This window comes from Capsicum annuum, chromosome 11, assembly GCF_002878395.1.
Source record: "Capsicum annuum cultivar UCD-10X-F1 chromosome 11, UCD10Xv1.1, whole genome shotgun sequence".
Classification (NCBI taxonomy): domain Eukaryota; kingdom Viridiplantae; phylum Streptophyta; class Magnoliopsida; order Solanales; family Solanaceae; genus Capsicum; species Capsicum annuum.
In genome coordinates this window covers 36,133,942-36,206,030 of record NC_061121.1, presented here as the reverse complement: position 1 = coordinate 36,206,030, position 72,089 = coordinate 36,133,942, and the positions used below count along the sequence as shown (strand labels likewise).

The 72,089-nt window shown below is 34.5% G+C and overlaps 4 protein-coding genes across 9 annotated transcripts; 3 read left to right on the top strand and 1 right to left on the bottom strand.

The window, feature by feature from the left end:
• Positions 1-5,981: 5,981 nt before the first annotated feature.
• LOC124888826 (50S ribosomal protein L16, chloroplastic) lies at positions 5,982-6,335 on the top strand. Its single transcript, XM_047400114.1, has one exon. It carries the CDS (start codon positions 5,982-5,984, stop codon positions 6,333-6,335), a length of 354 nt encoding a protein of 117 aa, XP_047256070.1.
• A 129-nt stretch (positions 6,336-6,464) lies between these two features.
• LOC124888825 (50S ribosomal protein L14-like) lies at positions 6,465-13,046 on the top strand. Its single transcript, XM_047400113.1, has 3 exons — positions 6,465-6,650; positions 10,091-10,261; positions 12,924-13,046. The coding sequence occupies exons 1-3, from the start codon at positions 6,465-6,467 to the stop codon at positions 13,044-13,046; spliced, it is 480 nt and encodes a 159-aa protein (XP_047256069.1).
• A 31,781-nt stretch (positions 13,047-44,827) lies between these two features.
• On the top strand, positions 44,828-48,501 carry LOC107848009. Of its 3 annotated transcripts, XM_047398726.1 has the most exons (3): positions 44,828-44,986; positions 46,688-47,675; positions 47,709-48,501. In XM_047398726.1, exons 2-3 carry the CDS (start codon positions 46,698-46,700, stop codon positions 48,105-48,107), a joined length of 1,377 nt encoding a protein of 458 aa, XP_047254682.1. In that variant the 5' UTR covers positions 44,828-44,986; positions 46,688-46,697; the 3' UTR covers positions 48,108-48,501. The 3 variants fall into 3 exon arrangements, with proteins under 3 accessions (XP_047254682.1, XP_016548145.2, XP_047254681.1); XM_016692659.2 differs by having other exon boundaries at positions 44,829-44,986; positions 46,688-48,501; XM_047398725.1 differs by having other exon boundaries at positions 44,846-44,986; positions 46,670-48,501.
• A 3,532-nt stretch (positions 48,502-52,033) lies between these two features.
• LOC107847592 (protein WVD2-like 7) lies at positions 52,034-58,641 on the bottom strand. Of its 4 annotated transcripts, none has more exons than XM_016691947.2 (8): positions 58,361-58,641; positions 57,548-57,629; positions 56,319-57,131; positions 55,563-56,186; positions 55,360-55,421; positions 54,294-54,368; positions 53,227-53,323; positions 52,034-52,515 (listed from the first exon to the last, which is right to left on the bottom strand). In XM_016691947.2, exons 2-8 carry the CDS (start codon positions 57,587-57,589, stop codon positions 52,471-52,473), a joined length of 1,758 nt encoding a protein of 585 aa, XP_016547433.2. In that variant the 5' UTR covers positions 57,590-57,629; positions 58,361-58,641; the 3' UTR covers positions 52,034-52,470. The 4 variants fall into 4 exon arrangements, with proteins under 4 accessions (XP_016547433.2, XP_016547434.2, XP_016547435.2 ...); XM_016691948.2 differs by lacking the exon at positions 58,361-58,641 and adding an exon at positions 58,225-58,332; XM_016691949.2 differs by lacking the exon at positions 58,361-58,641 and adding an exon at positions 57,854-58,226.
• Between the last annotated feature and the right edge of the window lie 13,448 nt (positions 58,642-72,089).

The following is a 72,089-nucleotide window of genomic DNA, read 5'->3' as shown; positions in this document are numbered from 1 at the left end:
AAATCTTAACGGATAAAGATTTGTGTTGAATTCCTTCTCTTCTGTTGAGATTCGGCTCCAATTCAGTTAATTTCTTGTTCTAGTGTTATAAATTTTTAGTTCTTGATTGTTGTATGATTATCTAAGAACTATTTAGGGCTCATTTGTTTGCACGGAATGGAGGTCTGAATCTGAATGGTTCAGACTTCAGACCATTAAGTACATTTATTTTTTATTAACATTTTAGCTCTTAATAAGTCTGAATAGGTCTTAATCATTTAGATCTAGAATCAAGTCTTAATAGGTCTGAAGAGGAATTTTGGTGTTGGCTAATATTCACCACCGCTTTATTCATAATCATCAATCACCACCACTAACCACCTTTGTCACCGCCACCATTGTCAACCACGACCCACTACCACTAACCACCTCCACCATCACAATCACCATCGACAACAGATATCGCTATCAACCACTGTTGTCAACCGCTACCACACCTATGGCCTCTATTATTCTAATTATATTCACCGCCATCAACAACACCATCATCATCAACCACTACCGGTCAATCCCTACTATCGACCAACTCATCTATCACAATTAGCATCATCTCTAACTACCACTAATACATCACAACCTCCACAAATTCTTTGGTCGTCACCACCATTGTGACTAGTAATGCCACCTCTACCATCACTTCAACCACTATCATATCGCTACAATTTATCTCTACTAACAATCATGTCCACCATCACAACTAACCACATCTCCAACTAGCATCAACAGATTGTCAAACCATCATGCATTCATTTTTCAGCCATCACAATCAATACCTCCAACTACTAACATCAAGCAACGTCACATCACAATCACCACCATCACTATCAACCGCCACCATCATAACAGTCACTACAATACTAACCATCATAACTATCACCACCAACATTACTAAAATCACTAACATTAATCATTGTCACTGTAACCAGCAAGATTTTAAGTATCCGTTCCAAGTTAATTAAGGTTAAATTATATCCGTTTGCTAGTTTGACTTATATGGATAACTTCAAAATTACTTCTCAAATTTTTGAATTAAAACAGTGTGATTTATCTAAATTTTGATTCAGTCCACATTTTTACCATTATCTCAAGACTCGTGTCAATTCATTTGACTTTGTCATGTTTAGATGAGCTGAGATCAAAATGAAATTTATCCAAATTTTGATTCAATCCGCAATTTTATCATTATCTCAAGACTCGTGCCAATTCATTTGACTTGTCTTGTTTAAATGAGTTGAGATCAAAATAAAATGTTTGTTGCTCCTGTTTAAGCTTTGAATACTTTTAATCAAATTATATTTTCAATTTTGACTTTGAATACTTTTTTTCCTAAATTCAATCAAAATATTACCTAACAAATACATTAAATGATTTGCTCTGGACATAAATTAACAACAATTTGAAGGTTTTATATTCAAATTCACATAAAAAATTAGGTACTTTGACGCTCGTGTTTTGAACCGTGTTAGATACAGTGAAACCAAGAAGCTATTATTTTATCTTCTTCTATTCTCTCATCATCCTTTGATATCTTATAAGATTCAAACATGAACAAATTAAAAGAAAATTCTATAGTCAAATATAACCTTATCTAATCATTAAAATGACAAGTTTTAAACACACACAGTATTCAAAATCTGAGTAGTAAAAGCTAAAGTTATTTATGGTAAAAACCTATAAAAGGAAAGTAAGAATAACAATCACCTACTAATGTCCAATGTGTAAGAGAAACAAATTATAATGAAGGCAATGTAGCTAAGGGTTTGCAGAACCGAACCGACTGATAAACCAAATCGGTAAAAATGCTGTTGGATCCAACCGGTAAAAATGCTATTGGGTTATTGGGTTAATTTGTTTTTTATTGATTTAATAAAAATAAATTATTGGGTAACCAATTTGGTTTCGGTTTTAGCTTATTGGGTTATCGGTTAAACCGATAACCCAATATGATACACTAAATTACTATTTTACTCCTATTTATATTTTATATATAAATATTTATATTACTTATATATATATATATATATTATGTATATTACTTATTCACAATCTCTCTCTCTCTATATATATAAAGGAGGATTAAACATATGATGATGTGGCATAGTTCTAATGCCTCCATTCCTATTTTTTTCTCAATTTTTTAATCTTTTTTTATATACTTGCTATATTAAAATAATTAATTGTAATGGATTTAAATTAAAATTTCTTAATTACATCTCTCCATTTACTCTTCTTTATTTCCCACATCTTTATCAGTTTTTGGAATCCAAAAGGTTGTCCGTATTCCTCTAAATAACTCCACTTAAATGGGTACTCTATAAAATAAAACAATTTCTTTTATCTTCCTTGTGATTTAAATTCATTTGTTGAATAGCAAAAACAATACTGATCCTAACAATTTTCTTCGTTTGGCAATAGTGATGGAGTTGGATGCAGTGGCAGAGCCTAATGCTCAACTTAGTGATGGCGTTCAAGCCTACTTCACCTGCTGAAAAAGCCTATTGAGAGTGATGAATGAGGAAATCGATGTTTCATTGATTATTCCGGCTATTAAGGTGATTGAGTCATGGATGATTTCCTTATTAATCACCCTCTGACATATGATGATTGAGGCCATTTCTTGCAAAGGACACAAAATCGGTGAGCATATAGTGGCTAAATTTGTGCATAGAAGTACTGATGTTGATGTGGAAGCATCACAAATACTTGCTATATGTGAAATCTAGTGCACATAAGTAAACAAAGTGACCTCACATGATCGTTGTGTTTCAAAATATGTTTACCTAATTTTCTTGGAATAAGGGTGTTAAACGATTTCATATAAAATTGAAAGTTGTCAGATTTATTAACTTGGAGGCTGTCTCTTTTGCTTGAGATTTTTTTAACTTTTAACCATCCAAGACCTCATGAGTTAGAGATATATTCAATTTCTTTGTAAGTTTTCCTTTATATGATGTAAGTTATATCCAACTTTGCATTTATATATGTTTCGAAGATCTCTAATTATTTAGGGAGAAATATTTACCTTTCTTTATCTAAGTAGATTAAATTTTTATAGCACATCTGTTTTTGCTTGAAAATAATACTAACATCGTACCAAATTATGTTATTATGTACATAAATGATGGATGCAAACAACAATAACATACTTATTATGTATATTCTCACAAGTGAGATTAGAAGAGGGTGGGTATTGTACTAGACCTTACTCTTACTCAACTTTGTGGAATAGAGAATCTGCTTTCAATACATGTTGGCTCAAGAAAAATCATTTTTCAGAACAATGGTATGAAGAAATGTAAAAATGATTGGTATAGGGAGCGATTCAACCTTATTCAATTTTAGTAAAAAAAACAATTGTTATAGATATGAGTAGATTTATTATAGTATAAATAACATAAATACCAACCCTTTTGAAAGTAATTACACTCTCTCCCATTTTTTAAATTATTTTACTCTCTCTCCTTATTAATATACATAACCTAGCCGACATATACATAACATTCTATGTATATGTTGGGATTTTTGTAATATATTTAGGGAGTTGGAACTTTTTGTAATATTGAAAACATAAATTTTGTATTTGTGTAATTTTTAGTTCAGCTGGTTGGTGAAATTTTTTTAAAACTGAATGAAAAACTAACCTAATAAAGCATTACTGATTCGACTAGCTTTTACAATACATTAAATTAGTTGTGCGTTATTGGTAACAGTAATCCAATTTTGTATTATTATCTCAAGAATTTAGCGTATTATGCTAGAGATATTGTTGTTTTTAGATATTTTTCACGTTATTCTTATTTCCATCTCTTATATTACCAATCGTTTTCAACATATGAAGACAAACTTCTTATTTTGTAGTTATATAATGTAAGGAGTATATTAAAGGAGCGCAGTGTAAATAAACATAAGAGACTAGAAAATGAAAGATAAGGTCTTATAATTCATTGAGTTGTTGTTGTGAGACAAATCTTATGAAGTTTTTTTAAAAAAAATCTTTGTATACAATATAAAAAAACATGGCTCAACATTTTCTTAAGGCCAAGAAATTTATTTTCTACTATGTTTTCTTCTCTCCCCCCTCCCACTCTTACTTCTTTTAGGCCAAGAAGTATATCAATTATTTATAAAAATTAATATATTATTTATATATGTAACTATAAAATTTGTATATTACTTTATCGATTTTTTTCGAGTTATTTTCGATTTAATTTTAATAAAATTATATCAAATCAAACTAAATAAAATTGATTTGGTTCGGTTTTGATTTGAATCGACTTTTAAACAAATTGTAAACATCATGTTCTCAAATGTTAGATAATTCAGTCAAAGTTATAAATCATACTGTGTCCATATAATTAACTAAATGTATCAAAAGATTCGGGTACCTCTTAGATTTCTTTTTTTTTTTGAAAAGTGGAAATAAATTAGAATAATAAGGTTAAATATATATGTTAAGTGTGAAAATGTTACAAATAATGATTTATACATTTTACACGTTGTATGTCTGATAAATATTTTGATAATTGATATAAGAAAAAATAATCTTTCAAAGATATTAATAATAGAAGATAACTATCAAAGCATGGAAGCTTATGCAGAAATGAAAAAGGAGGTTGAGGGACGCTACTAAGAGAAAAAAACTAAAGCTCGACTTTAACCGGAAGAGCTAGAGCATAAGCATCACAATCGATGACGTATAGCCTTTATTATATTATAGAAACTATTTGGTAATCAAAAGACTACATAATAAAGTATGAATACTTCAGAAAGTTGCAAAGAAATTTTTGAACAAGCCTGCAAACAGGACGCCAGGATAACAAATAAGGAATCGGTAGGCTCCTAAGCCTCTCGATCGAGTCTAGGCATGTACAAAAGACTAACTTTCATTCATATCATTAGTCCGACGTAAAAATAAGAAGGGCAGCCGAGAGTATCATCTAAAAAGGATCAAGGAGGATCCTACACTGTGAACCGACTAATGTAGCATTTATATCGGGAATTCAACTATTTTGTTTGCATATCCTTATTACATATTGCTAATATTATTAACATCACTTGAATAGGAAAGAGAGAACGCTAAAAGAGTTACCTTATATAGTTTTTTTTCTATAAATCAATCTCCAATTTAATTGAGAAAAATGTTCCTCGAATTATGTCATTAGTTATATTTATACAGTATAAACTATAAAAAAGGTAAAAGTAAACGATCTATTGTTTATTTGAATTTGTTTTTCTATTTTATTTGCTCCATATATATTTTTTATTTTTATTACATTTTAATTGATATCGTTTTTGTTATGTGTACTTTTTTTCTTTATTTGTTTGATTTTTACTTTTTTCGTCTTAGATTATTAGAGGTAAATGACTAAATGGTAATGTAGTAAAACTATTTTTTTTGTATCTCCACTCTTTGGCATTGTTTTGTCTCTTTCTTTTTGTTCTACGTTATTCTTCCTTTTTTGTTTGTTCTTTATATATCAATTCTTTCATTTGTGAGAAATCACGAGTTAACCCTACAAATGAAATAGGCATTGAAAGAGTAAATATTCGCCCGCGAAAATTTTTTTTATTGAAAAATTTAGGACAATACAATAAAGGACAAAATAAGAATTTGGTATAATAATACAATTTTTTATATTTCTACTTATAAAACTAAAAAGTTTAGTTATCTATTCAAACAAGATATAAAAATTACTAATAGATTTAATGAAATCTCAAAGAAGCCCACGTTCAAGGTATTGCTTAGTAAATACATATATATCTTAACTTAAGATTGACTCTTCTAGCTTAATTCAAATTGAATTTTTTGGAATCCTTCTATTCGCGAGGAGCTGGATGAGAAGAAACTATCACGTCCAGTTCTGTAGTAGAGATGGAATTCAGAAACAACCATCAACTATAACCCCAAAAGAACCAGATTCCGTAAACAACATAGAGGAAGAATGAAGGGAATATCTTATCGGGGTAATCATATTTCTTTCGGTAAATATGCTCTTCAGGCACTTGAACCTGCTTGGATTACATCTCGACAAATAGAAGCAGGCCGACGAGCAATGATACGAAATGCACGTCTTGGTGAAAAAATATGGGTACGTATATTTCCAGACAAACCAGTTACACTAAGACCCGCAGAAACACGTATAGGTTCAGAAAAAGGATCCCTTGAATATTGGGTAGCTGTTGTTAAACCAGAGCGAATACTTTATGAAATGGGTGGAGTAACAGAAAATATAGCCAGAAGGGCTATTTCACTAGCAGCATCCAAAATGCCTATACGAACTCAATTCATTATTTAGTAATGTAATAGACAAAAATGTAGAAAGGGCTCTTAGATATAAAACAAAACCACATGTTTCTTTTTTTTTTGGACAAAAATATTTCTTTTTTTTTCTTCACCTTTTGCATTCAAATAACGGATTAAAAAAATGATTCAACCTCAGACCCATTTAAATGTAGCAGATAATAGCGGGGCTCAAGAATTGATGTGTATTCGAATCATAGGAGCTAGCCATCATCGATATGCTCATATTGGTGACGTTATTGTTGCTGTGATCAAAGAAGCAGTACCAAATATGCCCCTAGAAAGATCAGAAGTAGTCAGGGCCATAATTGTGCGTACCTATAAAGAACTCAAATGTGACAACGGGATAATAATACGATATAATGACAATGTTGCGGTTGTTATTGATCAAGAAGGAAATCCAAAAGGAACTTGAATTTTTGGTGCAATCGCCCGGGAATTGAGAGAATTAAATTTTACTAAAATAGTTTCATTAGCTCCCGAGTTATTATATAATGAAATTGTGATCTGTTTCTAGTAGGGTATTTGAAAGAAATAGATTAATTAGTAGATTGTGTCTCACGCATATATCTTTAATAATTCATATCATATTCAAAAATAAATAAGTAAAAAACACGTTGATTATATCAAATTTGGAGAACCCAATAATTTTAGTTCATCATGGGCAGGGACACTATTGCTGAGATAATAACTTCTATACGAAATGTTGATATGGATCGAAAAAGGGTGGTTCGGATAGCATCTACAAATATTACCGAAAATATTGTTCAAATGTATTTTTCTTATTAAATACCATCTTAAATGGGAGAAAAACTTCTAACACTCATGAATAGATGATTTATAAGAATAAAACTCAGAGACAAATGTTTAAACAACAATTTTAAAAATGCAAAATGTATTACAATAAAATAACGTCTACTATTAACGTCAAACAAATGATTCGATGCAGATACATGCTCATAATTTTTTTTCTATTGATATGATGTTATTTCTATGAAAATTAAATAACGGAAAAATGAAGACTACACCATAAAAATAATACGTCCTACAATATGATGCTAATTTTAAGAATACTCTCTTTTTATTATCTTAGGATCTAAGTCTCGAATGATGAGGAGTTGGTAAAAATAAAAAATCAGTAGTTTTTTTTTTTTGGTAGAATAAAACATCAGTAGTTTTAATAATAAAATGTATTGAAACCATACTCTCTTTTTTCTTTTTCTTTTTGAGAATGTACGAACTAAAAATAATATTTAAGATTGTATAGTCATACTTTTGATTTTTTTTTTTATAAATAATACTCACTTCGTGTTAAAAAGAATGATTTATTTTGACTCAAGATGGAGTTTAAAAAAATGAAAAGGACTTTTGCCTCTTGTGATTTTAAATAACAATTATGTTAAATGTATCAACATATCCTTTAATTTTGTGATCTGAAACTTATCATATGATACTTTTTGAAACAAAGAGAGCAATTCATAAGTTAAATCAAATCTTCTAGGATCGCACAAAGCGCAAATAGTTTCACTAGTTCACAAAATATTAACCTATTCAGTCAGACAGTGATACAAGCATGAGGAGCACAAGGATTACAAGTTTTTGTTGAAGGTCCACGTTTTGGATTTGCAAAGAAATTGAAGACCTTTTGAAGCCTTGTCCAAGCTCAGGAACTACAAAGACTACAAGGCGCGTTTATAAAAATGGATGCGGTTGAGCATGTCTTAAGTTCATCCAAGGGAGTGTATGTATTAAAGTGTGAAGACATGCCTTGAGTATCTTAAAAACACTACAAGTCAGCCCCATTTATACACTCCAAACCCACCCCCTTCATTAAGGGTAAATGTGTCATTTCCCATCTCTTTTGTAATAGACTATCAGTAGGAACCTCTTAGTCTTATTTTATTAGTTAGCTCATTTTAAAATCACTTTGTAACATTGAACACCATATTTCCTCTCAAGAAAAGAGTAGACCACCAAACATTTTAAGCTTCACAAGTGAAAGGTTCTATTTGTGTTGTGAGACGACTAGAAACGAGAGTGCTTGAGTGAACAGAGTTCCTCTTGTGTCCCCGTAAGAACTTGGTGCTTGTTAATATGATTTATAGAGGTTTTAGATTTTGATACACTCTTTAGTTGCTATATTTTATATCCTCTTTGTACGCCCAGTCGCTTCTTGTGGATTTTCATAACCCTGCTGTGCAAAAATGGGATATGCACTTCTTCACATGGAGGAGTGTGCATCTTTATGTTGGGTGTTCTTCTTTCGTGTGACCCGGCGGCTTATGTATGACCTGTGGCCCACGCCTCCTATTTGTTCAAGTTATCTATCTCCTTATCTTTCAAGTTTGTTATTTTCGTTTAATGTCTTGTACGTGTGGACTATTTTTGTGAGTTTGTGGACTATTTTGTGATCTTGTAGATACCTTTTGGTATCATTTGGTATCAAAGCTAAGGCTGGTTGTGTTCCTACACTACCAATCTTGGGCTCTCTAAGTCGAAAAAAAAAAAAAAGAGGTGTTGAAAAGCTGAAAAATCCAAAAAGAAGCAAATCTGTCCATTCTTGTTGTCTTGGCCAAAATTGTGTCTTGTTGTTGTTTTGACCGAGATTTGTGCCTATTTTTCTTGTAAATTTTGTGTGTTTTGTGTTTTATAGTGTTAGATCTTTGTTTTCAAACATTAGAAGAGGTTTCCAAGGTCGAAAATCTTACAAAAAGAAGTTATTCTATGGGTTGGGTGTCTTGGCCGAAGTGGTGTTGTTGTTTGGCCGAATTTGTGTCTAGATTAGGTGCTATTTTTCTTGTCTTAGTAGTTTCGTATGTTAGATTGTTGTTTTACTAGCACACTTGAGTCTAAAGTCCAAGATTTGAGCTTTGTTATGTTGTTGTTGAAAGGTTGGATAGTTTAGATATTGTTATTGTTCAAAGTGTTCTTGTTGTTGTTCATGTTGTTCATGAGTAATATTCAACAAAATGCCTTGTTTGATTTGAAAAAGGGAAGAGATAGGTAAGGTATTGTGTTGTCTTGGGAGTAATTTTAAGAAAACACTAAAGTGGAAAAGAAACAAAGACCTACCAAAAGCTTGCCTACCAAAAGAGTGTCAAAACATCTTTCAAGAAAGGCCAAAAGAGGAAAGGGAAAAGACAAGGCAAAAAGGTGTTTTGCCATTTTAGTGTAAGTTGGTGAAAGATGATGTACACCTTTTTGGACTTTGGAAAGAGAATCCAAAGCCTTGTCTTGTTACTCCAAAATTGAAACTTCATCACCAACAAACAAGATTAAACAACTTATGTCTTGAAAATATTATACTCCACATCAACAACAATATCAACGACGAAAGAAAAAAAATAACAATAAAAATCGTTGGCCATGCCAATAACCAAAAAAAAAACTCAAGTTCTTGGACATCCATAGTTTCTTTCCTTGTCTCTGTTAGTTTCATTTTCATTGACTCCTATACTAGTTGACAACTAGTAACAACCTACTAAGTTGTGAACTAGTTTTTGGGTACTTCTTTTGTGTAAGTGTTACTTGTGGTGCTTTGCTCGTTTATAGTTCGTAGTTGTTTTTTATTCAAGTTCGTACAAAACTTCTTTGAGTCTTATAACCGAAATCCACTCCAACTCAAGAGTAGAATCATTTCTAAGCACTCAAGGATTGATAGCCGGCTTACAACACTTGGAGGACCAAGTGAGAAAGCTGAGTGTGAAGAATGTCTAGTGTATTTTAAACTAATGTTTGCTTGTTTTGTAGGTACAATTGAAAATGGAACCCAAAAATTCCAATTCCCCAACCGTGGAAAATAATGTTATGAATTTCCTCTTAGCTAGTCTTGAAACTTTATCTCGAAGCATGGCTAGGATGAAGGCAAATGTTGAGAAGTTGGATTCGGATGTGGCCTCAACGAGTGAAAGATTGGAGACGGTGGAAAGACAGAAGAGTTCTCAACCTCATACCACTCAAAATACATCACCTACTATTACTCCCGAAACCTTACACCAAAGATTGTATCCACCAAATGCTACAAACCAAATCAATCTTTACTCCCAAAGCCAAGAACAAGATGGACCTAGCCGTTCCTCACTCCACCAAGTTCCATAAGGAGGACTTAGAACCCAAATTCCATCCCTAAACCCAAGTCCTCCACTCCAAAATCGTCCAATTCAAAGACCCTACACTCCATTAAATCTAATGTCTCCTTCCCAAGATATATTAACCCAAAAACACACCATCTAAGTAGAAAAAGAGGGAGAGTTAGGATCCAAGGAGAATGAGGCCAAGCCTTAAGATGGAGAGAAACTTAATGGTGAAATACAAGAAGAATATGAAGAGAAGAGGGCAAAGAAAAGGGAAACCGTGGGTAGTGAAGTAGGAAAGGGAAAGAAAAATGTGCTTGTAGGATTTGCCCACAAAGGATCTTTGATACTCACTAACCCATATGCTAGCGCTTTGCCTAGCATTGACCCTTCTTATGTATAGGTTCAAGTTTATCTTCTATCAAAGAAGGATCAAAAAGGGATTCCACACGATAACATGGGAAATGAGCTAGTGACACCCTTGGCCGAGAGCTCCAAACAAGCGGACAGTCGTGGCATACACTGAGGTATAATTTCTGTACTCTACACTTCCTTAGGCTTTAAATGTTATGATAAGTATATTAGTATCCAATGTAAAGTATCTTCGGGTTTACATAGTGTAGAAAAGCATGAATCTTTCCTTGGTAGTTCTCTTATTACATATGTTGGTCAATTTGCTCTTAAGGATAGATCACTACTTGATCATGTGAGTGATATGATTCAAAATCCTCAAGTTAGTGTTCATTCTTTTAATATTGACCATGATATTGGACATATTCCTTTGAGTTTGTGTGATGCAAATTGTGCTACTAGTTTTGCTCAAGGTAATCATATCCTTGGAAAACTTTTAAATAAAGGTGTACTTTCCCTTAAGAGAAGATTTCTAGGCCACAACTCTTTAGTCTTGGATGATAGACTAGTAAAATTATTGGTTAATCTTGGCTTTTACCCTTGGTTACACCATCCCTTTGATCCCGGAGCACTAATGGGTTGGAAAAGGGGTTGCCTCGGCTTATGCTTATCTTTCCTTGATGATTATCTTATCCCTATCCTTTGTAATTTTTAAACTACGTGTTTCATGGTAAAAATAAAGGATTTCTGGTTGAATTTTAAAAGTGTACCCCCTCGGCAAGATGTCTTCACACTTGATTCCTTTCTACACTACCTCTTTACCTATGATGATAACCATGTTAATTTCGAATTTGTATTGCGTAGTGGTAGGAAGTTTGGTGGATGGTTTTATTATTTGGATGATAGTGATTTTTGGTTGAACTGAATCTTAAGATCAATTGTGTCACTATATTTGATGAGGTCCTTTGTAGAGGTAATGAAACAAATGTATCTTATGGTTCTTAAGATGAAGATAGTCTTACCTTTTGGGTATAGTAAAGCCATTAAGACCATTGTAGTTTCCTTATCTCTTGATATTTTCCAAAGCCACTTCCTTTATGCTATTCATGCTAAGCTTTTCATGTCACACACAAAGGACCCATGGGTATATTCCAAATGTGAACAACCTTGGCTTGATGACATATGTGATAGTTTCGGATTGCAGTCCTCTTTCCTTGATGTTTATCTTAGTCATGTCCTTTGTGATGCTTGTGGCACGTGTTTCATGATCATAAAAAAGGATTGTTGGTTGTATTCCAAAAGTGTACCCCCTTGGCATGTCTATATAATTTGTGGTACTAATACTAATCCTCCTATCATGAGGATTGTGTGCTTGTTTTCTCTCTCTTTGGTTTTGCAAGGTGTGAATTTGAGGACAAATTCCTTTCAAGGTGGAGAGGATGATACAAGCATGAGGAGCACAAGGATTACAAGTTTTTTTTAAGGTCCACGTTTCGGATTTGCAAAGAAATTGAAGACCTTTTGAAGCCGTTTTCAAAGCCTTGTCCAAGCTCGGGAACTACAAAGACTACAAGGCGCGTTTATGAAAATGGACGCGGTTGAGCATGTCTTAAGTTCATCCAAGGGAGTGTATGTATTAAAGTGTGAAGACATGCCTTGAGTGTCTTAAAAACACTACAAGTCAGCCTCATTTATACACTCTAAACCCACCCCCTTCATTAAGGGTAAATGTGTCACTTCCCATCTCTTTTGTAATAGATTATAAGTACGAACCTCTTAGTCTTATTTTCTTAGTTAGCTCATTTTAAAATCACTTTGTAACATTGAACACCATATTTCCTCTCAATAAGAGAGTATACCACCAAACATTTTAAGCTTCATAAGTGAAAGGATCTACTTGTGTTGTGAGACGGCTAGAAACGAGAGTGCTTGAGTGAACCGATTTCCTCTTGTGTTCCCGTATGAACTTGGTGCTTGTTAATGTGATTTGTAAAGGTTTTAGAGTTTGATACACTATTTAGTTGCTACATTTTATATTCTCTTTGTGTCAAGTTATCTATCTCCTTATCTTTCAAGTTTGTGTGTTTGTTGTTTCCGTTTGATGTCTTGTACGTGTCAACTATTGTTGTGAGTTTATGGACTGTTTTGTGCTCTTGTAGATACCGTTTAGTATCAGACAGTTACTATTTATAATTCACAGCACAAACACCCTCGTTGTAAATCGACGAGTCGAGACGACAAGGATCGAGCAACTAGCAATGGCAACAGTTGTAGACACTTAATTTTGTCCCTCCCAAGTCTAATTTTATTCATTTTTACCTTAATTTATCGTACACCTTTACTCATGTGATTATACCCCACAAAAATAATAAAATAACAAGATTTCAACAAACCCCTAACAAACCCAATCCCTAATTATTCTTTTGGTAACAAAATTAACCACTCCCCCTCTCAATTTTTGACAACACATCACCACCCCATACACCTCACACCCTTATCCCACCCCCCACCCACGTGACCCCTATCCTTTCTGTTTACACATAATTTTGGACATTTTTAAGGGGAAATAAAAAAAGGGGATCATCTTCTTCTTTATGAAAGAGATACACAGAGAGAAAAAAAGGGGGATCTTCTTCTTCTTTATTGAATATATACACAGAGAACAAAGAGAGGGGCCCCAGAGCAAGACCCATCTTCTTCTCCACAATTCCCTAGACCAAATACATCACTCACAGGAACAAAAACACACCATTCTTTTCTTTCTTCTCAGCCAACACCCACCACACAGACACCATTAACATACTCTGCCTTTTTCATTCTTGAACTAAAAAGAACGAGAAGCAACAAATTAACACACAAAAATCAACATTCGTCTTCACCAGTGAAGAGTACATACCCCATTTATTCTTTTCTTCTTCACTCACATCACACACAGAGTGAAGAAGACACATACACTACACAGATTGCACATACAAACCTCATCTCACAGTCACCAGTCGCCGATGCACACACATAAAAACTCACCGAAAAAATACACAACACACACACACGGACAGTGAGGACACCACTCCATATCATCATCTTCATCAAATACACACAAGACCATAGAGACGCCATTTTTTTATTTTTTTTTCTTATTCACAACATACACACATTAATACACACCTACTCACACTAGAGAAAAAAATTCCATTCACAAAAGTCCCTCTTCTTCACTCATCCTCACAAAAAATAGATACACCACACCAACACCACTCCTTCCATCGTCACTCTCATGAACACACAGACACAGATGCACAAGACTCACTGATTCCATAATTTACACTTACACGATAACCACACCTCATGATATATGGATTCATATAATATAACACACACACAAAATGAGCACGCACACATAAAAGAGAGGTCGAGAGAGATCGATTGAGAGAGGTAGAGAGAAAATTAAGGTGGATCGAGAGAGAACTGGTCGGAGAAGGATATATTTGAGTGAGACAGGAGAGAAAAGAGACATGGGTTGACTATATCGGCGAAGTCTTCACCAAAAAATACCACTGCTGACCAAATTTTGGTCCGTCCACTATCTTCAATCATCTTCTGATCTCACCGGAGCTCCGGATCCAAGTAAACAGTAACTCTGGTTGAGTCAGCTTTGAAAACTCACCGAAAAATGCCTACAATCAGTGATTGATCCTTTAAATTATTGTAATTTTACGGGGACTATTTCGGGTTTGCTTGGGTATTTCTTTTGGAATTTGACTGATTCGAGTTGGTGAATCCGTGTTGAGTTTGTTGAATCGAGGTTTTGAGTTTGTTGGCTTAGTTCGAACAATTTAGTGGATTGAAATAAAATTGAGGTACAATTCTTCAACTCAATCTCTTTCTATTTTATCGTGATGTGATGTTTGATGTCGTGATTTTCCTTGGTTTGTGATGGGTTGATGATATAAATTTTGAGCGTGTTGAGTTACTATAATTATCATGGCTTGATTGGTTTATTCCTATATTAAATTTGGTTAATTGATTGGGAATAAAGGGAATGGGATTTGAAACTTGATAAAAAGGTGAATTTTGATTAATTTGATTCGTGGGTTGTTGTTTGACTTAGAACGAACATTAATCGAACTTGATAGTAGCATGTTTTAGGTCAAGATGGAATAGGCAAATTTTAAGTTGGGTAGACAAAAGTAGGAATTGTGTATGGTTGAATGATTTGAAATGTTTGTGGAATAGTTTATTTTTCTCGCATTTGGAAAATGTATTCATTCGCCAGGGAATGCCCCAACGTCAAATTGTATTTATTCACTGGGGAATGCTCCGACGTATTATGTACTTAGAGGATTTCCGTGACGAAGGCCCGAGGCATCGGGTAAATACTTAGAGCTTAGTTTAGGATTAGTATAGGTTTACTTTTCAGTCCATTTTTTATTTCAGGTTGTAATAATTAGACTGGACACTATAATTTTGGATTTGTTTTGTTTGTTTATTTGATTGATTGATTTGTGTGTTGTTGTGTGTTTTATATATTTATAATTTCAAAATTAGTAGATACGCTCCCCCAAACGACCATGGTCGAACCACGGGATCGAGGGGTGCCTAACACCTTCCCCTTCGGTCAACAGAATATCTTAACCGGAATCTCTATTCGTAAACCAGTTTTAAAGAGTCAAATCATTTTGAAAAGGATTTTCCAAAGGTGACTTGGCACACCGAATTATGCCAAGTGGCTACTCTAAATTTTGAATATAAAAGTCCTTTTCGAAACAAATCTTCTTCTTTTGTCACTTTAATAATAAAAACCCTTTCGAACTTAAAATCCAAATCTTTTTGGAGTCAAAAGGGGGTGTGACAACGGTCACCCGATGGCTAGGGTTAAATCAATGGCGAGTGACTTGTGAGTAATTGTTCAATGAATATAGTTCTCTGTTGTGTTTTTTGCTTTGTTTTACTGCTGCTATGTTTTCACCTTATGTTTCAGTATAAAAATTGAATTTTTATATTCAGTATAATTTTGATTGTCTTACCACTTTGTTATCAATAAGTAACATATTTATGTAGCCTCTTATTCTGACTTGTTTTTACCATAATCAAAGACTGTAATGGTCAATCACCTTAGGTACATAGGTACATCACCTTCACTTGCAATTTCTTAAAAGTTGTGAGATGTATAATAAATTAAAAGTTCCATGTGAATAGTGTTTTTATCTTTTTGATTCCTCATTAAGATATCTTACTTTAAATTAAAGTTTTAAATAGAAATAGGGCAACAAAGGTACAAAGCACGGATATTGAAAAGCTTGAAGCATTCAGTAGCTTCCAACAACTAGGATTGAATTTTTTCTAAACTAACATTGTAACGATCAACTTTTCGATAAAGTATGTCAATTGTGTGTTTTTGTGTAATTTGACCTTTTTACCCCTCCCCATAGTTGTATTATAATATTCTGGAATGTGGGAGTGATTGGCATGGTTTTTAATATTTTTTGGTACCATTTATGCAATATTGTGGTTTTTGATGGCTTTAAGAGTCTTATTTTGGACTTATGAGGATATATATTGATTTGTACGATGAATGGTTGAACGGAATGCGGTAGCAACTCCAAAATATTGATTTTAAGCTAGGTATACCTTTGGTTCGGATCCTAGTGCACCCGAGCTCATTTTGACCTATTGGTCGGAAAGTTAGAAAATTGAAAATATAAGTGTGGGATCCACATTTAGTTGAAACGACTTCGGATAGAAAATTTAATTTCGACAGCAGATCCAGAATGTTGATTTTAAAGTGGTAACATATTTGGTGTGATTTTACGGCTTTTAAATCTCATTTTGACCCTTGATTTAGAAAATTGTAATTTCAAATTTCGGAGGTCAAATCTGTGAAAATGATATTTTTTTGAAAATCTGACTTCGCCAACGCATCTAAAACATCAAATTTAGTGTGGTTGCATAGTTTGTTTGCGTTCATGAGACTCCAAACGAATCTCGGACACCCCATCGAAGACCGGATCAAACTAAAAAAATAGCTTTTCATAGCTGGTGCAGTGTATAAAAATAACTTTTTTGTGCCCATTTTGTTCATTCTTTCACCTTGCCTCTTAGGATTTAAACCTTAAAATAGTATGAGAGATTAAAGGTGAAGTTTGTGAGAGCTTGGAAATCTAGATTAACATCTATTTCTTGATTCTATTACGGATTTAAGGTAAGAATTCACTCTTTTCTTAGTAATTTTTTGATTAAATTTTTCAAAACTCTAAAAATCTTAGGGCTTGATTTTAAACCCCAATTTCACTCTTTTTCACTTGAATAATGTTTTAATCTTAGAATTATCAGCTTTTTTTTTAATCAATTTAACCTTAAAATCAACTTTGATTCTTGATTTTAACCTGAATTTTAAAGATTTTATCCGGTAAAGCTTAAAAATAGGTTTTCTTTGATTTGAACCTCATTTTGACTCAATTTGGATTGGGTTTACAATTGTAGGCTCCTAAAAATATGGGGAATACATTTTTGAAATAAAGTACCCAAATCAAAAGTAGTCAATATGGGTGTCATTAGTTTTATTTTGACGTGTAGATTTTATATTTGATTTTTTAGTGGAGTTTGGGATCATTCATTAAAAGTAAGATCATGGATTCAGAGTGTAGTGGACTAATTTTGGTTTTTGAGGTAGGTTATGACTTAACTCTTTTAAACTGGGTTGAGTAGTAAATGATAGTACAAAATGCATGTTAAAGATAAGAACTAATCATGAAAAATGGCTATTTCTATGTTGTGCCCGTGTGGGGAACGATATGTGATGTAATTATCAAAATTGAGTTATTATGTAATGCGTGTGAGCATGTGTGGTCCTATGTGATATTGATAGCTTTGAATACATGTGAATAATTGTATTGTATTGATAATATGCTTAATATGGTACCATTGGTGTATTGTGATTATATTCATACTTTATTGGCATATGAGACATATGAAAATTCATGGATGAAACGAAAATAATGAGTGGACATTGGCTCACGTGATTGTGGAAATACATCATTGTGGTTGATTGTGGAAATATATCATGTGGTTGGTTGCAAAAATACTCATCATGATTGATTGTGATCATTATATCCTCATATCATACTCATTCATGAAACATTGGTACTACCGTGGCAACATCGGAGAAACACTGGCAACACCTTTTTAAAACCTTTCTCGAGGGTTCTGTCGGGAGGAGATATTGTAAAGCCTTATAAAACCCTTTCCAAGGGATGTTCTAAAAAGGATATATGAGATATATGGATTGTATATGGGTTGAAGATCCCTCCATGGGTCCTACATCGGGAAGCTTTAGCTCTGTAGATGTATACAGAGATTGTGCAATAAACCCGAAGGTTGTGCGACGACCTCGTGCATCATCATCATCATCATCATCATCACCATCATCACCATCATCATTATCATATACATTGCACTTATTTTATTGTGTTTATGTTGTGTTGTATTGCTAAATTGACTTGTCATCTATGTATTTGTCTTACCTTCCTTTACTTGTATTTGATGATCTTGTATCTACATGTTCTCCCTTGTTCTACTTATATGTGATGTAATGCATACTTGTGTTCTATATTGGTGTGTTGTTATAATATAGGTTATATATTAGAACTCTTAGGGCAAGTGGTGTGGGCTACCATTGTGGGACATTTTTTGATTGCAGGTGACATGCCCTTAGTGTGTATTTTATATGCTTTATTTTCTACTTTGCTCAATCAACTTATGATATCTACTGAGTACAAGTGGACTGTACTCACTGTTGCTTCACCCTTTTGGTGCAGCTTCAGGTTTCTGTGACATCAGATTAGTTAATTTTTAGGCGCTTTTAGATTACTCAAGGTAGCAGTTGGAAATTCATACATCCAGAGTTCACCTCTATCTTTCTGTATTAGTTATGTCCTTATTAGTATTTAGAGACAGATATTATTCCTTTGTGGTTATTTTTCTAATGTATTTGATTCCTGGATTGTATTAGTAGTTCTTTCATTATTGACACCTAATTTTGGGTAGATTGGTATTTTGGATAAGTTCTTTTCTCATTGTTATGATTACTTATATGGTTTGGCTCAATTCTAGAAGCCTTACCTTGATATATTTCTGTCTTTTGTATTTTTTTGTATCAGTTTGGGTGATAGGCTTACTTGTCAAGATATGCCGCGATAAGTGTCATCATGACCCTTATTTTAGGGTCATGATAAATTGGTACCAAAGAAGTCAGATTTCATTGGTCTCAATAGTGTAAGAAAGGGATGTCCAATAGAGTCTCGCGGATCGATACATAGACATCCGTATCTATCTTTAAGAGGCTATAGGATGTCTTTAGGAAACTTTTATCATTTTATTCTTTATCGTGCAAAGTTCTTTCATACCTTATTTTTGAGATATGTTTCACTCTTTCTACATAGATAGTGTGGCTTATACTATATCTTATGAATTGAGAGATACAACGAGAGATTGATGGAGGTCACTTGTCAGTTGTAGACCTCGTGATTCTTCTGAGATAACTTAGGATCAGTTCATCGAGGCTTTCCTAGAGAGATTTATGCCTTTAAGTTTGAGAAACCATATGCGGGATGAGTTTTATCATTTGGAGCAGGGCTCTATGACAGTTGTTAAGTATGAGTCACGCTTTCATGCCCTATCCAGATATTTCTATGATAGAATCTCTACTATGTTTGAGAAGATTCAGAAGTTTGTAATGGAATCTCTACCATGTTTGAGAAGATTCGGAAGTTTGTAAAGGGTTTAGATGTCTCTCTTTAGTTGGCTACGTCTTAGATAGTTATGTTTGGGGATTTTTTAGACTATTGTGGATCATGCTAAGATGACAAAGGGTATTCTTAGTATATCTCAGGGAGGCTCCAAGAAGGTATGATGTTTTGGTGAGTTCAGGAGTCAGATCTCTCGAGGTAGAGTTATTAGAGGTTCTCGTGAATACCATGGTAGGCCAGTGCAGATGGCTTTACAAATTTTAAGTGGTGTACCTTCTAATTTAGCAGTTCAGGGTAGTCTTTCGCCCCCAGTTGTACCTTATTTTATTGAGACTGGTCATAGAGATTTCTATGTATGTGATGAGATTGGCCATGTGGCCAGAGACTACCCGCGTTAGATGATTCGAGCTACTCTTATTTCATCTATGAGGGAAAAGGGTGCTATCATAAGTATGAAAGGCCGAGGTAGTAGAGCATGTAGGGGTGACAGTGGGGCTACTCAGGCAGTTGGTGGTCGTGGGGCTACCCAGGCAGCTAATGGTAGTGGTCACTGTTATGTTATACCACCAGACTTGAGGCAAAGACTTCTGATGTTGTGATTACTAGTATCGTCCTTGTTTATTTTAGACCTGCATCTATATTATTTGATCCTAGATTGATTTTATCCTATGTGTCTATGTATATTGCTTTGGATTTTGATTTTATTAGTGACCCTCTTGCTGTGATTATTCATATATCTACCCTGGTGGGTGATTCTTTAGTGGTGGATCGAGTGCACCAATCTTAGGTTGTGACTTTTGTCGGGCATAAGACTTTGGTACACTTGTTTGTGTTAGATATGGTCGATTTTGATGTTATTTTGGGTACAGATTGGTTGGCTCCTTATCATGTTGTCTTAGATTATTTTGCTAAGACTGTGACTTTAGCTTCGCCGGATGTACCAAGGATAGCTTGGAAAGGTGCATTTCATTCAGGTTCTAAAATGATTACATCTTAAGTTCAAGCTCGTAAATTGGTTGAGAGGGGATTTGTCGACTTTATCTCCTATCTTGAGTTTTCCAAGGGAGGGTGTAATTTTTATAATCTTTAATGATTCTTTAAGTGTTGGGTTAGGTGTTGTGTTGACGTAGGAGAGCATGGTGATTGCTTATACATCTTGTCAGTTGATATATCTCATCAGTTAAAGCCTCATGAGAGGAATCATCCTACCCATGATTTAGAGTTGTGCGCAGTCGTGTTTGCCTTGAAGTTGTGGAGGCACTACTTGTATGGAGTCCATTGTTAGATCTTCTCAAATTATCGTAGCCTTCAGTACTTCTTCACCTAGCAAGATCTTAATATGATGTAGTGTTGTTGGCTTAAGTTGCTTAAGGATTATGACTTGACTATTCTCTACCATTCAGGCAAGGCTAATGTGGTTACGGATGCCTTAAACAAAAAGTCAACTAGCATGGGTAGCTTGGTGCATCTTTTGACCTAGGAGAGGCCTTTGGCGCTAGAGGTTCAGTCTTTAGCTAACCAGATAGTTAGGCTTGATATTTTAACACTTGGGCATGTTTTGCTATTTGTGCAGGCTAGATCTTCTTTGTTGGAGCAGTTTCAAGCTCATTAATTTGATGATGTTGGATTGAGGTTGATTCGAGATAAGGTGTTGAGTGGGGAGGCTAAAGAAGCCTCACTTGATTTAGATAGGCTTTGAGGATTGGGGCCTGAGTTTGTGAATCGAGAATGGGCGATTGAATTTGGTTGATCTTGGAGGAGGACCATTGTTCCAGATATTCTATCCATCCAGGTGTGACAAGCTGTATCATGATTTGAGGCAACATTACTGGTAGGGTGGTATGAGGTGAGATGTGGCAGATTTTATGGATCATTACCTATGTTGTCAGTAGGGGAAAGACAAATATATGAGGCCTGGTAGGTTGCTTCAGAGGTTACCTATTCTCGAGTGGAAGTGGAAATGGATCACCATGGAGTTCGTGACTGGTTTGCCTCGTACATCTCATAGTTCTGACAGTGTTTTGGTCATCGTGGATCAATTGACAAAGTCAACTCATTTTATCCTGATTAAGGTCTTATTTAGTGCTGAGAGGCTTATCCGTATATATATTTGTGAGATTGGGCATCTACATGGTGTGTCGGTGTCCATTATTTTAGATTAAGGTTCTGTGTTCACATCACTTTTGGAAGACTTTTCAAGATGAGTTGGGTACTCGCGTTGATCTTAGCATAATGTTTCACCCCAGACTGATGGCTAGTCAGAGCGGACTATCCAGGTTTTGGAGGATATGGTCCGGGCATGCGTGATGGATTTTGGAGGTTAGTGGGAGTAATATTTGGCTTTAGTTGAGTTTGTATATAACGACAGCTACCATTCCAGTATCGACATGGCTCCTTTTGAGGAGTTATATGGTAGGCATTATCGCTCTCCAGTGGGTTGGTTTGATTTTTTATAGGTGAGACCTCGAGGTATGAACTTGCTTCGTGAGTCTTTAGATAGAGTCTGGGTCATTCAGGATAGACTTAGAGCGGCTCAGAGTAGGCAGAAGTGCTATGCTGATCGTAGACTTCGTGCCTTAAGATTTGGTGCTGGTAATCGTGTCTTCCTTTGAGTTTCACCCATGAAGGGTGTGATGAGGTTTAGGAAGAGAGGGCAAGCTTAGCCTTAGGTATATCGGCCTATTTGAGATTCTTCGAATTGTTGGTGATGTGGCTTATGAGTTGGCTTTTCCCCCTGATCTATCAGTTGTTCATCTAGTTTTTTATGTTTCTATGCTTTGTCGTTATATTCTTGATGAGTTTTAGGTCATTAGTTGGTAGTCGGTTCAGTTAGATGAGCGGTCGTCCTTTGTTGAGGAGCCGGTTTCCATTTTGGCTAGGGATGTTAGGCGGTTACGCTCTAGAGTTATCTCAGTGGTTAAGGTTCAGTGGTGACATTGACTTGTAGATGAGGCTATTTGGGAGGTTGAGTTTGATATGCATAATTCTTATCCCCAACTATTTATTGATTCAGGTATTTCTTTTCCTTAGTTCGAGGACGAACTAGATTTTTAGTAGTGGATGATGTAACGATCAACTTTTTGATGAAATGCATGAATTGTGTGTTTCTGTGTGATTTGACTATTTTAACCCTCCCCATAGTTGCATTAAGATATTTCTGGGGTGTGGGGGTGATTGGCATGATTTTCGATGCATTTTGCTACCATTTATACAATATTGTGATTTTTTATGACTTCAAAAGCCTTATTTTGGACTTATGTGGATATCTTTTGATCCATGTGATGGATGGCTGAACGGACTACGCCAGCAGCTGATTTGGGTCCGGTGCACCCGAGCTCATTTTGACATATTGGTCGGAAAGTTAAAAAATTAGAAATATAGGTGTGGGACCCATATTTGATCAAAATGACTTTGGATGGAAAATTCAACTTTGACAGTAGATCCATAATATTGATTTTAGGGTGGTAACATGTTTGGTGTGCTTTTATGGCTTTTAAATCTTATTTCGACACTCGATTTGGAAAATTGTGATTTAGAGTTTCGGGGGTCAACTCTGTGAAAACGATATGTTTTTTGAAAATTTTACTTTGCCAACGCATCTAAAACACTAAATTTTGTATGGTTGAGTAGTTCGTTTGCGTTCATCGAACTCCAAATAAATCTCAGACACCTCGTAGGAGACCGGATCAAACTAAAAAAAAATAGCTTTTCATAGCTGGTGCAGTGTATAAAAACAAATTTTTTTGACTCATTTTGTTCATTCTTTCACCTTGCCTCTTGGGAGCTTAAAAGTGAAGCTTGTGGGAGCTTGGAAAGCTAGATTAACATCTCTTTCTTAATTCTATTATGGATTTAAGGTAAAAATTTACTCTTTTCTTAGTAATTTCTTGATTAATTTCTCAAAACTCCAAAAATCTTAGGGCTTGATTTTAAACCCCAATTTCACTCCTTTTCACTTGAATAATATTTTAATCTTATAATTATCAGTTTTTCATCAATTCAACTTTCAAAACAACTCTGATTCTTGATTTTAACACGAATTTCAAAGATTTTACCCGGTAAAGCTTAAAAATAGTTTTTCTTCAATTTAAATCTCGTTTTTGACTCGATTTGAAATGAATTTTCAGCTGTAGGTTTTTTAAAATATGAAAAACATATATTTGAAATAAAGTTATGATTTTGCCCTTCTTTTTTTGGAAACTCGTTTTGGGGTTTCGTTTTGACCCCAAGCCAAAAGTAGTCAATACCGAGTGTCGTTGATTTTATTTTGACGCTTAGATTTCATATTTAATTTTTTAGTGGAGTTCGAGATCATCCATGAAAAGTAAGGTCACGAGTTCAAAGTGTAGAGGATCGATTTTGGCTTTTGAGGTAGGTTATAGCTTAACTCTTTCAGATTGGGCTGGGTAGTAAATAATGGTACAAAATGCATGTTAAGGATGAAAACTACTTATGAAAATAGCTATTTATGTGTTGTCCCTGTGTGGGGCCTACATGTAATGTAATTGGCGAAATTGATTTATTATGTGATATGTGTGACCATGTGGGGTCCTATATGATATTGATAGCCTTGAATACATGTGAATAATTATATTTTGTTGTTAAGATGCTTAATATGATACCATTAGTGTATTGTGATTATATTCATACTTTATTGGTATATGAGACATGTGGAAATTCATGGATGAAACTGAAATAATGAGTGGACATTGGTTCACGTGGTTGTGGAAATATATCATTGTTGTTGGTTGTGAAAATATATCATGTGGTTAGTTGTGAAAATACTCATCATGATTGTTTGTGATCATTACATCCTCATATAATACTCATTTATGAATTGTTACCACCGTGGCAACATCTGAGAAACACTGGCAACACATTTTTTAAAACCTTTCTCGAGGGATGTGCCAGGGAGGAGACACTGTAACACCTTATAAAATCATTTTTGAGGGATGTACTAGAAAGGAGATATGAGATATGCGGATTGTATACGGGTTGACGAACCCCCCATGGGTCCTGCATCGGGAATCTTTAGCTTCGTAGGTATATACGGGGATTGTGAGATAATCCCGGAGGTTGTGCGACTACCTCATGTATCATCATCATCATCATCATTATCATATACATTGCAATTATTTTATTGTGTTTATGTTGTGTTGTATTTCCAAATTGACTTGCCATTTATGTATTTATCTTACCTTCCTTTACTTGTATTTGATGATCTTGTATCCACATATTCTTCCTTGTTCTACTTATATGTAACGTAATTCATACTTGTGTTCTATTTTGGTGTTTTTCTTTAATATATTTGATATATTAGAACTCTTAGCGCAAGCGGTATGGGTTACCATTGTGGAATATTTTCTGATTACAGATGACGTGCCGTTAGTGTGTATTTTGTATGCTTTATTTTCTACTATGCTTGGTCGACCTGTGATTCCTACTGAGTATAAGTGGACCATACTCACTCCTACTTCACCCTTTTGGTGCATCTTCAGGTTTGGTTGCGCCTCAGATTAGTTGATTTTTTAGCGCTTTCAGATTACTCAAGGTAGCGGTTGGACATTCATATGTCCGGAGTTCACTTCTATCTTTCTGTATTAGTTATGTCTTTATTAGTATTCAAAGACAGATATTATTCCTTTGTGATTATTTTTATGATGTATTTGACTCCTATATTGTATTAGTAGTTCTTACACTATTGACACCTAGTTTTGGATATGACTGGTATTTTAGATAAGTTCTTTCCGCATTGTTATGATTACTTATATATTTCGGCTTTATTCTAGAAGCCTTACCTTGGGATATTTCTGTTTTTTCGTCTTTTTGTATCAGTTTAGGTGATAGGCTTACTTGTCAAGGTATGCCGCTATAAGTGCCATCATAACCCTCGTTTTGTGGTCGTGACAAACATTCAGTTCAAGTTTGAAGATTCTTGTAAACTAAAACGTATTGTGTAGGATTTTGGCGGCAACTAAGATTCCATTTTTTATGTTAGTTATTACTATTTCTATTTTGTGAGAATTTTCTTATTGGTTAAACCAAAAACCGAACCGTTAAGGACCAAAAATCGCTAAATCAAAAATTGATAAAAGATATCTTATTGGTTGGTTATACCTTTTGTATATTTTAAAATCAAAAACCGGTAAACCAAATCAATAACACATAAAATCAAATCGAACTGACAGATGCACACTCATAAATCTAGCAAAAAAAAAAATATTAAATCTATAAATTATTAAATCAAAGAAATTTATTTAAGTAACTAAATAAGCAATGATAATAGCTTATTCAACAACTTTTACATAGTCGACTATAGAGTAACTCTTCTATATAGTAGAAAAGAAATACTACACAGTATTTTAATTTAAGTTTCTATATGTTTTTGCTACTTCGTAAGTAATATTTTTGTTTCTATAATGTAAGTGGTTTTTTGGGTGATTTTTGAAATGTCTCTCTTTGACGACATCTCTCTCTTTAACGTCCCTTCTTGAATGTCGATGATCGATAGTTATGTCCGGCATTGACGATCTCACTCTGGCAGCAGGTAAGGTACTCTTCTCTCTACTCTTCACTCATATCTATTCAACCCCTTTCTCTCTATCCGCTCCTCTTCTTCCTCCATCCTTTTTACCGCCTGGTCACCACCGTCTGCACCGGTACCCCATATTTTCTAACGAGACACAATCTAGTTCCACTGCAGGAATCAACAGTCTGGCGAAAACCAAGAAGTAGCGATTTACTTAGAGATTTGTCAAGCAAACAGGTAAATCAAATCCAGATTTTCAAAAGCCTTCCGGTAAAGCTCCGGCGATAATATTCCTGCACCAATTTTGGTACCAGGTACACATCCTGTGACAAGTATATTTTCCGGCAACCAATTGTAGACACCTAATTTTGTCCCTCCCGAAGTTCAGTTTTATCCATTTTTAGCTCACCTTACCACGCACCCTCACTCGTATAATTATACTTCATAAAATAACAAAAATAACAACCCTTAATAAATTTTACCTTGTTTTAATCCTATCCCAACAACCTCTCCAATTAAAAATAAACACCTCACCACCCCACACTCATATATCTGCGTGCCCCCCTTTCCCTTCACATTTTAATTCCCCTTTAATAGAATAAAGCGAAAAAATTCTTCTATTTCCATTCCATGGATATATACACACATACAGAGTAACCGAATACACAGATCACCCCTCACAGAAATTCAATCACAAAATAATACAATTCACAATCTATTTTCTTCATCATCCATAAAACAATATATACACAAGACTCCTTCATAGTACATACTCTCGATCACCATATTCACATACAGACACACACAAAATATACCCAGGATTCTCTTTTTTTATTTGGGGAAGATATACTTTCCACAATCAAAGCTTCCATAGAATTCATCTACATACCACCACCAACAGACATTGAAGAAGAAAAATAGAGCATACATATACAAAACACATGGGTACTCATTCACATACATACCACAGTCTTCTCAACAAGGACCCAATTTCTATCTATTCACAATACATACAGCCACACAGTGAGAGATGAAGAGAGAACAAAAGGTAACAAAGAGAGAGATGATGAGAGAGTGAAATCAAAAGAGAAGCAAGGGATCGATAGGGAGAGAGAAAGAACAGGGACAACAAGGGATCTCAAAATCCGACCTATTTTCTTCGATCTCTACCATATCGAGCTCACCGGAGCTCCTAGGTCACAAAAATAGTAGTTCCGGTGACCAACGCCTCAAAAACAGTCCAAAATGCCCAAGAATCCATTGGAATCTACCCAAATTTCTCTATGTCTCATGATTTTCAGTTTGGAGTTGGCTCGTTTAATGTTTCATCTGAGGTTTTCAGATCCGGTTCCATGTTCTAATCGCGCAATTTGGCATAATAAAAGCTTCAATCGAAGTCCAATTATATTCCTTCTCTTTTTTATTTCGTTGTTTATCATGTTCAATGCTATGAATCGAATATGATGTATTGGTTGATCCGTGATGATGTGAATTGTTGTTAGTTTTAATTTGGTATTTGATTTTCTTGATTATGGATTAATTATGGTTTGTGTGATAAAATAATATCTTATTAAGGATTATATTGGATTTTGTGAAAAAAGATCGAAAATTGTTAAAAGTGAATATTGATTTATGTTTGTTTAGAGATCACTGCCTGATTTGGAATGAACGCAGACTTTGTTAAGTTTGATAGTATTATATTTAGGCCGCAGATCGTTAGGTAAACGATAGGGGTAGGCAAACATATAGATTGTGAAATTGGTGAAATGTTTGAGATATGTGTTGAATGGTTTTATTTACCGCATTTGAATCAATTGTATTCATTTAGCCGGGGAATTCCCCGAAGCCATTTGTATTTATTCATTGGGGAATGCCCCGAGGTATCTTGTATATGGAGGATGTCCATAATAAAGGCCCGAGGCATCGGGTAAAACATTGGAGCATAGTTTAGGATTAGTGTAGGTTTACCTTTTAGAACCTTTTTTATTTTGGGTTGTAATAATTGGATTGGACATTATATTTTTGGATTTATTTTATTTTGTGTGTTTGATTGATTGTTTTTTGTGATTTGTATGGTTTGTATATTCGTAGTGTTAAATTAGACGATATGCTCCACCTAGCAACAGTGGTCGAGCCACGGGATCGAGGGGTGCCTAACATCTTCCCTTCGATCAACAGAATTCCTTAGCTGGAATCTCTATTCACAAACCAGTCTTAAAGAGTCAAATTATTTTGAAAAGGATTTTCCAAAGGTGACTTGGCACATAGGATTATGCCAAGTTGCGACTCTGAGTTTTGAACATAATGAATCCTCTTCGAAATAATGTTCAATCTTTTGTCACCTCAATAAATAAAAACCCTTTCAAACTTAAAATCCAATCTTTTTTAGGAGTTAAAAAAAAAGGGCATGACATCTCTGGCAACTCTGTTAGGGACTTTTCAGAATTCAACCTTATTTTTGGAATTGTATCGGCTTAGTTTGACATCATGGATATGTAAACATTGTTTGTGTTGTTGTTTGTGTTATTATTTTTGAGTGCCTACGTGCTCTTTGTTTACAGTTTTTCTCTTATGTGTTACTGCTTTATATCTAGCATCATGTGCATAGCCCGAGTCAATTCTTTCTTCAACAAGTTTTGTAGTACACGCTTTGTACACGACCTATAGTTGAGTCACCTTTATTTTAGGAGGGGGAGCCGTTGGTTGGTATGGAGTAGGTGGAAAGCAAAGCAGCCACTATCGACCATACGCTCCCTCGAATAGCCTTGTTAGTGAACTCCAGTGTAGGTCAACCTTTAGGTCATGCTTATGTGCATTATATTGAGATCTAGCAGGGCCCACTTGGTCCTTTGTAGGAGACTCACCTCTAAAGCATCCCTACGTGCTAAATGTTGCATCTTTGAGCGTAATAAGGTCATTTGACAGACTGATTTGGGCAAAAACATGTATTAGAAGTAAAGTATGTAGGCAAGAAATTGTTGAAAAAAAAGAGGAAAAAAGGAGTGAAAAAAAGAGAGTTTCATAGTTTTTTAGAGTTACTTTATGGCTTTTATTTTTTTTTCACAATTCAAAAAGATTTTCTTACCTTTTTCACGCATTTATTCAAAAACAAAAAAATCCTCAAAAAAATTTTCCCTTTATCTCCTTTAGCATGCATTCATAATTCAAAATTTTCAAAAATATTTGTAGGAGCTTTTTATAAAAGGAAAATTCAGAAAAAGATGGCAGAAGTTTTGTACATTTCATATAACGAAAATACCAAAAAAAATTTCTCTTTCATAGTTGTTGGTATCAGTCTTATGTGAAGTGTCAAACTAAAAACTCAAAAAGATTTTATTATTTTTCATCTTCTGTTTGTGGTCGCGTCTCTCAAGTCAGGGTTCAGTTGGTTATTTAATCCTTAATTGTCCTATCTGGACGAACTACGCACCCCTGATTCTCCTCTCTCGGGAGTGAGATACACAGGCAGCCTATTGTGGGTTCGGGAATCTTATTTAAATAATCCAAAAAAAAAAATCTTCACTCTTCTTTTTTGTTATTAGCTTCAAGTTTCATTTTCGTATGAAATTCCAAATCCAAAAAGATTTTCTTTAGTAATTATAGGTTTCATCTTGTATAGGAATATGAAAAATTCAAAAAGATTTTCTTCACTCTTCTTTTAAAGTAGGTGTTTCATTTACATCTTCAAAAGAAAACTACAAAAATATTTCCCTTTAATAGGTTCAAGTTTCCTTTTTGTATGAAATTCAAAATCAAAAACCAAAAAGATTTTTCTTTGGTAATTGTAGATTTCATTTTGTATAGAAAATTTAAACCTAAAAAATGCAAAAAGATGTTTATCAATTCTTTTGACAATTTGTTATTTTCTTTTCTTTGTAAAAGTTTCAAGAACAAAAAGGAAAAAGAGTTTAATCGGCCATTTTGGTAAGACTTCACAAACTACGCACACCTGATTCTCCTCTTTAGGGAGTGAGATACGTAGGTGCCCTTCTTGGGTTCGGTAATCTTTTCTAAAAGAAAAAATAAATAAAAATAAAAAAGGGGATTTTGAAAAAAAACGATGTTGAAGTCTAACGCATTTGGTGTTTCTTTTGTTCAGTTAGTTTAAGGTGGCTGGTTTGTGGCATTTTGGCTGGTCCTCCATAATGCACCAAATCACAGAGAAAGTTATGGCCAACAATGATACCGAGTTTATTATCATTAATTCGACAGGGAGTTCGGGGAATGAGAATTTAGGAGCTAATGAAGAGATTCAAAAATTAAGGCAACAAATAATAGAAATAAATCAAGCTTGGGCTAATAGGTTGCTGCCTCCTCCAGTTCCCAATGATAATGTGGAATATCTTTCTAGCTTGTCTCCCGTGTGCACAATTTTTCATTTTCGTTGATATGCCACAATATGCATCAGAGACTACTCCGGGGCAATACTATTCAAACACTTCCAATATTTCTTTCCTCACTCCTCAACACAAAACTACCACTTACTCGGATCTATCTGTTGTTCATGCATTTGCGGTGCCACCCCCGCCTAAAGCTCCTGCTTTTAATGTCAATCCAATGGTTGTTATTCCTCACTCTACAAGTGACCCTGTATTGAATATTTCTAGTGATCAGCATTATGCTCCCGAGCTCACATTTAAATCGACTGATCCTTTTGGCTACACTCATCCATCTGAATTTTCTCTTAATGATGAAAAGCCTGTTATGAAAGAAGAATAAGAAGAAATGACCAGAAAATTGAGAATTTTGGAACTGACTATGAAGAATATCCAAGGGCTTAAGGGGTACAAAAGTATCTCATATAAAGATCTGTGTATGTTTCCAGGTGTTAATCTTCCTTTTAGTTTTAAGATGCCAAAGTTTGAGGAGTATGATGGACACGGGGATCCGGTGGCATATTTGAGATTTTATTATAACCAATTAAGAGGTGTCGAAGCCAAAGAAGAACAACTCATGGCTTACTTTGGTGAGAGTCTTTCGGGTCTAGCCTCAGAGTGGTTTGTTGATCAGGATATTGATAGGTGAATAGTTGGGATGATTTAACTAATGAATTTGTGTAACAATTTCAATATAGTGTAGAATTGATCCCTGACGAAAAATACCTAACCAATATGGAGAAGAAGAATACTGAGAGTTTCAGGGAGTATGCGATTAGATGGGGTGAACAAACTGCTAGGGTGAAAGCGCCAATGAAAGAAAGTAAGATAGTGAAGGTGTTTATTCAAGCACAGGACGAAACATATTATCAACACTTGTTACCGGTATTAGGCAAGTCATTTATTGAGGTGCTTAAAATGGGGGAGATGATAGAAGATTGAATTAAGACTAGTCGTATTGTGAGTTTTGCAACATTAAAAGCGACTACTCAAGTAATTCAAAAGGGCTCATGAAGTGTTGGGGGGAAGAAGAATGAGGTAGATGCATCTGCTATCGTAGTTGGCAGCAGGCACGATCAAGAAGACTATGTCATTGTCGCTCCCAGGCTCAAGCCCAAGTTCATGCCCAAGCTCCACATAATCACTCCCAAAATTTATTGTACTCTTCTTCCCCACCTCCATATCCAGTATATAATGTGCAACCACATGTATAACCCCCATCTTACCCACAATGGCATGCACTAACTCCTCAGAGTCATCCTCTAACTCCATAATCATACCAAAGCCCTTCTAGGCCTGATTTTCTATCCAAGCCAAACAATGAAATGAGGCAGAATTCGATAGATAGCTTCACACCAATTGGAGAGTCGTATTCCAGTTTATTTCAGAGATTAATACAGTGGGGCATGATCACTCCTCTCTTTGGGCACACTCTTAATCGGCATTCAAGAAATTTTAATCCTAATGTACGATGTGCGTATCATTCTAATGCTCAGGGTCATAGTATTGAAAATTGCCGAGATTTGAAAATAGAAATTGAAAAGATGATTTAATATGGATCAATTATGGTGCAAAACATTGATAGTAAGAGAAGCTCTAGTCATGCTGATATGCAAATTAGAGGCTAATTTATCAGGCTGAGCAATTGAGAAGTTACCCCTCTCCCTACTAGGAAGAGGTCTGGTAGTTTGTTTTGATTTCTTTTCTGTTTCCAAATTATTTCAGGTTTGTAGTTTGGGATCTATCTTGTTTTGTTTCTTTTGTCATTTATGTTCAGACCCTTCTATCTTTTATTTCAACTAAATGAAGCGTCCCTTTTCCTTTGTGTTTTAAATATGTTGTTTTTTTTTTTATACAATATATTTTTATGTTGGCTCTAGTGATATGACATACTGGCAGAATTCTTTGCTACATCTTAAAATCTAATTTGAGCATGAACTTTGAATCAGAGAGCTAAATTTAGAAAAAGCATGTGAAAAATAGGTAGCGTGTTAAGACAATTGGTGACCATGTTGAAAACTTCTTTCAAAACTAAGGCAATTGTTTTGAGAATCGCCAGAATAACTTGGTCATCAATTGTAAGGCATGCCTCAATTAGGTCAAACAGTGGATGCATGATCCTATATCAAGAGGAACAGAAAGAAAATCAGCTCCATGAAATCATGAGTCATTCAATGTAAGAAATGTACAATAAAAGTGGAGTTGTATGCTAGAAAAGCGCAGAAGAAGTAGTGACACACAGACTCAGTCAAAGTTAATGTTGTAAAAGATGTAGCACATGATCTTCATCTCTAACTTTCAAATTGCAAGATATGTACTTGCATTTTAAGGATTGATATGACAAAGGCATTTCATTCTGCTATCCATACATTGTGTCATCCTTTGTTTACCCCATTTGAGTCTTAGTTTTATTTTCTTTCATACACCTCTTTTGGAATCAAGATACAGTCAGCAAAGCTCAAAATAAGAATGTCGGACAAAATAATAGAGTCAAAAAAGTTTCCAAAAAAAAAAATTAGAATCAGGCAGAAGAACAAGCTGCCAGAACTACGTGTGACCTGATTCTCCTCTTTCGGGGGTGAGATATGTAGGTCGCCCTACTCTGGGCTCAGTTCAACCAAATAAAAATTTTAGAATTGCTCAGTCAAAAGAAACTGGGGCATGAGTTGATCCTCATTGTTTGAGTCGATTCCAAAAGTTGTAAGTCCTACCGCACTTCAAGTGTTATTTGAGCCCCATGCCATCCTTTCTTTCTAGCCCTATCCAAAAGCCAAGTTACAACCAAAGAAAGACCTTTAGATCAATCTTTGAGGATGTTAAGGCTAAGCATGCAAGGGATATGATGATGCATTTGGGAACTACTTGTCTTCCTCAGCATAAGAAATTAGGAGAGAAATAAAAATGAGAGAGTCTTATTAGGGAAAACCCTCACGGGCACCGTAAAATGATGGTAAGTTGAGAGAAACAAAAATAAGAGATTTTTATCGGTGAAAATCCATACGGGAATCGTAAGATGACTGTGAGTTGGGATAGATAAAAATAAGAGAATCTCATTGGTGAAAAACCCTCACGAACACCATGAGGTAATGGTGAGCTAAGAGAAAGAAAGAAGCTTATTGGTGAAAACCCTTCAAGGTGCCACTAGCCCAATGGGGTCTTAAATACAATTGACCTAAGGAAGCAACTCAGTTTCAAGGCCATTAACTCAACAACAATGGGTAGAAATTTTGGATAAAAAGATCAAGCTGCATAATCCAAAATGCATGGAATAATCATTAGTGTTGACTGTCCTTTTTAGATGATTTTTCGTTTCTTTGTTTCAAAAGGGGACATTCATTGTCTTTTATTTCTTCTCTTTATTTTTATTTTATCTTTCTTGAGTCAGTTATCCAAATAAAAATTGTCATTCTTTTTTTCCTTTTCTTGTCTTTGAATCAAGTCCGTGTCAAAACAAGTGAAAAAGATTTCAAAACTGGCTACCAGTTTTTTAATTGTATAAAGTAAGACAAAAGCTAGCACATGAAGGTATGATTGTGAGCCAAAAAAGGGCATGCAGAAAGTTTTGTCAACAGATAAGTCGGGGAACACATGAAAATACCAGGGTTCAAAGGGTCTATCTGAGAAGAATGGCAAAGCAGAGATACTGTGTTTATTTCAGTCACTCTTAATAATCTGAGTTCAGGTCAATGATTCAAAAAGTCAATGATATATGCTAATGGTTGGAAGCAAGGTTAAATGTGACGAAGGAAAGAGCGATCATCGCGAAAGCTAAAGCCACAAACTAGCCACCATGTTTTAAACTCACAAGTTTTCTTTGATTAAATAGGAAACATATTACCTTCAAAGCAGGGACTTTAGAGCATAAACATCAAGGGCTGCAATGCCTCACTTTTACAAATGCAGGAAGCAATATTGTTGTACAGGTTTGATAGTAAAATCATGGTAAAAATTCATCATCCTATATCCCTCGGAAACACACTTGTCCAGAGATTTCAATTTTCATTTGCTAGGTGATACACTTCTTAAATTGAACCTTTACTCCTAGGAGAAGTACCTTCTAGTCGATTCATTCCCCTTGACTCTTAGAAGATGTACCTTTTAGTCAAGTCATTTCCCTTGATTCCTATAAGACGTACCTTTTAGTTGAGTTATCTCCTTTGATTCCTATAAGATGTACCTTTTAGTCGAGTCATTCCCCTTGATTCCTATAAGATGTACCTTTTAGTTGAGTTATTCCCCTTGATTCCTATAAGACGTACCTTTTATTCGAGTCATTCCCTTTGATTCCTATAAGACGTACCTTTTAGTCGATTTATTCCCTTTGATTCCTATAATGATGTGACTTTCCCAAAAGTCCTTTGATGAGAAACTGGGGCTAATTTAAATCTTGTGTTTGGAACTTCGCTTTCCTGGCAAATGAAATCTCTTTATAATAATTTTTGTTTGGGATAATTTTTCTTTTTAGTTTTGATGTGATTTCAGGAGCCCGCCTGAAGAATAGGGCGAATAAATGAAAAGTCAAGCAACATGGTGAAAAAGTTGAAAGTCAAGCAACAAGGTGAAGAAATTAAAAGTCAAAAAATCAAAAAATAGCAAGTCATGAACCCGCCTGAAGAACAAGGTAAAGAAATTGAAAGTCAAGCAACAAGTTAAAGAAGTTGAAAGTCAAACAACAAGTTGAAGAAATTGAAAGCCAAGTAACAAGTTGAAGAAATTGCAAGTCAGGAGCCCGCCTGAAGAATAAGGTGATGAAACTCAAGTCAAGAGTCCAAAAGAAACTACATAGATAGGATTTTGTAATTTCATTTATCTTTTAACTTGTAATTTTCATTTTTGATGTAATGACAGAGCCACGGACCGAAACCTCGATGGAACCTCACTCGACTCTTCAACTCATCACAGTCTCTTTTCTTCCAACTCTGTGAGATACTTGTGACCTGATTTCCTCATAACTTAGGTAGGTAAGATGTCCTAGGCCAAGACCCGGTTGTCCTTCTTCTTTCTGATCCTTTTCTTGAATAATAGCCGGGACAAAATTTTGTCTCGTTGTCTATTTTTTTGTCTGAAAACACTCTGTGTTTACACCTAAAAAAGCACATGATGTAGACACCTAATTTTGTCCCTCCCGAAGTCCAGTTTTATCCATTTTTAGCTCACCTTACCATGCACCCTCACCCGTATAATTATACTCCATAAAATGACAAAAATAACAACCCTTAACAAATTTTACCTTGTTTTAATCCTATCCTAACAACTTCTCCAATTAAAAGCGGACACCTCACCACGTCACACTCCTATATCCACGTGGCCTCCCTTTTCCTTCATATTTTAATTCCCCTCTAACAGAAAAAAGCAAAGAAATTCATCCATTTCCATTCCATGGATATATACACATATAGAGAGTAACCGAATACACAGATCACTCCTCACAGAAATTCCATCACAAGATAATACAATTCACAATCTATTTTTTCATCATCCATAGAATAATATATATATAAGACTCCCTCACAGTACATACTCTCGATCACCATATTTACATACAGACACACATAAAATATACCCAGGACTCTCTTCTTACATTTGGGGAAGATATACTTTCCACAATCAGAGATTCCAAAGAATTCATCTACATACCACCACCAACAGACATTGAAGAAGAATAATAGAGCCTACATACGCAAAACACATGGGTACCCATTCACGAACATACCGTAGTTTTCTTAACAAGGACCCAATTTTCATTTATTCAACATATACACAGCCATACAGTGAGAGACAGAGAGAGAACAAAAGGTAACGAAGAGAGAGATGATGAAAGAGTGAAATCGAGAGAGAAGCGAGGGATCGATGGGGAGAAAGAGAGAATAGGGTCAACAAGAGAGCTTGAAATTTGACCCATTTTCTTCGATCCCTACCATCTCGAAGCTCATCGGAGCTCTGGGGACACGAAAATAGTAGTTTCGATGACCAACGCCTCAAAAACATCCCAAAACACCCAGGAATCCACCGAAATCTGTTTGGATTTCGCTCTATATCATGATTTTCAGTTTGGATTTGGCTCGTTTGAGGTTTTATCTGAGGTTTTTGGATCCGATTTTGTGTTCTAATTATGCAATTTAGCACAATAAAAGTTTCAATTGAGGTCCAATTCTATTCCTTCTCTTCTTTATTTTGTTGTTTATCATGTTCAATGCTATGAATCAAATATGGTGTATTGGTTGATCTATGATGATGTGAATTATTGTTCGTTTTGATTCGGTATTTGTTTTCCTTGATTATGGATTGATTATGGTTTGTGTGATAAAATAATATCTTATTAAGGATTAAGTTGGATTTTAAGGTAAAAGATCAAAAATTATTAAAAGTGAATATTGATTTATTTTGGTTTAGAGATGATTGCCTGATTCGGAATGAACATAGACTTTGTTAAGTTTGATAGTATCATGTTTAGGCCGCGTATCGTTAGGCAAACAATAGGGGTAGGGAAACTTATGGATTGTGAAATTGGTGAAATGTTTGAGATATGTGTTGAATGGTTTTATTTACCGCATTTGAATCAATTGTATTCATTTACCTGGGGAATACCCCGAAGCCATTTGTATTTATTCATCGGGGAATGCCCTAAGGTATCTCGTATTCTGAGGATGTTCGTGATGAAGGCCCGAGGCATCGGGTAAAGCATTAGAGCATAGTTTAGGATTAGTGTAGGTTTACCTTTTAGTACCTTTTTTATTTCAGGTTGTAATAATTGGACAGGACATTATATTTTTGGATTTATTTTGTTTTATGTGTTTGATTGATTGTTTTATGTGTTTTGTGTGGTTTATACATTCGTAGTATTAAATTAGCTGATATACTCCACCAAGCAACCGTGGTCGAACCACGGGATCGAGGGGTGCCAACACCCTCCCCTCGGTCAATAGAATTCCTTAGCCGGAATCTCTATTCGCAAACCAGTCTTAAAGAGTCAAATTATTTTCAAAAGGATTTTCCAAAGGTGACTTGTCACACTGGATTATGCCAAGTGGTGACTCAGAGTTTTGAATATGATGAATCCTCTTCAAAATAATTTTCAATCTTTTGTCGCCTCAATAAATAAAAACCCTTTCAAACTTAAAATCCAATCTTTTTTTGGGAGTTAAAAAAAAGGGGTGTTACACCAATTTCTCCACCAACTTGCCAAAATTCGATGAATTAATCAAGAAAACATCCTCACTCCATCTTATTATTGGATCAGGTGCACTCATTTTATCTTCTCTAGTTTATCTGGTCTAGGTTCCTGACTATTTGGAGGTGGATACATCCTGTCTCTTTTGATATCTATTTTTCAGTCCTTTCTCTCTTAGTTTCTTATCAGATTATCTTGACTATTCTTGTGGTATTACTGGTTTCTGTTTCTCCTTTACTTAGCAGGAGTTAGTTGAGACTAGTATATCTATTTAATGTGGTACATGTTGGTATTTTTTGATTTTGTTGGTGTTACTTTCTAAAGCTGACCAGAGTTCTTGTGGGTAGTATAGTTCTTGTTATTGATTGTCTTTTATCAGAACTTGCGCTATAGTCTATTAGTTTTGTGGTTTTGGTATATGTGTTTGATTTTTGATTCTTCCCTGTAGATTTATCTCATTATTACCATTGTGCCTTTTTAGCCTTACCTATTTATTTTTCAGCAATACCTATTTTCTCGTATTTTTTCTCTTTCCTTATTGAACAGTGGTTATAGTGGTCAATGGTAGACTAGGGTTATGTCATAGGTCGGGGCTGGGGTTGGGGTTGGGGTTTAGGCGTATCTAGGGTAAGGACGGGATCTGGGCTTGGCGATGGGTTAGGATCAGGTCTAGGATTGAGTTTGGGGTTGAGGGCAAGGGGTAGTTGGGTGAGGTGGTATAAGATAGCTTTCAGGTTGAAAGTTGGGTCTCATAACATAGGAACTTTTCAAGGTAAGTCAATAGAGCTCGTGGCAATTCTTAGAAAGAGGAGAATTAATATAGCTTGTGTCCAGGAAATCAAATGGGTAGGCTCTAAGGTGAAAGATGTGGACGGGTATAAGTTGTGGTACTCGGGTAGCATGAGGCATATTGTAACGCCCCAAAAATGGGTCCCGAGATGTCACATGGTATGTCAAACTACAAGTAGTCCTGAGCTAACCCTGAAAGACTGTTACTCATTCTGAAAACCCAAGTGAAAATAATATAAGTATGCGGTACGCTAAAATACTGAAATATTGCCTGAACAGGACTGAGTTCAACTAAACATAATGTTTGAAAATACTTAACTAGGAAATCTGAAACAACTAACACTGAAAAACTGAAATGTATCTAATAGTTGGACAAGCCTCTAATACTGCTACTAGAGAGTCGTTGGGACAGACCTCCAGCTGGCTCAACTATCTAACATAACTAAATAAACTAATTTGGAAAGTTGGAAATCTGAATCACTAGGTCCCCTAACTATGAGGACTTACCAACTACCGAGATATAGATAGAGATGCTCGCGGTCAATCACTCTGCTGGAACTGAGCACCTAAACCTACATTATGAGACAGTGTAGAACATAGACATATATATGGATCAACACTTTTGGAATGTACTGAGCATGTATGGGTGAATACATAAGTAAAATAATATCTCAATAATTACATATACTCATAAAATAATGCATGCTAAATGTAAATAGCTCACATTAGCTTGAATAACTGAAAGCTGAAAATCATGAATTATGAACCATAAAGCATACTGTATAAATCTTGCGAGCCATAACACTTAGTTCTAAAAGTTGTACTTGTAATCTATTTTCAATTTATGCAAGCTAAGCGTAAAAGGACTCACCTTTATATCTGTAACTGAAATTTGAAATCTCATGGCTAATGACTTATGTAAAACAATATCTGAATAAAATTGTGAGCCTTTATACTTAGTTTCCAAAAGCTTTTCTGTTAGGATTACTCTGTTCTGTAGACTGTAGGGAAATACTTTTAAAAACTATTCTACAGTAGAGGTTCTTCTAACTGATATACACTATGTGAGATATCATAGTGTCTAATATCTAGTTCCCTTATACGAAAACCTCACGTTGGGGAGAGGTATCATACTCTTGCCAAAGAGTTAAACCTAATCTAAGTGTGATATCTGTAACTGTCATCCATATAGAAATGGAAATAATCTGAATAATCTGTACCTATGTTAGCTCATAGTTCTGGGGAAGTAGGATGCTCTAAACCTACACTTTCCGCTTGGTGCTAAATACAACTCCCTTTAATTTGTACGCTCATTCTGTAGGAAATCTACTTTAAAAGATAGCATAAAGGTTTGTAATGAAAAATCAATTATGTATCTGTCTATTTAAACTGTAATAAAAACTAATCTGTTTTCTGTAAACTATAATAAAACTGTAAAGTGGATTCCATAACTTAACTAAGGATCAAAAGATTAAATCTTTTTTGAAAAATCTGAATATAGGCTAGTCATAGGATGCTTAAGAGCATTATCTTCTTGAAATATCAATACATATACTTGGGGCTCAAAAACCATGTCTCAAACTCATGTCAAATTATAACAAAGTCATGCTCAATAATCAACATCTTGAAATTCTTGCATAGTCTAGTCAAGATAGTGAAATTCAACTCTCTATGTATATAAAATTCTTCACACACATAAACATGTAAAAGTAGAGATGTAATTCAACATTTAATCACTTGTAACATCAACATGTTTAAAATAATGATAATTGGGTATGAACCCTAAACTGTAAAAACATATAATATCATGTAAATTCAACTTCAAAAATAGTTTTTGGCACAAGGATGAAAGAGGATCCTTGTTCATAACCCCACATACCTAGCTTGATGAATTGAATGTAAAAACTTGAATGTTTGAATCTTTAATGGCGTTCTTGAAGCTTCTTCTTGAATTTCTTGAACCCGGAACTTTAGATTATAAGCTTTCTTGGAGTAGGAGTTATGGAATTGCTCTTGATTCCTGGAGCTAGGTTTTGTTCTTGGAGAAGAAAAAGATGAATCATGAAGCATCTATGCTATTTGGGGCAAATATTATGTGTTTTGGGCGGATTTGGATGAGGGTAAATGACTCAATAGCCCCTCATAAACCCGTCATTTAACAACACAAAAACTGGGTACCGACGCCATCAGCAACGCATCGCGTCGCTCACTACGATGTGATTAGTGATGCATTGCATTGCCTACATGACGCGCCCACTAATGAGATGTGTATATATCATGTCGACGTTCTGTTTTGGCCAACCAAACATGCCCCAAACCTTCTCCAAAAATTTTAAAACTCATCCCAGAGATACTATGGACTACCCTGATCATGAAACAACTTAGAAATTGACATTCCAAGGTTGAAAGGGTCAAAAATAAAATTGTCAAAGTTTAGAGGCCAAAAATGAGACTAGATCTCCAACACTTAGCTAAAATTTTAAGTCCTAAGTCCCTGGTGTGCCTCTTTTGAGCTGAATTGAACTAGAAAGAATATAGGGTATTACATATATGAATGGGGTAGGTATCCTAGTAGATGAAGATATTAGGGCGCAGGTAGTGGAAGTTAAGCAGATTAATGATAGGCTGATGGAGATTAAGTTGGTCATTGGAGGGTCTACTTTGAATATTATTAGTGCCTACGCTCCATAAGCTAGATTAGACGAGGAAGAGAAGAAGATCTTTTGGGTGATTTTGGATGAGGTGGTGAGAGGTGTTTTGATCAATGAGATATTTTTTGTTGGAGGGGATTTCAATTGGCATATTGGGTCTTTATCGAGAGGTTATGATGATGTGCATGACTGTTTCTGTTTCTAGGAATGGAATGAAGGAGGAGCTTTTCTTTTAAATTTTTTTAGGGCTTTTGGATTGTGGATGGCAAATTCGAGCTTTCTAAAGAGGGGGGAGCACCTTATTAACTTTCATAATTCAGTGGCCAAGACCTAGATAAACTTTTTGCTCCCTAGGAAGAGTGATAGAGTGCTATATAAGGATTGTAAAGTTATACCTAGCAAGAATTTGTCAACCCAATATAAGCTATTAGTGATGGACTTGATAATTAAAAAGGGCAAAAAGAAAAGGAGTATGGAGGATCGATCTATGATTAAGTGGAGTAGCTTGAATTTGGCCAGTGCTTTGGAAATAAGGGAGAAGTTGATGATTATATGGGCTTGGGAGAGTAGAGAGGATAGGGATAGTATGTAGGAAACGGCTGCCAGTTTCATTAGAGAGACTGCTGGAGAGGTGTTGGGTATCTCGAGTGGCTGATCTGGCAAGCACTAGGAGGACTGGTGGTGGAACGAAGAAGTTAAGAGAAAGGTGGAGACTAAGAAGATAGCCTATGCTAAGTTGGTTGAGAGCAAGGATGCGGAGGAGAAAAAGATGAATAGGGAAGAGTATAAGTTAGATAGAAAAGAGGCTAAGTTAGTGGTTACGGAGGCTAAGACAACAACTTTAGAGAGCTTGTATCCGGATTTAGAGGAGAAAGATGGTGATAATAAGTTGTATAGGCTTTCCAAGGCCACATAGCTGAGGGTTCATTCCCTTGACCAAGTGAAGTACATCAAGGGACAAGATGGTAAAGTGTTAGTTAAGGATGCCCTCATCAGGAAGGGGTGGAAGTCTTATTATCATAGATTTTTGAACGACGAGGAGAAAAAGGTTTCATGCTGGGAGACTTGAAAAATTTAGAAAGATATCGTGATATAGTTATTGTAGGCGTATCAAGGTTGGGGAGGTCAAGGGGGTTGTTCGTAGGATGCGTAGGGGTAGGGCGACTCGGCCAGATGAGATTTTGATAAATTTTAGGAAGAGCACTGGCGGGTTAGGTTTGGAGTTGATGACTGGATTGTTTAACATCATTTTTAGGGTGGCGAAGATATTCCAAAGCTTGGATATAGAGTATGATGATTCCAGTATATAAGAACAAGGAGGATATTCAAAGTTGCGACAACTATAGGGGTGTCAAGTTATTGAGTTATACAATGAAGGTTTGGGAAAGGGTGGTAAAGTTGAGGCTGAAGAAGATCATGACTATTTTTTAGAATCAGCCTGATTTCATGCCAGGTCACTCTACTACTGAGGCTATTCACTTTGTGAGCAGATTAGTGGAGTAGTTTAGGGAGAGAAAGAAGGACTTGCACATGGTGTTTATTGATCTTGAGAAAGAGTATGACAAAGTCCCCAGGGAGATTCTGTAGAGGTGCTTGGAGGCTAGAGAGGTGCCCATGTTTTATGCTTAGTCGATTCAGGACATCACGACGACGCGAAAACTAATGTGAGGATGATAGAAAGAGATTTAGAGCATTTTCCTATTTTAAAAGGATTACACCAGGAATCGACCTTAGCCTATTTTATTTGCCTTGGTGATAGAGGTTTTGATGCGGCGTATTCAAGGAAAGGTGCATTGGTGTATGCTATTCACTGATAATGTTGTTCTGATTGATGAGACTCGGGGAGGAGTTAATGATAAGTTGGAGATTTAAAGCCAAACCCTTGAGTCTAAAGGATTTAGGTTGAGTAGGACCAAGACGGAGTACTTGGAATATAAGTTTAGTGATTTGTCGCATGAGGCTGACTTAGTAGTGAAGCTGGATTCTCAAGCCAATCAGAAGAGGAAGAGTTTCAAGTATCTTGGGTCTATGATTTAGAGGGATGGTGAGATTGATGAGGATGTCACGCACTGTTTGGTGAAAGGTGGTTGAAATGGAGGCTGGCTTCGGGAGTGGTGCCTCCGAAGCTTAAAGGTAAGTTCTACAGAGTGGTAGTTCAATCGGCTATGTTGTATGGAATGAAGTGTTAGCCAGTTAAGAACTCCCACATCCAAAAGGTGAAGGTGGTAGAGATGAGGATATTTCGACGGATGTGTCAACTTACCATGAGATATAGAGTTAGAAATAAGATTATTTGGGAAAATGTGGGAGTGGCTTCGATGGAGGACAAGATGCTGGAAGTGAAGTTACGATGGTTCGGGCATGTGATGAGGAGGTGAACGAATACTCCAGTGCGGAGATGTGTGAGGCTGACTATAAATGGTTTGAGGCAGCGTTGAGTAGGCCAAAGAAATATTGGAGGAAGATGATTAGACATGATATGGAGCAGTTATAAATTATGGAGGACATGACCTTTGGTAGGAAAGTGTGGAGGATGCGTATTAGGGTAGATGGTTAGTGGGTAGGAGTTCGTCCGTAACAATAGGGAGAGAGCTTTGTTTGTATTTGCGCTTGGAGTTTCTTGTTTGTGATGTTTCAGTGAAGTATATGATTTCAAATTGGTAGTTTATTGTATTATCTTCTAGTTGTCTTGTTTCCTATATTAGCTAGCAGTGTGTTATCTAATTTTGTTGTGTGCTTTTATGTTTTTTATTGATTATACTATTATTTGTCTTGAGTGGGGGGTCTATTAGAAACAGCCTCTCTGAGGTAATGTTATGGACTGCGTACACAGTACCCTCCCCAGACGTTACTTTATGGGAATACACCGGATATGTTGTTGTAAATGTTTAATGCATATCATTTTTAATAGTAATACTTTCAAGAGTTTTTTCTGGCGTACAAACAAGGATAGGGTGGTTAGTTCATTCTGTCGTATGCATTTTAGATTTTCTAATTAATTTCATTCCATTCAAGGCATGTCTATCAAACTCATAAATTGAGTAAATTACATTAATTACCTATATTCAGTACATTTTAAAATCAATACGCATATTATTCAGAATTCTTGATAAATTTTATATTCTATATTCTTATTTTTTTTTAAAACGGATTTAACCCCTTGTATGATGAAATTCTTTTACAAAAGAGCGCCATTTCATCTAACCAAATGATTTAGATAAATTAAATTGAATAATTACTAAGCAAATTAAGATTAAAAATACAAATGACCAATATTTACGGTGTAAGAAAATAATTAATAAGTGATCAATGAAGTGAATTGAGAACCTGAGGTATAGGGTCCAAATCACAGCAGAGGGAAAAAATATATTATCCTCCCATGGATAGAGTTACCCAGTATTTATTGCCGGTGGAAATGTGGCAAATACACCATAGCTATAATCAAGATTCGTGAAAGCTGAGCCAAACACCAAGGTTACGAACAACATGTCATCATTTCTTATTGAGGATAATTGCAAAAACGCATATTTCCCCCAAAATATATGCAAATCACAAAAACGCTTATATAAATAAACTTTTTCTCATTTGTATTAGTTTTGGTGAGCATAGTTTACCAGGTATTTATTGCTGATAAAAAGTAATAAGTAATCCATGAATTTATTCAAGGTGTTGCCCACGCATCATGATTTAAAAAAAAAAAAAAAAATTGTAATAATTTCTTATTCAGGATAATTGCAAAAACACATTTTTCCTTAAAGAAACATATACAAATAAATTTCTATAGTATATACTAATATGGGAAGTTCTCTCTTGTTTTTAATAATATACAAAGGCCAATTGAGTCAAAATATAAAAGCCTTTTACCCTAGAAAATTCTCTCTCTCTCGCCGTTCTTCAAATGTTTCGCCAATTATTCTTCTAATAAACATCCAATTTCTCCTCTTAATTACTTTGCTTTACAGGTAATTAATCATGTTTTTTTGGATTAATATTTTTATCTTTTTGTTCATTGATTTTTTTATATATATGAATAAGAGGAAATTAAGGTTTTGGTTTAATTAGTAATTGGGCCTCTTTGTTATTCTTGGTGTTATGTGTATGTAAGTGTGTTTTTTTATGTGTTGAATTTTGGTGTGGATTGTAAGTAATTAGGGAAATGCTACTTTATGTGTTTATAAAGTGTTTGATAAGATGTCAATCAGAAAAATCATGCCTATTGTTTTGGCAGATTTTTCATTACTATTTTATTCTGCGTAGAAATCGTAATTTGAACAATTTATGTGTTAATTGACGAAACTAGCGAAGGTGTTGAGCAAAAGCTTGATATTGGAAGAAGTACTTTAGAGGATAAGGGTTCGTTTGGTAGTTGATTAGAGTTATGCAGGGATTAGTTAGGACCTTGTATTATTTTATGCAGGGTTTGAGTTTAGTTGTTTATGTATTAGTTATTCCATCTTCTATTCTGCATAAAATAATACATAAAGATTCTCTCATTACTTATACCTGTATTAGCTGTGTAAATTCTCTAAATTGCAAACCAAATGTTAATTCTATACATGAATAATTTACCTTCTAACAAGCAACCAGACATGGTATTTGCTATACAAAATTAATACTTGCGTAATACACCTCCAAATCAGGTATTAAATATCCCTTAGGCTTTCTGGATAAGTAGAATTGAGATATAATACATGCATTATAGGTTTAGTTGGCATGAGAGGAGAAAAGTTGAGGTGAGACTAGATGGGACTATACTGCCAAAATGTAAACAATGTAGATATCTAGACTTGTTTCAAGAGAATGAAATGATAAATGACGATGTTACTAATAGGATTAAAATTATATGGTTGTGAGGGAGAAGTGCTATCAGGGTATTATGTGATAGAAGGATACCTACTAAAGTGAAAGGTAAGTTCTATAGGATAACTTTAAGACCGACTATTTTATATGGTAGTCAATGTTGTGTTGCTAAAAGTCCAACATATCCACAAGATGAGTGTTGTGGAGATGCAGTTGCTAAGATGGATATGCGGTCATATAAGATTAGAAATGACCACATTCACCAGAAGGTGCAAGTAGTACACATTCAGGATAAAATGCGAGAAGGTTGTTTGAGATGGTGTGGACATGTTCTGTGCCAACATATAGACGCTCGGTCCGTAAGTCTGATACTATGATAAGTTGAGATGTCAACAGGGGATGGGTAGACCTATAATCACATGGAAGAAAGCGATCTCAAAAGACCTCCAAATGCTTGGCATCAATATGGACCTAGCTAAAGATAGGACAATGGAAGAAAAAGACCTATAGGTGATAGTCACTACTTGAGTATATATGTTAGACTAGTATGCAACTTTTATTTTTGTTAGTGGTATTATTTGTATCTAGTTTTAACGTATTTTGCAGTTTTATTTTATTTTTTATGATGATGATGATATGATTTGAGCTTAAATGAAGAAATGGGGATTTATATAGCCGACCCCAACTTGTTTTGGGACTGAGGCGTAGCTGTTGTTGATTCTAAGTATCTAGTGTGTTTGGTTTTTAAGATTGAGAAGCATGAAAGTTAGTGCCTTTTGATCACCGCAAATTTGAATTTGTGATTTAAGATTTAGTTTTAAAAGCTAATACTTGCAAGTATTTAGTATGTTTGGTTGTTTCAGTTGATGCAGGATGGATAGGGTTTGCATCTATATTGCTTACAATGGCAAATGGACTGCAGATAACAAGTATTTGGATCATGAGATCAAGCTAATTCTTGTGAATGATGGGATAACATTTGAAGGTCTCGTCGAGAAGATTTTTCAGGTTCTACAACTGAAAATGGGTGAGATTAAAGCAAATATTTGGTTTGATACGAATCTAGAAACAAGCAAAGGAATGCTAGTAACAAACGACGAGGAAGTTACTACTTGCATCTACTTGCTGAAAAATGATCCAAATTTCAAGACTTCCCGTTTCATTGTTGATATTGCGGAAGGCAACTCTTTGTCCATCGTCAATATTGTACAACAAGAGGAAATGCAGATTGAAAGAGATGAAGCATCCATACCGGTTGAGCCAATATCAGAGTTTGAACCTCTGGAAACAAAATCATCACATGTTATGAAACTGCGTAAAAGGCCCCAGAACAGAAAAATATCCAAAAAAAGAAAAAGGTCAAGGAGTAAAAGAGAAGATTTGCCTAGCGTGATTTTGAGAGAGAATGCTTCATTGGATGAAATAGTTGTGGGGTCTCTGTTTGCGAACAAAGAATGTTTAAAGAAATGTTTCACAAATAGCGCAATCAGAAACCACTTTAAATTCAAGACCGTCAGATCAACCAAAAAAAGATATTATCTCAAGTGTTATGATGATGAATGCAATTGGTTTTTGCATTCTTCCCGGATCAATGATTCTGCGTTATTCAAGATATGTAAGTATGTAAAAACCCATACTTGCTCTGCTGATGTGTTTAAACCTGACCAACAACGGCACGCAACATCAAGGGTCATATCTGGTTACATCCGTGAGCTTCTACCTGAATATGAAACAGAAATGACACCAAATTTTGTGAAGGAAGAAATGAGAAAGAGATATGGACTGAACATTAGTTACCACAAAGCATGGCGTTCAATACAATTAGCTTTTGATGTGAAAAATGGAAGTCCTGAACAGAACAATGAATTGCTTCTGTCTGAACAAGAACAGAACAATGAATTACTTCTGTCTGAACCAGAACAGAACTTTGAATTGCATCCATTTGAACCAGAACAGAACAAGGAATTGCTTCCATTTGAACCAGACCAGAACAATGAACTGCATCAATCTGAACCAGAACAGAGCAATGCATTGCTTCCGTCTGAGCCAGAACAGAAGAAAGAACTGCTTCCATCTGAACCAGAACAGCACAATGAATTGCAGCTGTCTGAACCAGAAATGAAGAAAAAATTGGTTGTGTCTGAACCAGTACAGAACAATGAATTGCTTCAATCTGAACCAGAACGGAAGAAAGATTTGCTTCCGTCTGAACCAAAACAGAGCAACGAATTACTTCCATCTGAAGAAACAAACCTCGGAAGGGATGATCAGACTCAAACCTGATAAAGAGTCCAACAAAAATTGTAGCATGCTATATATTTCTTTCCAAACCTGGACAATTGATAGCTGGATTTGGTCTCAAGGGCAGCTTACTCTGGACACAATAATTTACATAATAGTTATTCGGGAACTAGCTAATCAGAGATTCACACTGTTGTACAAAGGGAAGTTTAGTGAGTTTCATTTTATTAGGTTTATCATTTTCCTTTTTAATACTATAGTTTGACAGAATATGTTTCTGGCAATGCTTTCTTTTCCTGTGAACTGCATTTGAATATGATAAAAGGGAGTGATAGATAATCGTCCAGCTTTTGGACGCACTTCATTTGAGATGGTAAACACTTCATTGAACATAGATTAAATTATTATGGGAAACTTTCATTGAACGTATGTTTCATTCTTAAGCTCCATATCTGCTAGTACTTGAACCTTTTAAGTTGTAGTGTTAATTTACAATTTACTTTTCTATTACCAGTTCTCCTGGAGTCATATTTCATTCGAAAATTGTGAATTGGAAGAGCAATGGCTGCTCCAAACCGAGACTTCCATGGTGGCATAATAAGTAGGCAAGACAGCTAAATTGCCTGGGGATCATGTAAGTAGGCAAGACAGCTAAATTGCCTGGGGATCATATACAAAATTCATCATCCTACCTTCTGTTTATACTTTACCGTCATTGCTATGGGAACTTTTTGGGACATGAATGCTAATTCTGTTCACTAAAAGCGAACAGAAGGACAATTCCTTATTGGACCTTGGCTAATCAATCCCCAGAAAAAGTTATAGTTTCATAAATAGCTATAGTTTGTATCACAGAAAATAGTCTATTATTCTTAGTCGAAATCTCAATTACACACTCAATCTTTAAAGGTGACCTATTACCCCTAGACTATTTTAAAGTGGAATTATTACCCCCTGAACGCTGACATGGCAAGAGAGTGTCCTGTCTTTATTCATTTTCTTTATTCATTTTTAATATTTCTTTATTTTCTTTATTCATTTTTAATTATTTTTTTTCTTTATTCATTTTCTTTCTTCTTCTTCATTTTCTTCTTACAAACAATGACATCCAAAACTCATCAATGACATCGAAAATTAATTTATCATTTTTCTTATCTCCAAGCCCAAAATCGATTGGTTTCGACTTCAAATTCGTCGAAAAATTCAAAATGGGTATTGTTCATTGTTTCCAACTTCAAGATTGTCGGGAATTTTAAAATCGCTATTGTCCCTTATTTACCACTTCAAAGTCGTCGTAAATTTTAAAATAGGTATTGTCCATTGTTTCTGACTTGAAGGTCGTTGAAAATTTCAAAATTTTCTATTGTTATTGAAAATTTTAAATTTGGTATTGTTCATTGTTTCTGGCTTTAAGGTCGTCAAAAATTTTGAAATTCGTACTTCGTTGTTTTCGGATTTTAGATCGTCGAAAATTTAAAAATTGATATTGTTCATTGTTTCCCACTTCAAGGTTATTGAAAATTTTAAATTCGATGTTGTTTATTATTTTCGACTTCAAGATCATCGAAAATTTCAAAATCAATATTGTCCATTATTTTCGACTTCAAGGTCATCGTAAATTTTAAAATGGGTATTGTCCATTATTTCCGATTTCAAGGTCATTGAAAAATTCAAAAATCTGTATTGTTTCCGACTTTAAGGTCATTGAAAATTTTAAATTCAGTATTGTTCATTGTTTCCGGCTTCAAGGTCATTGAAAATTTTGAAATTGGTATTGTTCGTTGTTTTCGAATTTAAGATCGTCGAAAATTTAATAATTGATATGGTCATTGTTTCCCACTTTAAGGTTGTCGGAAATTTTCAAATTCGATGTTATTTATTGTTTTCGACTTCATCACACAGTTCATAACCAAAGAATCGACAACAAACCAACATGAGCAATTATTCACCGACAAAGATCAAACAATACACAAACATTCAATCTCAACATCGCACGTCACTCCTCATTTTTCCATTAACAACAAACATACAGCTGATCAGATACATACATAAATTTACACACACATAAGGAACGAAAAATACACATAAACACACTTTATTGGGATTGAAAAACAACAATCCAAAACACACGCACTCAAAATAAGGGAGAGAACAAGCAAATCGCGAGAAAGAGAGGTAAAAGGGAGACCCACATCGATCAAAACTCACACATACGCTTGCCGGAGAACACCCATCACCGGAAAAACTAAGGGAGACCCACCAATACACACACATACCACCACTACAATTGTTGGACAAAAAAAAAAGTGAACGGTAGAAATCTTTAAACTATTTCTCAAAACATTCTTTGATTTGGGGAAAATGATAAAATAGAAAGGAAAGAAAATTTAATGAATATTTGAATTTGGCTTTTGAGACGAGAAAATGAAAATGAAGAGAAAGGAGAAAGATGAATAGAAATGGAAATGAAGAATAAAATAATGAAGTAATAATTGTAGAAGAAAATGAATAAAAAATTAATTAAAGAAAAATTAAATATATTTTACAGGTGTCAAAATGCGTGTATCTCACCTCTCAACATAAATGTGGTCGTGACTTTTCAGAGGTGTCATAATTTTTGTTTTAAATAGTTCAGGGGGTCATAAATTCGGTAAAAAAAGGTTCAGGGGCGTAATAAATCACCTTTAAAGATTGAGTGTGTAGTTGGAATTTCGACTAAAGGTTTGAGGGTAACATACCATTTTCTCTTTGTATCATAATTGTGAATAGTAGCTATAGTTTGGATCAAAGTTATGAATGGTAGTTATAGTTTGCATAATTACAATCCATAGCAACCATTTTAGAGAGAGAGAGGAGAGCTGCTAGATACATGTTGATACATCCTGTCACCCTGATACTGGTTATATCTCATATACAAGTTGATACAGGTTATATCTCAGATACAAGCTGATATAGGTTGTATTTCAGATCTCTCTTTCTCAATCTGCCTGTATCTCTGATCTCTCCTCTTTCCCAATCTCGCACACATATGCACATTAGTTTTGAGACTGAAACATAGATACACAGATATACATGTACTAATCATCAACCAAACACAAATACATAGATACAACAGATACACACATGTATCTCTTCAAAGTTGTCCACTCGTCTGCAAATGACACTATTACTGTCCAAAATTTTGCTACCAAAAAACAAAGCTTCATCATCCAAAATGACTACAGTTAAAGTGAAAAAGCAAGCACAAATCAAAAGATTCAGTACCCAACTCGGTATCTGAAAAAAAAAACTCCCAATCCCTCAAAAAAGAGTCCAATTTTTTTAAGTTGAAATATACAAAAAAATTGTAGAGAGGGAGAGCGAAGGGAATGATGAACGCGAGAGGATAGATGAAAGCGAGAGAGGGAGGGGAGTGGCGAGTGAGAGAGGCGCTATAAAACCCTAAGTATAGCTATGTTAGGTAATATTTTAAAATTATAGCTATGTATGGTAGATATAGTGGCTGTGTTTGCTCAGGTAGATAAACTTTTCGAAGGAGAACATAGTCCCCAAAAGAAATTCACAAATTGTTCCTTTGGTTAGTAAGTCATCCTTCTTTTATGTAACTTTTGGATCATAATCTTGAAAGTTCTGAAAATCTTAAGAAACAAGGTTAAACCGCTATCTAATTTTTTTCAAAAGTTACTCAAACATATTTATTTGTAGGGTTAAAAAATATATGAGCAAAGATCATTGAAACTAACATTGGGTAGGACATTTTCAAGGGCTATAATTTGCGTCACTTTTAAAACAGGCATAAATCCCAAATAGTAGGCTGAAAAGAGACATTAGCCAAAATCAACCCATACTCCCACCACTTTCTTGAACAAAACCATGTGTAATTAAACACTAAGCATAAACCTACATGAAATTAGGTGCTATATTATGAAGAAAGCTCACATGAACCAAATGTTTACACTATTTGATGCTGCCATATAAAATAAAATTAACTTTGGATATAGAACACATTTCACCCCATCATACATTAACTTTGATACTACAATGGAACCTAAAGCCATGGAGATCACTTTTCTGCTTATATATTTTTACAGACAAGGGAGACAAGATCTAGTGCTATTAGCTATATAATATAAGAGAATAAAACCTAAATGACTTGACTAAACAGGAATTTAATTGTCAAAAATAACAAGAGGATAGTGTTAATACACCAGATCGCTATGAGAATGGGCAGCTGAGTTAGCAGTTTTCAGGGCATGACTTGCCTAAGATGTAAGTTCTTCAAAAAAACAGTTTCAGTATCTTGTGTGCACCGCTGATCCAGTGGTGAATTTCCTCAACAAAATATCACCATGCCAATGCTGAATTTCACGCTTTCATCCCGATTGTAGATGTGCACTTTCAGATTTCACCTACTTGACCCAGGTCGCTTGATCTTGGCTTTATTAACCTCCTGCATATTGCAATATTCAGTGACATTACTGATTACATAAGTACGAATAGTGAAAGCTAAGTGTCCAACTCCAAACAGGGAAAGATTTCACTAATCAAGGTATAGGTAAGATTTCACTGATGATTTAACATATTATGTAACACTTAAGTGTAAGAATGCATAAAGCTTTGAAGCAAATATAGAGAACTACTACACCTTTGTGCATATTCTGGACTATTTGGCTAGAAAGAACTAACACTTGTTTTGACGGGCAAAAAGATTCTAGAGTTAAAAACAAGTGTTTACATAATTTGGTTTATCAGTTTAAAAGTAATTTCATTGATAATATAGATCAATATATGGACTTTTTGGAGTTGCTGCAGTTGACTGTATGGTCATTCCCTGCAGTCTTTTGTAACTTTTGATTTTGGTACCTTCTTGGTACTTAGTCGATAAACCTTTACCTTATCAAAAAAAAAAAAAAAGTGAAAGATAACTCTTAAGAAAGAAAATGAGTAGTTTGTTTCAGAGAAATCACATCAATGCTAAAGTTATTTTACAATATGAAGGAACGCCATTGCGTATCTCTTTTAATACTTGAGGCATAGAACTTTAATGTTTTAAGGGAAAAGGGGAAAGCAAAATTGAGACGAGATATAAGTGCAAAGCAGGCCAAATAAATTAGATTAGAGAAACTAGAGCTAAAGGCATGAAGGCCAGATTTTGCAATACCTCCTTCCATTTATCAGTAGATCTATCAATTCTAGAGCCAGTAGAAGCTCTGAAAGAATTCACTTTTTTCTTCTCCATCCCAGAATCTTTACGAGCCCTGTTTGAAACGAAGATCGACTTCTCAATAAAAGCAAATGAATTGCAACTGTAAAACTGATAAGTGAGATTGCACATAATTAACTATGAGAATTTATGTGTTTAGTCCTCTTTACACAGGACTAGAAGTTTTACAAAACCGTGAGAGTTACAAGATTTATCAATGCAAGGGATTGTCGAGCACAAGCAGGACCCAAAAGGGAAATGCTAAATGAAGTTCTCACTCAACAACTTCAATTGGTTGAAGTACCACAGGAATCAGGATTATAGAAGCATACTTGAACAATAACTGATGGATATTCTTCCATACACTTAAGTTGCACGGACTCTTTCACTTTCATTGCTGCACCCGTGTCGGATTCTCCAAAAATTTACTTTTGGAGAATTCGACACATAACTGTTGACATTTTTAAAGTGTCCGAACAACATAGCCATAAACACACATACTTCTGCAGTCAGTCAAAGCAATTTCAAAATACCGCTCAAAGATCATTCAGAAGGAAAAGGTCGTACAGTATACTAAGCAAAAGAGACGCAGAGGAAGGAGTCAACCTACATTATATTCAGAATGTAGATCTCTCAAAACAGAATGACGTCTCTATTTACAACCTTATTTGTAGTACTCTTTGTTTGTTCAGGCAACAAGTAGGAAGGGACAGGACGAGATGAAAGTTTTGAAGATAGATAGAAAGTCCCTTTAGAACCCTTCATTTAGTTTCAACAAACAGTTTTAACTCCAGAAACCATTATCCCTCCCCTAAAGATCAGGCGCTAGTACTGATGAAAGTTTCGAATGTTTAACAAAGAAGAGAAGTTCAACAAAATCCATGTTGCAAAAGTTTTAAAATAAAAAACTTGAAATTAAAAAAGAAGATAAGGAAACCGACCGGTGGCGCTCTTTAAAATTCAAGAAATAACAAAAACTGTTGACTATAATGAGAAGGATCACAAGAGAATTACTGAGATCTTACCCTGATGACGAAGAGGTTGAACAAGTTCCTGATTGGCCTTTTAGAGTGATTACCTTATCTGGCGTCTTCCTTAATCTGTCATTGAAGTAAATAATTATTTGAACGTTTGAGATCTAAAATCCCTAAAAAAACAACTGGCTACAGAACACTGATAATGTTAAACACTAATAATGTTAAGGCACACAAAAGGGCAGTAGAAAACAATACAAAGGGAAGCCCAGTGCACAAAGCATTCCGCATTCACTCAAGACCCGGGGAAGGCCGCACCTCAAGGGGTGTGATATAAACAGCCTACCCGAGTGCAAGCATTAGTGCTTGTTTCCATGGCTCTAACTCGTTACCTATAGGTCATGTGGAAATTACTTTATTTGTATGAAATAATAAAATATATGTCTTTTGTGCAGAAAGTCAAATTACCTCAACAATTAAGAAAAAAAAGTCCAACTATGTCTTTCCAAATGGAGATGTTTGTCCTTAGCAGTGTTATTGGAGACGAGTAAAAACCGACAAGTAACTGCTGGGGCATTAAATGCAAAACACTACTGAAGCATGAGTTTTAGTGAAGAAACACGCAGATGAAGAAAAGAACATATATATGTGTGGGTGAGGTGGGTGTGGGTGTGGGACTTCAATATACTAACATATCTCCTCTTTCATAACTTTTGTGACAAGTCGGCTAATCTAATCAATCACGGAATATAAACTTTTGACGGAAAAATACTTTTTTTCATTCTCTGTTCCAACAAAAGAAAGTCTCCTCCTGACAGTCTTCCCCGTAATTCATTTTTGGATTGTGCATTTGGCACAGGAAAATCCAACCATTTATAAATATGTTCCTACCCCGGACTCCTTCCAAAACAGAAGTGCAAACCAACTTTTAAGACAGGATTGGTTCCTGATACATATGTCAATTTAGTTGAAATGCACAAGAATAATATTATGTCTTCCTGTTTCATTACGAGACTCAAATACATAGAATAATCATGCCGAACAAGTTGTAGCAAAACTCAAATGAAAATAGCAAATGTAGCCTATACAAGCTAGTTAGAAGAAGCAATTGAATTACCTCTCACTCTCTTTCTGAGTCAGAGAAGATGAAATCTTCTGCTCGGATCCCTTTGACAACACCTAACCAATAAAATAGAAGCCAGCAGCTAAATACGTAGTGAAATATGAAGGAATGCATGAAAAAAAAAATCGATCTTCGAGGACTAATAGATAAGTAGGCAGAAGAACTACTTGAGAAACAAATATATTTGAATGATGCACCTGATCTTGTTCACTATATGTCATATCTCCAGCAGATCTTCCTTGGCTAAAACTGTTTTGAAATGCCTTAAATGCTCGCTTGACAATATCCTTGTCCCCCATCTTCTCCATGAACAGCGATTTTCTCATTGTATTAGTAGCAGCCATAGGATTTGGGGAACTCAAACTGAGAGACATGTGTAATGATGTAGGAACTATCCTCTTGTTCTCTAGCACCGGAGAATTTACGCTCCTTTGCAATGTTAGATCACTCATCTTTTCGTTTGAGGATTGAGAAGATGTTGCACCATACAACTTTTTGTTTGAGGATTGAGAAAGCGTTGCTCCATTCAACTTTTTGTTTGAAGATTGAGCAGGCGTTGCTCCATTCAACTTTTTATTTGAGGACTGAGAAGGCGACACAAATGACCCAGGAACTAGTTTCTTGCGTTGTGCCAAAGGAGTATTATTACTTCTTTGAGTTGGCACCCCAGTCACCTTCTTTTCTGATGGTTGAGATGGAGTTATCACCTTAGAAGTTGACGATTCCTTAGATGTTGGAGTGGAAATTCTTGAGGATTTTGTCACAGGTAATGTCGGTTTCTTCTTTGTTCCAGCAGATACCCGAGCCTCTGCAGTGTGAACCTGAACATGAACAAGAACAAGAAATACTTCCATAAATAACTGCGAAGAAAGAAGCAAACGAGCAGGATAGTAGGAACTCAGATAAATAAGGTACTTGAAGTACCAATAGCCAGAAAAGTTCCAACATATCACCTTTTTATGCACATTCTTGACATTTGCATTAGCAGTCTTGCTTCTCTTAATAAAGGCTTTTTGTTCTTGTAGAGTCTCTACAACACTCTCTTGACATCCTTTTTCGGGATTCTGCTCTTCAACCTTATGAAGATCTCCTTGATCACATATTCCCAAAACAGTTTCTTCCTTCATTTTAGTAACCGATAAGTTATCACATTCCACATCAACAGAAATATCTTCATTTGGCTCATCGATCCCCGATATAGTTACTTCCTTATCTTCAGTAACCAATGAACTAGCACACACTATATCAGCAGAAATATCATCCTTTGACTCATCAGTACCTGAGATAGTTAATTCCTTAGCTTTGGTAACCAATAACTTATCACACTCCACATCAACAGTATGATCCCCCTTTGGCTCATCCACTGCATCACTATTCTTCAAATCTACCACCGACATTTTCTGCTCACCTATAGGAAATCCCTCACCATTGGATGAACTAAAATCACCATTACAGGTTCCATTTTCTGTCTCATCTCCAGATTTGGGCTCAGCTACTTTGGGAGTTAGAGGTTCCATTTTCTGTCCTACTTGCTGTGTTTCCTCCTGTAATTGTTCCAGCTTCTTAGCAGCAATCTTCTTGTAGTGTGCTTCGAAATAGGCCTTTTTCTGAGCTACTGATCCAGGTGTTGAACACTTTTCAACTTCTTCCAGATACTTATTAGGGGAGAAAGATGACCATTTCTCCCAAGAAAGTGCATCATTCTCAAACCTTCCAAAAGAAACTGACACTTCAAGTGTAGGACGAGACACAACTGACTCACCCATCTGTTCATTAAAACCAAATCTAAGACTTCTATCAATAAACTCAAATAAGAATCACAATGAAAACTCACAAGGACTAAAATGAAGATCTAAATTTCCAAGAAAACATTGAATCGACAATTGTTAACAAACACAACATACACAAAAAACATATTCCCTCCATTTCAATTTCCCTGTTTACTTTCCTTAATAATCTATTTCAAAAAAATGTCTCTTTCCTGTTTTGGCAACTCTTTCGTTCTGACTTTCCACGTGACATGTTTAAGATCACGAGATTAAAGAAAAATTTTGGTACAGTTTAACTACAAAATTGTAGTGTCTTATTTACTTTCTCAAACTCTTTGTCAAGTCAAAACCAGACAAACAAATTGAAACGGAGGGGGTAACTTCTAACTGATCAAAAACCACAACAATTGTACCTTGTGCTTGCCAGCAGGATTTTCCACAATAGATTCACCCATCACGCTACCACAAGATTTCACAGAAAAAACATATCATGGCCTGAGAGAAGCATACATCAAGAATGAGAATAAACAAATTGAAGAAAATGAAGTAAGATATGTCACAAAGCCATGTGCTGTATTTTCTACTAAACCCCCTTGTTGTCTTACTTGTGGCATTATCCATACAGCTTTTACAGTTATTTTTATTTTTATTGAAAAAGAAAAAGAAAAAGAAAATCTGTCAGCTTATGGATCTTCTTAGAAACTGCTAAAGATCCTCACTTTAATCATCAAGAAGGTACAAAAATTTTGTATCATCTTTTAACTGCAAGACCCTCTTTCTGGAGACACAAAAAAGTTGCAGTCTTTGCCAAGAAAAAAGGACCACAAAGTGAGTAAATATTGATACATCAAGCCAAATACTTTATTGGGTTAATGGTGAAGTCTTAAAAAGTTGCAATCTTTACCAAGAAAAAGTACCAAAACTGAGTACAGATTGATACATCAAGGCAAATAAATTATTGGGTTTGTGGTAAAATCTTAAAAATTTGCAATCTTTGCCAAGAAAAGTACCAAAACTGAGTAAGATTGATACATCAAGGCAAATACATTATTGGGTTTGTGGTAAAATGTTAAAAAGTTGCAATCTTTACCAAGAAAAGAAGACTAAAAGTGATACATCGAGGCAAATACTTTAATGGGTAGGTGGTGAAATCTTGAAAAAGATTAGTGATAAAATGATGACAAATCTAACAATAAAGTAGAAAAAAAAGGAAAAGGGGGTCTTACCATAAAGGACTTTAAGGGATGGAAAGAGACAGGGAAACAAGATAATGATCAGATTGGGGGATGATGAGGAAGAGAAGATAGAGAGGAAGATGTGGAAAAAAGGCCCACTGAGTGAAGTACACAAAGGAGGAGAGTGTGATGGATCTTCAAAGAACAATTCAATAATAATCAATAATAGAGGTGCCTTGCACCTGTGGGGTATTTTGATTTACTACAAGTATATGACTCGTTGAACAATGTTTTTGAGAAAGTGTGTTATTGGAGGTTGGACAAGTTCTTTTGAAGATCTTTTATGGATTAATTTTTATATAGTTATCAATGATATTGTAAACAAGTGCCTCAATTTCAAAAAAAAATAATTTATTTTTTAAAATTTATTTTAAAAAAATGATTTTTCTTTTTTGTTTAACCAATTTTTTTATTTTAACTTTTCACATTAACATGTTTAGAATATTAAAGTATATTTTGGTACATTTGACATATATTTACTTTAAGACATTAAATTCAAAAGTTTCTTTATTTTCTGAAGTTTCGTATCAAGTCAAAATAATTTTTTTTTTTTTTAAAACGAAGGAGTAGATTTTATCATAAGATCAAATTACTTGATGCAACGGTTTTGGTCTTATAGTGGTCAAATTTCATAAATAGAGTTTGGGAAAGGTGGAGTGCATGCACTATTCTTTTTATCTTGTGAAAATAGAGAAACTTTTACCTTGTGATCAACTCAAGTAAAGCATAAAAAATATATAAAGGAAATACAACAGTGAACAAGTCATATTGAAAACAATAAAGAAAGAGAACAATAACTACAGAATAACACTATAATTGAAAAATAAAATGGTAGGACAGTAATAAACACAATACTGGAAATTGAACTAGCAAGACTAACGTTCTTCCTTATTTTTTACTTTCATATCTTCCAATTAGGGATGTCCGGGGGAAGCTGTAGGTGAGTCATATCATGTCTGAGTATCTCTACAATGATTTGATTTATGATTTTTTTTTTTACTTTTGATATGATCTGATTTTTTTTGTCCTTTTTCGTAGTTGCTACATGTTGATTTTGAGGTGTGGGGATGGCTGACACGACTTTTAATGCGATCAAAAATGATTTGACAGAGTTTGCGATTTTAGAGGCTTTAAAAGTTATATAGTTGACTTGGAACGAGCTTGAAGCCTTTAGTTTGTATTTTGATCCCCCTTTGATAAACTAATGAATTATGTCTTTAAGGGGTTCTGGGGGTTAATTTATTAAAAATGATATTTTAAAAAAAATTCGACGTTTTCATTGAGTTTGGAATATAAAAAATAGTTGGTAACATATATATTTTTTTCTTTGGGGTTCCGATCAAATTTTGAGGATCCGTTTGGAGCATTGTTAGCTTGCACCAAAATCAGCATTCGCTGATATCTGGTGCAACCGCTTAAGTGGCCCAAGTATCACTTAAGTGTTAGCCGCTTTAGCGGCAGAAGTTCATTTAAGCTGCATCCGCTTTAGCGGCACTTGACTGCTTAAGCGATGGATAGTCTAGTGGCTTGGCTACTTTAGCGACAAGAAGTCGCTTAAGCAGTGGTGTCTTGAGCGGCCATCACTGGTACATAAATCTTATTTCACAATTTTTCATTATTTTGGGATTTTGAGCTTCTGGTTTAGGCAATTTTTAGGGTTTTCATCACCATTTGAGGTTTAGTAAACTCCAAAACCTTAAATTTATTACTTTACATTGAATTATATTCATCAAAACACTCTTTAATCTTGATTTTGACATGGGATTTTGAGAATTTTTTGGGAAAAGCTTAAAAATAATGTTTCTTCAATTTGGACCTTATTTCTAACTCATTTTCGCAAGCATTTTTTACTGTAGATTTCTTTAATCTCGGAAAATATATTTCTAAAATTAAAATTTTGGTTTTACACTTTTTATTTTCAAACTCATTTTTCGAATTCATTTTGAATGTGACTCAAATATGAACAATATGGGTATCATTAGCATTCTTTTAATGTGTAGAAGCTATATTTGAATGTTGTAGTTGATTTCGAGGCCGTTCAAAAGGAAAGGGCTCCGTGTTGAAGGAATTTAAGCTTAGATTTTGACGCTCTGAGTTAGGTTATAGCCTAACTTTCTTCAGACTGGATTGGTTAGTTAATGAATAAGTAAAGCATGCTATGAATTGGGAAAAATAACAATGAGATATGATTTGAGCTATTATATATATATTGTGATGCTAGTGTTGGGGCTTATTTTCTATTATTGTTGACTTATATATTATATCTTGTGTGTTCTCCTTGCGAGAATTTTATTTGACATCATTAACTTTATTTATACATTTGACTGCCTTATTTTTTAACATAATGCCCATATGAAGGCATGAATATAAACCTTATTAGGCATGTTTGATTTTATCATGATAGAAATACCCGAGTTATGGGTTGATATGATATTAATGATGTCTTACATACATGTCTATTTGAATGGTGTTGAACTAGAACTGCTATCATGAATTATTCACATATTGAGTTGATTTTTGAGCTCACTTGTAGACATGTTGAATGGACTAGATATCTTCATACTAATTTGATTGTGAGCATTATATTTTTATTACATACATCACATTCATGAGATATCGGTACCATTGAAGAACATTAATTTTTGAAAGAAAATGAGACATTTTAAAATGCCTAGATCGAGGGATGTGCCGTCGGGTAGGCTGAGACATGAGATTGAGATTGATGGAAATTTGAGATAATATACGGGTTGCAAACCCCCCATGGGTCCTATTTTTGTAGCATTGAGGCTCGATAGGTGTATACCGAAAGTCATGCGATGACTTTCAATCATTTCACTTCATCATCCATCACATTGCATAACACTTGCATATTCTGTGTTTTTCATTGTGTTTACTTATCGTGTATTTAGCTTCCATCTATACTTTTGTGTATGCTTTTTCCTTGATGATGTGTGTGTGTGTGTATATATATATATATATATATTAGAACTATTAGTGGAGACAGTGTGAGCTACTGTCTAAGAACTTTTCTGCTTGCAGGTTGCGTGTTCATAATATTTTCTTTACTTTTTTTCTACTTTGCTCTGTGGCCTATGATACCTACTGAGTACAAGTGGACCATACTCATTCCTACAGTGCCCTTTTGGTGCAGATCCTAGTATGAGTACGATGTGCGGTGGATGAATTCGCGCGTGAGAATTTGGTGATTTTAAGGTATTGGCATGCTCTTGATTTATTAGAGTTGACTTCATACTCCATCCTATCTATTGTTATGTCTTTATTTCAATTTCAGATACAGACTATGTATTTTCAGATTTTGATAGTGTATTAGATGCCCTTATGACATCAATTTTTGGGATGGTTTTTTGTTCAAACTTCCCGTATTTATCTATATTATGGTATGTGTGTGTCTATATATATATATATATACAAGTCTCGCCTTATTTTATTTTATTGTTATTTTTGATTTTTCTGTAATTTTGAGTTAGTGGGTGTTTGAATTAGCTTATAAGTTGGTTAAAATAACTTATAAGTAGTTTTATTTTTGCTTAAAATGGTGTTTGACAATATTTATAATAGCTTAAAAAAATTGATTTTGGCTTTTTTAAGCAAAAAAAAAAAGAAATTATGATTCTCAATTTTTTTTTTTGGAGCTTAAAGTTGACCAAATAAATTACACTTGTGTCCCTTATAATTATTTCTTATTCCAAGTTTACCCTTTAGCCCTAATTCTCCATCACTCCTAACACAGCACACTTCACAACAATTTCATTTCTCCCAAAATATAACCACGCTGCTGCTCTCAAATTACTTCAAGATTCTCTCAAAGTGTATTGGGATGGAGGGATGGAGTAGTAAGCAAATAGGGACTAACGGGAATCTCATACTCCTCTGTTTAAATCTGTGTTATTATTTTTCTTTTTAATCCTACTTTAAAAAGGATTTACTTTTATATTTATCGACTTTTCAATTCTAATAATATATGATATATTTAAATCATAAAATTCAAATAATATTTTGGTATACTACACATATTTTTAGTCTAAAACTGCACAACTAAAAAGTTTCTCTCACTTTCTTAAAAATTCCTTTCCAATTAAATTAAGCTACATAAAATAAAATGAAGAAAGTGTATTTTCACATGAGACAATTTAGTGGTAAAAGTGATTAAATTTGAACTTGTGACAATACGTTTACCTCTTAAATGGTGTTTGTTTGTTATTCATTAAGTTGAATTAAAATTTTAGGTAACGGTAAAGTTATTTTTGTGTGATCTATAAATTACATATGAGTTTAAATGTAAAATTAATTATTAATGTACATTGGGTGTAGTTTCGTGATATGATTGCTAATGATATTTGTAATGCTTAATGCTTGTACTAATTGAATATTTCTACTTTTTGTATTTACGGCGAACTTAAATCTAGCCATATTAGTACCTCTTTTGTATGAAACTATTTATCTATTAATGTAATTATAATGATTAGTATCATATATATTTTGCTTAATGATAAGCTCGACATATATATTAATATTATCTTCGAAGATTAAAAGCAATAAGTTCAATTTAATAAGAAAATGGAAGTGTCGTAAATTGCACCTTAATGATATGAAATCTTAACGTAACTATGAAGAAACACATAATCCTTTAATATATAACTATCTTTTTCAAACACAAACATTCAACATTTAAACTCTCAAAAAAATATTCTTTTAGCGCACAAATTAGTAGTTATTCATGAAAATATTTTTTTAAATATATATATATATATATATATATATATATTGAAATATATATTAATTTAGCAATAAAAATTAATAATAATCAACTATATATATTATTAACAGCTATAAGGGTATTTCGATCATTTTAACAAAAAAAAGTGTTTAAAATCATTATTTACCAAACACATCAACAACTTTTTTTCAGTTTCAACACTTTTATCCAAATACTTAACTACTTATTTTTAAAATAAGCAGTTAAGTGTTTGGATATTAACTCTATAAATTATTAACAGCAATAAGGGTATTTTGGTCATTTTAATAAAAAAAGTGCTTAAAAGCATTATTTACCAAACACATCAATAACTTTTTTTCAGTTTCAACACTTTTATCCAAACACTTAACTGCTTATTTTTAAAATAAGTTCAGCACTTTCAAAAACACTTTTAAAGAATTTTTTTTCAGCCTTTTTTTTCCAGCTTATTCAAACGGGCTCTTATTAGCTTACTTATCAAAGGCTGAATTGTGATAAGTGTCATCATAACCTCATTTTTGAATTATGACAGTCTCTTACCAAAACTCTTCAATGTACTTCTATCTCTTATAATATCCATTATAGTCAACCTCACACTCTTATTCATTTCTGGTATCTATGCAGCTTCTTTTCCCTCAAAGCATCTTAATTCCTTTCTTCCCCGTCTTGTCCACCACAGAGGTTACCCCATCTTATTTTTGACAGCTTCATTTCTAATCCTAACTCCCCTAGTCCGTCTATATATTCATCTTAGTATTCTCATTTTCGCTACTCTCATTTTCTGAATATATGAGCTTTGATCGGTTAACACTCCACCCGTACAACATAGTTGGTTTGATCATTACTTTACAAAACATTGATCATTACTTTACAAAACTTATCTTTAATGTTTGGTGAAATTATCACATAAGATGTCAAATATAAGCTTTTATTATATTCACCTCACTCCAATATGATGTGTACAACTGTCATTAACCACTCTTTTTCTTTGATTATGAGTAAGTAGTTTTTATGATTAGATCAAATTACTTGATCTAGCAGCTTCAGCTCCTTATTACTTTTTATAATGATCTTTTTAAATAATAAATAAAAAATAGGAGATTATGTACTTTTATGGCTAGCATATAAACACATGTATATGGTATCTAAATATCATAGTTATCACCGCTCAGCCCAACCTCGGATGTTTGTGCCGCTAGAGTTTATTGACGTTTTAGTTGGCCGTTGAAAAATCGACGTTGCTTCATTGAAGATCGACATCTTCACATACATTTTACATATCTTTTACATACATTTGGCTAATGTTGTGCAGTTGTAATTTTTAGAAACGTACAATGAATTCAATTGATCACTCTTATATTTGATGTTTTCACATATATACACACGTATATTCAATTTATGTTTTAAAAATACATTCATACATATACATTCAATTTCTAATTTGAAAATACATACATACACATACACAAACAAATACAGATGATAAACATACATCCAACTTCAACTTTAAAATACACATATATATATATGCATACGGTTAACCACACAGACAAACATACAGTTACAACCATATATCATATCTCTGCTATTTCAATTAAGATTAGATTTTGTATGCACATAGATATAATGTATTTTACAACATTTTAAAAATAAAAAACTACTAAATTTTGAAGAGAAAAATTCACTACGATTTGAAAAAACAGACGATGATAGCATTATTTAAGAAAAGTTTTGTTTATCTTAAAACTGGTGCAATTGAATTTGAATTGAGGTCAAAAGCACACATATTAAATCTAACTATATTTTATTTTATTTACCAATAAATTGATTATTTATGTAAGAAAGACAATGCATAAAATTATAAGAAAAATAAAGTAAAGCAACAGTGATAGATATATCTGTGAAATGAGGTCCTGAACGATGTCTTTCGATAATAAGGATTCCTTCCAGGAGAGTTAAAGTGAACAAGAAACTTAGAAAAAAAAGGTAATGCTCAATGAATAAGTAAAAAGTGTATCGTAATACTTAATGATCTGATTCCAGATGTTTTAGAAATGAACAGGAATCTATATTTATAGGGTATAATGAATGGTTAGTAACCTAGTGAGATGATTTCCTAGAGAAATCCTATAGTGTTATAGCTAATGATATGATGACAGTTGTCCTATCCACTTCGATTAGCAAATATTCTCTACCTCGGTCAGACGAATACATTGTACATTTGCGCACATGACAGTACTGATGCCTTTGTCCCATGTGTTTTTCTTTCAGTCATCCCCGTCCTTCGAATGGAGGCATCACCTTCATACGATGCCTCTCCCAAGATGTTCTTAGGTAGAAATTTTGTTAATGGTGTCATATTCATGGCTTGTCGTGAAGTACTAACTCGTGAAGCCTCCTTGTTTCGTTCTGCAACCCTCAAGGATCCTTATCCAATACAATCTTTCTTTTTATAATAAGAGATAAATCGTAGCAATTAATGAAAAAATATTAAATGATTAAAAGTTGTTTGTGAGTATCAAAATAAGTTAAATTAATAAATGAATGAATTATTAATTTGGCTAGATCGATTACTTAAGGTGAGATAAATTGCATCAAAAGTGGCTAATTGATAGGTAATGTTCTAACATATCCAACTTTTTTTTATATATAATTAGAGGAATTTTATTACCAAACTGAGAGTTGCACAACACAAAAAAATAATGATCTTACCACTGGACAAACTCGCAACATATCTGACTTTAATCAACTTTTAGTTAATTAATTTATTTTCTTATATTTTTTTAAATTATCAAATAACTTTTTACATATATAAACAAAAAATGTTTACTTTTTTTATAAGCTTCTAGTGGATCAATTCAAGTTGAACTGTAGTGAAAGAATGATTTGCTATCGTATTAGATGAATTATTCTTTTGTGAGTTAATATTATTATTTATACTCTTTTAGGGAAAGTTTTGGAGGTAATTGTGTTATGTTTCTTTTGATTATTAGGCGTTCACATATATTTAAAATGTGCACACAAGAAATTTGTAATTTGAATACACTCTCATATTTTAATCCAATATGAATTAGAATCTTCTTATTATAGTTTCTTACACCTCTAGAAATTTTGCAGTTGCATTTGAACGTGCTGAAGTTGTGTAATATATTTGTGCTTATTTCTTTTAGGAATTATTTTAATTGTTTAACTTAACTATATTCTCATTCCCATTTTACTTGTTTTTTTGGGGGGGAGGTAAGGGTAGGGGTAGGTTAATGTCATTTCCATTTTTCTATAGAAGATAAGAACTTTAAAAGAGAAGGGTAATAAAGTATGAATATTTATTGAGAGTACCAAAGATTGATATATGTCACATTTCCCTATTGTGTATGAAAGCTATTACAGAAAATAAATTGCTATAACTTGGATGAACTAAACATCAATTTTATGAAGGAGATCGAAAAATATAAAATTAAAAAATTAAAAAATAATGAAACTTTACTATAGAACAGTATGCCAATAGATGGTCCACATAATAGCTAGGTACTAATCTAATAAAAGATTGTTTTTGTAGATTCTGACATTAAATTGTATCAGTATTCATGTTATACTATTATTTAATTATATGTTGCTCTAATGGGTCGTAAATTTACGACACTTGAGATGCTTATAATAATGAATATTTACAAGTATAAGGGTATATTTATGTGGATATGATGAATTTTTGGGTGTTTGCAGTTCAAACAGATCACACAGAGTGGGGCGCTGGAATTTGGATTGAAATAGGTCCCAGACTATCATTGTCACGACCGTGGGATCTAACCACGGTCGTCCTGAGGCCTTGTAGGAAGAATCCAAGAAGTGGCATTCAGAAGTTGAGACGAAGAGACCTTATGACCGTACCATGATCATACGATTGTGCCATTTGATCATATGAAGGAAGGCCTAAAAACAAAGCTAGAGGAACTAAGTGTGAGGATCACTAGATGAGAAGTCCCTATGACCATGCTTAAAAGTGACGATCGTACCTTAGGATCGTGGGACGAAAGGGTAAAAGTGAAGGGTGCAGAAGTTTAAGTTGAAGATAATCAAACGACAACATTATACGAATGTTGATATAATGTAGCTGTAGTGAGAGCCATACCATTGAAGACCTGATGATGATAACGTCCCTAATAAAACAACAAGCATAGAACGATCTGGTGTCTAACCATGATCGTACCTTCCACTCGTATGATATGACCGACCCAAATTTTATATTTGTATTAAGATAGGTTTTATTTTGTCTATGAATACTCTTATAGGATTTGTTCATATTTTACAACATTATATTGTGAGATTCTAAGGCATATTTTTAGGATTTCACAAACACCAATTTTAAGATTTTAATTCAAGTTGTGATTTTGGAGTTTTCTTATTATTGTAAGTTCAAAATTATGGCTTTATCTATAAATTCTTCTTGTATGCTTGCAATTATGAATAGTTAAACACCACAACTAGGATTGTGGGAAGCATGACAGATTAATGACGTAGCTTTTGAAGTACCAAGTGATTCTCAAAGGGTAGTTGGTTATGCATTATTGTCTCTTTGGATTTAGTTGCTTTCTAACGAGTGCATGCATTGGTACTTATCCTACGTCTACCCTGGACTTTACAACGACAAACGGATAGGAATAGTGAATCAACAACAAGACTTAGAGTTATCTTTATTTAATTAGCTTGAGAATGTAAATGGAAATGACTATATTGAGATCATAGAAAGGGGTTAGTAAAGTAAAACCCATGACACATGAACCTTTATGCTTGGGGAGACTCATCTACAAGGGGCGTAATCTAGTTGGTTATATGATACAAAACCTATCGATTTTGTATGCCAAACACCATTAGATCTCACTAGCATACGAAGAACCTACGAAGTTATGAAGTTTTGGGAATATAGTTCTATTTCTTTTCTAATAGTGACTACAAATCAACAATTGTTACTATTGATCTTTTGTTTCACAAAGCTCTACTATTTTACTTATTTACCAATTACTCAGACAAAAACAGGATAGAAATTTGATCTATTCCTTATGGGATCCACCCCAATTTTGTTGGGTTCTATATTTGATCAGTGATTATTTTATACTTCATTGTGTAATGTAATTTGAGCGACATTAAATTTTGGCACTATTATCAAGAAGTACAATTACAAAATTTATTTGAGTGTGTTTGTTGGGGTATTGGATGTTGCTTCCTGACTTTCTTTATTTGTTATTTCTAGGGCATATACCGGTGTATGCCCAGTACTCGGTGTCAAGATAATTATCTAATTTCACTTGATATGGAGCTTGAGAGAACTCTGAGACACAATCAAAGGATAGTTAATGAATCAGTTCATAACCAAGGAGCCCTGCTCGAGGGGATTCATAACGACCCAATAATTTTGAATCAACCCTTACAATAACATGATGGTCAAAAAACTGCAGAATAAGTCACTGCTCGATTAATGAATGGGGAAAATACTAGGCAATCAGCTGTCGAGAGAGTAACAAAGGAAGAGAGGGATAGACAAGATGATGCAAATCTTCTAGTTACGCTTGATAAGAGGGACAAACTGAGAAAAAATAGCGGACAACAACCTCTCTGACAATATCTTCATATTTATGAAGACCTAAAAAAAGACTTGAGCTATGTGGAGCCAATTAAAACAGGTGCAACCATTTCACCAGAATTGCATTAAGGTACTAAGTTTGACATCACGAGTGAAATAACCCAACTACAGAATTTAAAGGGGGTATTTGTTGGCCTTTCTACTGATGATGCAAAACATACATATTATGAACTTTTTAGGGATCTGCATTTTATATAATCTACCTTAGGTAAGTCACGAGGCTATTCAACTGAGGCTATTTTCATTCACTTTGACAAGAGAAACTACTTTATGGCTGGGTGAATTGCCCTGTAGATATTTTACTAAAGGGCAGTCCGGTGCACTAAAGCTACTGCTATGCGTGGTGTTTGGGAAGGGCCCCACCATAATTATGTATCATACACAACCTTACCTTGCATTTCTGCTAGAGGATGTTTTCAAGGCTTGAACCCGTGACCTCCTGGTTACATAAAAGCAACTTTACCAGTTACTCCAAGGCTCCCCTTCCACATAGATCTTTTACTACTTGGAACGAATTGAGGATACATTTTTTGAACTAATTTATCCCGCCTTCTAAAATATTATAATTGAAAGTTGAGATATACAACTTTCAATAGTTACATTCAGAGGCACTATACGATACTTGATTGAGGTTCAAGAAGAATCTGCGAAGTATTCTAAACCATAGGATAACTGACAAGAACTTGCTAAAGAACTTTTACAGAGCCTTAAATGCTAACACTAAGGCTATAACAGGCACTATCACTGTTGGGGAATTCATAAGTCCATGATAGGGCATGTTTTTGAGATTTTAGATTGGATCACAAAAATCAATCGAGGGTGGAACACTTGAAAGGTAGAGAGACTAGCCGATACTTACATAATTAGAGCATCCACAGAATAGAGAAAGATAGATAAGATAGTGTCTTAAGAGGTAGCATAGCTGCGGACTGAGATTAGGTTGCTTACTAAGCAATTTGCAGTAGTTGGAATAGAAAAGATCAATCTGGAGGGTGCATAAAGTAAGGCGTCTAGGTATGAAGATTTAGATTTTGAGGAAGAGGCTAAATATATTTATAGATAGGTGGAAAATTTTCAAGTCAAGATTCAAGGGTCTAAGCAAGATAATTGGAACTCTAGGTAAGGGAATCAGAGTTGGAACTATTATGAAGATAACTACAATAAGTCTTGGTATAGAGACAGGAATAGGGACAGAGATGGTGATTAAAAGCAAAAAGATGATTAAAAAGACAAGAGTGGACTCTATGTTCCATCGGAGAACCCTGTGCAGAGTATGGAAACTAAAGGGTGGAAGCTTTTCTTGCAAAACTTGTTAAGTAGTTGAAGTGCTAAGAAAATTATCTTAAGGATATCAGGGTAGGCATTTTGGCAATGATTTAAAACATTGAGTCTCTTGAATCATATTTAAACATCTTGAGCATAGGGAAAATATTTATCGCATTGAATCAACATTGAACGGGCACACTTTTGAGCAGCACCGTCCAATTCCCACGAATGATGGTCATTACCGAGCCATTACTACTAGGTGTGACAAAACTAATACTAATCCATGATGCCTATGTTTGATGATAAGAGGGATGAACCGCTGATTATTGGTGAAGTAAATGAGAATAAAATAGAGAATTTGGTGGTAGATATGGTTGCATCTCAAAAACATCTAGCCGCTAAAAAATCAGCTAAGTCTAACTTGGAAAAAGGAAAGAAGTTCATACTATTATTGAAGAACATTCCACAACCTCCTCCTCTTTTTCCATAAATATTGAAAAAAAGCCGAAGAGGGAAAATATAAAAAGTGTATATCTATGTTGAAGGAGTTGTCAGTGAATATCCCACTTGTAGAGGCTTTAGAAAAAATGTCTGGCTATGTAAAATTTATGAAAGACTTGGTGACAAAAAAAGAACTGAGTTTTGAGCCCGTGGATAATATGGATCATTGTAATGCAATAGCCTTTAGATCATTGGTTGAGAAAAAGAAAGACCCAGGCGCATTCACGATTTCATACACTATTAGGTGTTTTAAATTTGAGAAGGCATTGTGATTTAGGTGCTAGCATTAACTTAATACTGCTAACATTTTACAAATAGTTGGGTTTGGGATCACCCAAACCGACTTTAATGATATTTCTCATGGCGGATCACACTGTGAAAAGTCAGTGGAAATTTTGTGTGATGTCTTGGTTTGTATCCTTTATCATTCCAGCTATTTTTGTCATACTTGACAATGAGGTTGACTTTGAGGTTCCCATTATATTGGGAAGGCTTTTTCTTGCTACTGAATAAGCATTGGTCGATATAAAAACTTGGCAAATAAAGTTTTAATTGAATAATAGGCAAGTTACTTTTAACGTATGTCAGACAATGAAGTATCCAAAGGCTATGCGCATGATCTCCGTGATAGATATAATAGATAAGGATGAGTTGGTAGTTTCAATTGAGGAGAGACTTGGTGTTGAGTCACTGATAGCAGTAATAATGAATTTTAACAGTGATGGTATCGATGAGTATGATGAGATGGAAAACGCACTTATTGGTAGGGGTTCATCCACTTATGCACCAAAGAAACTAGATCTAGAAATAAAGAATAGAGTGACCCCGCCAATTAAACCTTCTATTGAGGAGCCTCCTCATTTGGAGTTGTAAGACCCCGTAAGAGCCTAGCTCAATTCAGCTCATCATTGCATGTAAAAATGGGTCCAAGAGTTAGAAAATTTCACTAAGTGTTAGGATTTAGTCATTTTCAAAGCCCCTTAAACTTTGATGAATTTATTTTTAAACTTGCCGGCCATAAAATGTCGATTTCAAAGTTGATTCATGATCGGGGATGTCAAAGGTGCATCTCTGGTGAGTTTAAGTATTTTTGGCTGAGCGTAAGGGCATGTTTGGATTTCTAAAATAGTAGAAGCACCGAGATAAGCCCGCGGCATAAGCCCCATTTCACCCCTGGGTTGACCTTGTTATAGCCCGTAGCATGCGGTCCAGTCTGGCGGATAAGAGCCCGCGGCGCATGCTCCATCGTTATCCCTTAAATTCCAGGTTTCAGTCATACTTTTTCAAGGGCATTTGGGTCTTTTCCCTTTACCCATTTGGTCTATAACATGGGATTAAGAGTCCCAAAATGCAAAATTGATCATTCTATTCACAATTCTCTCAAAAGAAAACAATCCTCTCTCAAGAACAAACCCTAGACTCTTCAAAATTCAAGTTTAAATCTTCAAGAAACCGCTAAGAACATTCATGAATTCTTCAATGAAGGTATGTGTGATGTTCATTCATGGGACCTTTTCACCCATGGAGTCCAAGAATCTCTTTTCAAGTTTAAAGCCATAATT

Excerpts from the sequence above, each read along its gene's own strand:
- LOC124888826 (XM_047400114.1), top strand. The coding sequence starts at position 5,982 with ATGAAGGGAATATCTTATCGGGGTAATCATATTTCTTTCGGTAAATAT.
- LOC107847592 (XM_016691947.2), bottom strand. The coding sequence starts at position 57,589 with ATGGGTGAATCTATTGTGGAAAATCCTGCTGGCAAGCACAAG. Across the intron at positions 56,187-56,318 it reads TCAAGAATGTGCATAAAAAG|GTTCACACTGCAGAGGCTCG; the intron begins GTGATATGTTGG and ends GTTCATGTTCAG. Across the intron at positions 53,324-54,293 it reads TCAACCTCTTCGTCATCAGG|GGCTCGTAAAGATTCTGGGA; the intron begins GTAAGATCTCAG and ends CGTTTCAAACAG.
- LOC124888825 (XM_047400113.1), top strand. The coding sequence starts at position 6,465 with ATGATTCAACCTCAGACCCATTTAAATGTAGCAGATAATAGCGGGGCT. Across the intron at positions 6,651-10,090 it reads AAGTAGTCAGGGCCATAATT|GTACAATTGAAAATGGAACC; the intron begins GTGCGTACCTAT and ends CTTGTTTTGTAG. Across the intron at positions 10,262-12,923 it reads CGAGTGAAAGATTGGAGACG|ATACCGTTTAGTATCAGACA; the intron begins GTGGAAAGACAG and ends GTGCTCTTGTAG.
- LOC107848009 (XM_016692659.2), top strand. The coding sequence starts at position 46,698 with ATGGATAGGGTTTGCATCTATATTGCTTACAATGGCAAATGGACTGCA.